The sequence below is a fragment of the Schistocerca americana genome, chromosome 7, assembly GCF_021461395.2.
Source record: "Schistocerca americana isolate TAMUIC-IGC-003095 chromosome 7, iqSchAmer2.1, whole genome shotgun sequence".
Taxonomy (NCBI): domain Eukaryota; kingdom Metazoa; phylum Arthropoda; class Insecta; order Orthoptera; family Acrididae; genus Schistocerca; species Schistocerca americana.
This window is the reverse complement of record NC_060125.1, coordinates 543,052,936-543,125,024: the sequence shown is the minus strand read 5'-3', so window position 1 is coordinate 543,125,024 and position 72,089 is coordinate 543,052,936. Positions and strand designations below refer to the sequence as shown.

Sequence of the window (72,089 nt, the reverse complement as noted above, 5' to 3'; positions counted from 1 at the left end):
CACACACACACACACACACACACAACACACACACACACACAACACGCAAACGCAACTCACACACATGACTGAAGTCTCAGGCAACTGAAACCACACGTGATTTCAGTTGCCTGAGACTTCAGTCATGTGTGTGAGTTGCGTTTGCGTTTGCGTGCGCGCGCGTGTATGTGTGTGTGTGTGTGTGTGTGTGTGTGTGTGTGTGTGTATGTGTATGTGTGTATGTGTGTATGTGTGTATTGTTTGTGTGTGTGTGTGTGTGTGTGTGTGTGTGTGTGTATTGTTGACGAAGGCCAATAGCCGAAGGCATTAATTGTGAGATTCGTTTTGTTGTGCCTATCTGCGACTCAGCATCTCCGCTATGTGGCGAGCAGCAATTTTCCTTCTCACAATATTGTCAGAAAACAGTTTGCTGTATTTCTGAGGGAAACACGCCTTTGTCATATACGAATGAAAAGTTAACGACTGACTTTTTTGTCTGCGAGTGTCACGTGGAACCGCAATGGAGGAACCACAGCTAAACCAAGAACAGACAGAACTCTTGTACTGACGGACAGCGATCGTCAAGCATTTTCGAGGGTGTTTGTAAAAGGGTCACATGAAATTGGCACGAGGAATCGCAGAATTGCAGCTAGCATGGTGGCGACGCGTATGGAGTTAAAAACAATGGGGTGCAATGGTCCAGCAGCTCCTATAGACCACACATTTCTGTACTTAATGATAAGCTACTGCACAGTGGATGGGTTGGAAGTAGGCGGTTTGGAGCGATGAATAATGCTACAGCCCGTGTCAATCCGAAGGACGTTCTGGGTTTTGAGAATGGCTGGAGACCAATACCTACCATAACATGTAAGAAGAACAGTGAAATACTGGGGACATCATGTTACGGTATTGGGGTGTTTTTTCGTGGCAAGGCTGTGATCACTTTACCTTGCTTAAGGAAACGCAAAATCTGAAAGGATATGAACACATTTTATAGCATTGTGTACCATGTACAGCAGAGGAACAGTTGGGAGACAATGATTGTATCAGCATGGCAATGTACCCTGTCATAAAGAAGCATCCGTAAGACAATGGTTTGTGGACAACAACATTCTTCAAACGGACTTACCTACCTAGAGTTTCGACCTGAATGCAATGGAACACCCTTAGGATGAGTTAGAACGCCGACTTCGTTCGCAGCACCTTCTCTGGCTTCAGCTCTTGAGGAAGAGTGAGCTGACATTCCTACACAGAAATTTAGGTATCCCACTGAACAGCGAGCAGATTTCAAACCGTCTAATGGAGTCACCTAATATTATCGTACACAAATGCGTATCCCAGTACTTTTGATCACATACTGTGTACACTCCTGGAATTGGAAAAAAGAACACATTGACACCGGTGTGTCAGACCCACCATACTTGCTCCGGACACTGCGAGAGGGCTGTACAAGCAATGATCACACGCACGGCACAGCGGACACACCAGGAACCGCGGTGTTGGCCGTCGAATGGCGCTAGCTGCGCAGCATTTGTGCACCGCCGTCGTCAGTGTCAGCCAGTTTGCCGTGGCATACGGAGCTCCATCGCAGTCTTTAACACTGGTAGCATGCCGCGACAGCGTGAACGTGAACCGTATGTGCAGTTGACGGACTTTGAGCGAGGGCGTATAGTGGGCACGCGGGAGGCCGGGTGGACGTACCGCCGAATTGCTCAACACGTGGGGCGTGAGGTCTCCACAGTACATCGATGTTGTCGCCAGTGGTCGGCGGAAGGTGCACGTGCCCGTCGACCTGGGACCGGACCGCAGCGACGCACGGATGCACGCCAAGACCGTAGGATCCTACGCAGTGCCGTAGGGGACCGCACCGCCACTTCCCAGCACATTAGGGACACTGTTGCTCCTGGGGTATCGGCGAGGACCATTCGCAACCGTCTCCATGAAGCTGGGCTACGGTCCCGCACACCGTTAGGGCGTCTTCCGCTCACGCCCCAACATCGTGCAGCCCGCCTCCAGTGGTGTCGCGACAGGCGTGAATGGAGGGACGAATGGAGACGTGTCCTCTTCAGCGATGAGAGTCGCTTCTGCCTTGGTGCCAATGATGGTCGTATGCGTGTTTGGCGCCGTGCAGGTGAGCGCCACAATCAGGACTGCATACGACCGAGGCACACAGGGCCAACACCCGGCATCATGGTGTGGGGAGCGATCTCCTACACTGGCCGTACACCACTGGTGATCGTCGAGGGGACACTGAATAGTGCACGGTACATCCAAACCGTCATCGAACCCATCGTTCTACCATTCCTAGACCGGCAAGGGAACTTGCTGTTCCAACAGGACAATGCACGTCTGCATGTATCCCGTGCCACCCAACGTGCTCTAGAAGGTGTAAGTCAACTACCCTGGCCAGCAAGATCTCCGGATCTGTCCCCCATTGAGCATGTTTGGGACTGGATGAAGCGTCGTCTCACGCGGTCTGCACGTCCAGCACGAACGCTGGTCCAACTGAGGCGCCAGGTGGAAATGGCATGGCAAGCCGTTCCACAGGACTACATCCAGCATCTCTACGATCGTCTCCATGGGAGAATAGCAGCCTGCATTGCTGCGAAAGGTGGATATACACTGTACTAGTGCCGATATTGTGCATGCTCTGTTGCCTGTGTCTATGTGCCTGTGGTTCTGTCAGTGTGATCATGTGATGTATCTGACCCCAGGAATGTGTCAATAAAGTTTCCCCTTCCTGGGACAATGAATTCACGGTGTTCTTATTTCAATTTCCAGGAGTGTATTTGCATCTGTCACTTTAACACAACATCTCTGACGTCAAAATATGTTAGAACTGCTTCTTTATGTTCTCTGTATTAAACTACGTGATGCACACTGATAGCCAGTATTCGTGCTGCAGAGAACAAAAGGAATAAAAGCGAGAATTGCTGTATGTGATTACGTCTACTTGAGGGATACATACAATGAGCTCCACTGACTGCTGGAATCCCAAAGAAAGAAGCATATGAGGCTTTCATCTCATGTTAGTTGCATTGCAACTGCAATTTTAAAACGCAAGTCCAGTATTTTCGCACTACACAAACCGTTAGTTTCTATTTCATTTGGGCCGAAACAATTGCATATTAACTGACCAAAAGGATTTAGCAATAGGACTCACGGTAACAGTTACAAGACGAATTTTTTGACTGTTGAAGCCTGGTAACGCTGGTTTTCAATTACAGCAAGCTGTGTCAGGTAACTGTTTTCCCGACCAGTTTTTGAATGCTCGTCAGTCTGGCACACTTACCAGACAGGACTAATAGAGTAAATAGAGAAGATCCGAAGAACAGCAGTACATTTCGCTACGGGTTCGTTTAGTAACAGCGAAATCGTGAGAGACATGCCCAGCCAGCTCCAGTGGCAAACGCGGCAAGAGGGAAGTTCTGTATCACGGTGTGGTTCACTATTAAACTTCCGAGAGCGTAAGTTCCTAGAAGAGACAACATATATCTTACTTTCTCCTACGGAATCTCGAGAAAAGACGACGAAGGTAAAATGAGGGAGATTCGAGCTCACACGGACGCTTGTTAACAACAGTTCCTCCCGGAAACCATTCGATACTGGGTCAGGAAAGAAACGGAAGTGACAATGGTAGCCGAAGTGCCCTCCGCCGCATTCCGTAAGGTGGCTTTCTGGTTGTAGATGTAGCTGCACATGTAGATGAAGGCTCAGCTAGACACAATAAACAATCCTTGCACCTTGATCACTGCTCTTACCGAGAACCATGTACTAAAAATGTAACTCCGATTTTGATTCAAGTCAACTTCAGACATTATTTAATAAAATTTCGTATCAGGTCTGTGTTGTTGCGTGGTGCAGTGTTGCTGACAAAGCTGTTGCATCTCTTCAGCATACAATGATATGACGAAAGTCATGGAATAGCGACATGCACATATGCAGATGATGGCAGTATCGCGTACCAAGATGTAAAAAGGCAGTGCAATACCGGAATTGCCATTTTTACTCAGGTCATTTTTATAAAGAGGTTTTCGATTAATTATGGCCCCACGACGAGAATTAACACTATTTGAAGGCGGAATTCCAATTGTAACTACACCCATTGGACATTCCATTATGGAATTCAGTAATCCAGAATGCTCCGTATCAAGAGTTTGCCGAGAACCTCAAATTTCAAGCATTACCTCTCAGCACGTGCAACGCAGTAGCCCACGGCCTTCACTTAACGGACAAGAACACCGGCGTTTGCGTAGAATTGTCAGTGGTAACAGACAAGCAACACTGTGTGAAATAACCGCAGAAATCAATGTGGGACATACAACAGACTTATCCGTTAGGATAGTGTGGCGAAATTTGATGTTACTGGGCTATGGCAGCAGACAACCGATGCGACTGCCTTTGCTAACAGCCTGCAGCACCTCTCCAGGGATAGTGACCATAACAGTTGGTTGGTTGGTTGGTTGGGGAAGGAGACCAGACAGCGTGGTCATCGGTCTCATCGGATTAGGGAAGGATGGGGAAGGAAGTCGGCCGTGCCCTTTCAGAGAAACCATCCCGGCATTTGCCTGGAGCGATTTTGGGAAATCACGGAAAACCTAAATCAGGATGGCTGGACGCGGGATTGAACCGTCGTCCTCCCGAATGCGAGTCCAGTGTCTAACCACTGCGCCACCTCGCTCGGTAACGGTTGGATCCTAGACCAATGTAGAACCGTGACCAGGTCAGACGAGTCCAGATTTCTGTTAGTAAGGGCTTATGATAGGGTTCGAGTATGGCGCTTAACCCACGAAATCATAGGTCAAAATAAGTCACTGTGCAAGCTGTTGGTGGCTCCAAAATGGTATGGATGTGTTTATATGTAATGGATTCTGTCCTCTCGTCCAACTGAATCGATCACTGACTGGAAGTGGTTATTTCGGGTTACCGGAGATCATATTTTGCAGCTATTCTTGGACTTCATGTTTGCAAACAACGACGAAACTTTTATGGATGAGAATGGGCCATCTCACCGGACCAGAATTGTTCGAGACTGGTTTTAAGAACATGCTGGACAATTCGAGGGAATTATTTGGCCACCCAGATCGCCCAACATGATACCCAGCGAACATTTACGAGACATAATCGAGAGGTCAGCTCGCGCACAACGTCCTGCACCGCCAGCATTTTCGCAGTTATGGACAGCTGTAGAGACAGCATGGCTCAAAATTATTGCAGCGGACTTCCAACGACTTGTTTTGCCGATGCCTCGTCGAGTTGCTGAATTACGCCGGGTGAAAAAGAGGTCCGACACGATGTTAGGAGACATCCCATGACTTTTGTCACCTCTGTGCATACATTACTGGCCACTGAGATTGCACACCACGAATGTGGCCCGCAAGAAATGTCAAACCGGCAGGAAATGTGTTGCACGTGGGGATATGCTAACGATTAGCATTTCAAAACATCCACATAACATAGTTAGGAGTAAGGTCACATATACTCCGTACTTGAGAAAGATTATGCAGCAGATTTCTCATTCCGAAATCGCGTTTTAATGTTGCTAGTTTGTGAGATGTTATCGTGCCTCATATAAAATGCGGAAACGTCTCCCAGCACGTTGTGTCACGGCCGAGAGGTGCCGGGAATGCTGCGTATCGTTGCGCGATACTGCTGCTCGCATTGACTAGGATCTCAGGGCTGTCACGCGCATATGGGGACGATGGTTTCAGGGGTCCATACTAAAGAAGCCATACAGTATGTCAAAGACCTCGCACGCTTTGTGATACAGAACAAAGACAGCTCATTCGTTCAGCAGTGCAGGTTCGCACAGCACGTAGCGATTCATGAGTCGAAATATGGGCTGGTTAGCAGCAAGACAGGTCGAACAGTGTGACGACGTTCGAACCACCACTGTCTATCAGAAGGGTGTGCACCGACAGTGGTGCGCCCAGTAACAACGCCAGACAAAGGACTGGAGACCACGTTGTCGTTTCACAAAGAAACATCATCAGACTGATGTTACAGGGTGTTTCAAAAATGACCGGTATATTTGAAACGGCAATAAAAACTAAACGAGCAGCGATAGAAATACACCGTTTGTTGCAATATGCTTGGGACAACAGTACATTTTCAGGCAGACAAACTTTCGAAATTATAGTAGTTACAATTTTCAACAACAGATGGCGCTGCGGTCTGGGAAACTCTATAGTACGATATTTTCCACATATCCACCATGCGTAGCAATAATATGGCGTAGTCTCTGAATGAAATTACCCGAAACCTTTGACAACGTGTCTGGCGGAATGGCTTCACATGCAGATGAGATGTACTGCTTCAGCTGTTCAATTGTTTCTGGATTCTGGCGGTACACCTGGTCTTTCAAGTGTCCCCACAGAAAGAAGTCACAGGGGTTCATGTCTGGCGAATAGAGAGGCCAATCCACGCCGCCTCCTGTGTGTTTCGGATAGCCCAAAGCAATCACACGATCATCGAAATATTCATTCAGGAAATTAAAGACGTCGGCCGTGCGATGTGGCCGGGCACCATCTTGCATAAACCACGAGGTGTTCGCAGTGTCGTCTAAGGCAGTTTGTACCGCCACAAACTAACGAAGAATGTCCAGATAGCGCGATGCAGTAATCGTTTCGGATCTGAAAAATGGGCCAATGATTCCTTTGGAAGAAATGGCGGCCCAGACCAGTACTTTTTGAGGATGCAGGGACGATGGGACTGCAACATGGGGCTTTTCGGTTCCCCATATGCGCCAGTTCTGTTTATTGACGAAGCCGTCCAAGTAAAAATAAGCTTCTTCAGTAAACCAAATGCTGCCCACATGCATATCGCCGTCATCAATCCTGTGCACTATATCGTTAGCGAATATGTCTCGTGCAGCAATGGTAGCGGCGCTGAGGGGTTGCCGCGTTTGAATTTTGTATGGATAGAGGTGTAAACTCTGGCGCATGAGACGATACGTGGACGTTGGCGTCATTTGGACCGCAGCTGGAACACGGCGAACGGAAACACGAGGCCGCTGTTGGATCACCTGCTGCACTAGCTGCGCGTTGCCCTCTGTGGTTGCCGTACGCGGTCGCCCTACCTGTCCAGCACGTTCATCCGTCACGTTCCCAGTCCGTTGAAATTTTTCAAACAGATCCTTTATTGAATCGCTTTTCGGTCCTTTGGTTACATTAAATCTCCGTTGAAAACTTCGTCTTGTTGCAACAACACTGTGTTCTAGGCGGTGGAATTCCAACACCAGAAAAATCCTCTGTTCTAAGGAATAAACCATGTTGTCTACAGCACACTTGCAAGTTGTGAACAGCACACGCTTACAGCAGAAAGACGACGTACAGAATGGCGCACCCACAGACTGCGTTGTCTTCTACATCTTTCACATCACTTGCAGCGCCATCTGTTGTTGAAAATTGTAACTACTGTAATTTCGAAGGTTTGTCCGCCTGAAAATATACTGTTGTCCCAAGCATATTGCAACAAACGGTGTATTTCTATCGCTGCTCGTTTAGTTTTTATTGCCGTTTCAAATATACCGGTCATTTTTGAAACACCCTGTATATTTTGAGGAGGAAAGCGTACACTTTTAATACATCAGCCCCAAAAGTCGATCCCGCGCGAAAATTTGGGCGTTAGCTCTGATACCAAGCAGTTATGACCTGCTGAGTGTAAGCCTTACAAACCTTCGCGCGCACCGATTGTTTGTCACTCGCTCTGCCCTCTTTCAGCGCCCAAATCCCCGAACGCGAAGTGCTAGACAGTGGAGTGACAACCAGAGCCCTCTTATCGCATTACACTGATGGAGAGGGAAGAGGAGGAAGGAAGTGGACACATCTGTTCAATGTGTTTTGATGTCTTGTTCGAGATCAAATGTTACTGAACGCGCAAAATAGGTATGTAATATGAGAACATACGAGGGGCATTAACAAGTAATGCTATACAATGTTTCATCGGCCAGTTTCGGTTGGAAAAAAGCAGAATTTGTTGTGGAACATCGTGGAATATACCCGCTTCTGCCCTACAGTTTCATTTAGTTCTGAGAGGTGGCGGAGCTATACATAGACTGCAAATTAGCATATGTAACGGAGTCGCGTTCCAAGGACACAGTTGTCATTGACTTTCTTTTGGTGGAAAACCAAGTTATCCCAGATATCAGTAGGCGCTTGCAGAATATCTACAGGGACCTGGCAGCGAACAAAAGTACGGTGAGTCGTTGGGCGAGGCGCCTGCCGTCATCGCACCGAGCTCACAAGTACCTGTCCGACCTCCCGGGCGCAGGTAGGTCGCACACAGCTCTCACATCTGTAGTGTTGGAACGTGCGGTCACTCTCTTTTGAGGTGATCGACGGATCTCAATAAACGCCTCGCTGCACAATTGGTGTCTGCCCCTGCGTTCCTCGCCGCCTAACAAAATGGTTCTTTTGTTAAATGGTTCAAATGGCTCTGAGCACTATGGGACTCAACTGCTGTGGTCATAAGTCCCCTGCCGCCTAACAGAAGACCGTAAACGGGGACCATCTGTGTGGAACAGCCTGTGCGTTACTAGGCTTAACATAACAATTTTTTCTCGAACATCGTCACAAACCAAGAAACATGGGTTCACTACTTATAACCGGAAACAGGACACCGATTCATGGAGTGGTGCAACACCATCTCTCCTCCTCCGAAGAAGTTCAAAGCCTCACCCTTAGCTGGTAATGTCACTGCGTTGGTCTTCCGTGACTCTGAAGGGGTTGTTCTGTTTGATGTCCTCCCTAATGGACTCTGAAGGGGTTGTTCTGTTTGATGTCCTCCCTAATGGTGCAACGGTCTACTCTAAATTGTACTGTGCGACCCTCAGGAAACTGAAAAACCGCTTCTGCGTATTCGTCGCCACAAAAATGCAAACGAACTTCTCCTTCTCTATGACAACGCAAGGCCTCACAGAAGTTTGCGCACCCGAGACGAGATAACAAAACTTCATTAGACTGTTCTTCCTTATCCACACTACAGGTCGGATCTCGCTCCTTCCGACTTCTACCTGTTCGACCCAATGAAGAATGGACTCCACGGGAAGCAGTACGTGAGTGATGGCGAGGTTACAGACGCAACAAGACGTGGGCTACGACGCTATCCAGTAGGGTGGTATTATACGAGCATACAGGCCCCTTCAGTAAGGTGGCGAAGGTCATCGCATGGAACGGACATTATGTTGAAAAGTAACGTTCTGTAACCAAAAGAGTGGGGAATAACACGGTATATTGGAATCCTGAATAAAAGCGACGTGCTTTAAAAAATGTGCTGGATGACTCATTGAATGAATCTTGTAATATGTCCACCTCATGCTCTTACACGTTCATTATTATTTTAGCACTATTCAAATGGCTCTGAGCACTATGGGACTTAACATCTGAGGTCATCAGTCCCCTAGAAATTAGAACTACTTAAACCTAACTAACCTAAGGACATCACACACATCCATGCCCGAGGCAGGATTCGAACCTGCGACCGTAGCGGTCGCGCGGTTCCAGACTGAAGCGCCTTTAACCGCGTGGCCACATAACACTATTCTCGTATCGGTATTCTGCAACTGTATACACGTCTCAAAATCAAAGAGAATAAACATAAACAGCTAGAGAACTATTATAAAATGAACTCAGTGATTTGTATTTTAACTATTACGAAATGAACTCAATGATTTGTATTGTAGAATTTAATCCCGGCAATCGCTTTGAAGAATAGCGCACGTCCTGCAAACGTGCTTACTGTAACAGTGTTGGCTTTAAAATCCAAAGAAAATAACGCACAAAAGCGATATTAATAATTAAAGAGCGCTGCGTTACTTCTTTAACGACACAATCACAATCATTCGTTTCATTCATTTACACTTCATTTGTGAGTCGCAATAAAAAGATGAGCAAATGAAAGAGATTTCTGACGCCAGCTACCAGCTAGGAACTGCTCACTTTAATATGATCTACAACGCATATTACTATGTCAAAACAGTACTTCACAGACTTCTTACTCCACTGTCCAATACTTCGTGTTGGGGCATTAAGTGGTTGCAGTGGGGCGGAGCGAGTGACAAGCAAGCGGTGTGCGCCCATGATTAAAAGCTGTACGTTCAGAAGGTTATAGAAGCGTACTGTCAGAATTGTGGACCATATTTTCAAGCGGGATCGTTGCTTGGGCTGATATCTAGCAAGTATACGTTTTTCTTCTTAACATGTGAGGTCAAGTTGGTCATGTATGTGCTTTCCGATTTTGCATATAGTATCACGATGGACGTATCCGTGTATGCAGCTTCCGAGGGGAATGAACGTTGCCAGATTGGATTTATCATCGCCCAGCGCGTCTAGTAAACTTCGGGATGGGATGAAGTGCCGTGGATACACAGTACAATCAGTTCTGGTTCATCGTGTCGGTAGGTCAGACAACAGTCGTTAAATTTTTGTCGTGTTAAGATCAGTGACCGATCCTATCTGTGCCGGCCAGAGTGGCCGAGCGGTTCTAGGCGGTACAGTCTGGAACCGCGCGTCCGCTACGGTCGCAGGTTCGAATCCTGCCTCGGGCACGGGTGTGTATGATGTCCTTAGGTTAGTTAGGTTTAAGTAGTTCTAAGTTATAGGGGCTGATGACCTCAGAAGTTAAGTCCCATAGTGCTCAGAGCCATTTGAACCATTTTTTTGATCCTATCCGTGAACAACACAAGACCACATGCTACTCGTCCTGTCATGGCTCACTTAAATACAGAGAAAGTGCTTTTTTCGTCATATTTTTTCTTCAGTTTTCGGAGAGTAACACAATACACTTCGGAGTTGATTGTCGCACCCTGAGGGACGACATCAAACAGAAAATCTCTTCAGAGTCCCAGAAGATGGACGCCATAATCTTTCTGACTGAGGGTGTCGGTTTGAACTTTTTCTTCAGAGGGGAGGTCGTGTGGCGTTACTGAAGGATTACACTTTTTTTCCCGTTCGAACTGATGAACCCGCGTTGCATACCCAGTGACGATGTCTGACAAAAGATTGTCACGATCAGCCTCGTAACGCGCAAGAAATTCCGCACAGTCTGTCTTCTAGTAGGCGGCGAGAAATCCAGCTGGGACACACCTTTGAGTACCCTAACTGGGTCACGAGTGTGTCGGAACTAATAACAGAGACGTCCATCTGAGCAGCAAGGTGTTTGATTAGGAAACGCCGATCACATCGAATAAGAGTGTCTGCACGTTCCATCGTTGCAGGAGTCACGGCTGTGTGCGGCCACCAGACACGCGAGAGATCGCGCATGTTTGCGCCACCTTGTTGCGATGATGACACACGCCTCTCCCAACGACTCACCGTGCTTTTGTTCACTGCCAGGCCTCCGTAGAGATTCTGCAAGAGCATATGAATATCTGCGATGCTCTGACTTTCCGCTAAAAGAAACTCAGTGACAGCTCTCTGCTTAAAACCGACCTTCGTTATTGACGCCATTTTGACGGCTACGTATGGCACCGCCAAGTATCGATACTTCATTAACCTGTAGAGGTAGTAGCGGGCATGTTCCAAAACGCCCCTCAACAAATTCCGAATTTCTTCAACCGAAATTGCTCCAGAAGAGGAGTATGTCGCATTACTTATTCAACGCCCATAGTATGTATAATATGCCAGGAGATGTCAGTACTAAGGGAAGTAACAGAAAAGATCACTTGCAGAAAAATATTCGTACACTCATCTGTTCTAATGCCGATGGTATCCGAAATACAACGCATTTCGTGTGCCTCTACCTTATCTATTACTGATTACCTCTTTCCTATCTTGTCCGCTTATGCTCTTTGGTCTCTCTACATAAAACATTTGCCGCAAAACGCTCTGTTGCCCACATGAATGATAAAGCACCTTCAGCACAATGAAGCCCTTTCACATTCATCCGCAGCTTCGCTAACTGTGGAAGAACCATCTTGCTAACGCCAGACGGAGCGAGAAGGAGCGATGGAAGAGGTCGAGAATCAGCGGAGAGCCATAATGAAGCGGTGCAGTTTAAGCTCTCACAGAACGCCGTACGCGCAGCGTGAGCGTAATAGCCTCGGCACAAAGCGGGTACAGATTACGATAAGCGCAACGCAGCTCCGGCGAGGCTCCGTATCTGCTGCGTACACGCACCTAACAGAGAGCGCCCCGGGTATGCTCAGCTGCGAGTGGGTGGAGAAATACACGTAGCAAAGTTGGTTATGGGAGGGACCTCACCTCTTACACAGTCTGAGAGCGGGCACAGCACACACAAACTCAAGCAAGCACACTTTGACAATTAATCTCTTTGTTCTGTTTTTCTGGTCTTCATTTGGAGCCGCGCGGGGTAGCCCCACGGTCTAAGGAGCCTCGTCACGGCAGTGCGGCTCCCCCGGTCAGAGGTTCGACTTCTCCCTCGGGCATGTGTGTGTGTGTGTGTGTGTGTGTGTGTGTGTGTGTGTGTGTGTGTGTGTGTTGTCCATAGCGTTAGTTGGTTTAAGTTACATTAAGTAGTGTGTAGACTTAGGGACCGATGACCTGAGCAGTTTGGTCCCATAAGAACTTACCACAAATTTCAAAAAAACAAAAATTTCCAAATTCCTCACTTGGAGCACAATATTTCTTTGATGACTTCGTTTGATGTGAAACTATCCTAATGCTCACAAGAGTATATTTGTATTTAGGTTTGAAAGCTGTTAAAGTAGAACAGCCACTATGGGACTATTGAGTTGGAATGGTAATTCATCCCGTATCTGTGACATCCACAGAATCATTTTGTTCCAGCAGAGATTGCTGCTGCTAACTAGTCAGCGTCCGAATTGTATTACGCCACGACCCCAGTGTATTCACCCGATTACTGGAGTTAGGGAATGTGAATCTTGTCAAATTCATTTTACTGCTACGGTAGAATAAATCATCCAAACAGCGCCATAAAAAAATGCAGCACCCTCAAGGACTGTGCTGACACCAGGATATAATATGTGCATACTGAGGTGCTGTCGTGTTGAAGGTTGATTCGTACGGTCATAGACGATCAGAGGGCCTCAGAAAGCCAGTCTGTTCTCTGTCTTGACTCTACAGGCGGTAACCGCGATGAGTTTAGATGTGAAAAATGTTTTCAATATTAATTCTAGAGTAGAACAACTTTGTAGATCTGCAACGTTATCGACTTTAGGTCCACGTACTAGAGCAACGGTGACCCAACCATTACCATGTTGACTGGCATCATTGTTGCTAAGGTAAAGTTAAGAACTCCACCACAGAACACTGATGGACCATACAGGATGACATGTGCACCTACATAGTTCTCGGTATTAATAGAAATATTGTCTATCGCTTTATAGACTGTAAGGAGGGTACGCCTTTTCCTCCTATAGTAACCAGACTGCGCACTTCCGTTGAACAGCTTCAGCCAATGGAACTGGGTCGAATTGTGGCCTGTGGGAAGCTCGATGGAGGTATCGACGGACTGCTGTACACGTCGGTCGCAATGCATCGGGGGTGTGTCGCTGCCTTCACCAGTGGTCCGTGGAACAGTCCCACATCTATAGACCAGGTTCTGGATGTTCGCGTGGCTCAGATGCAAGTCAAGATCGATGCACTGGGCAAGCAGCCGACCGAACGAACATCGTACAGGGTAAACAACTGGGTACGTTTTGCACTTGCTGCGTGATGAGTGACCATCTGGAACCGTCTGCTTGCAGTAGGATTAATATCACGTGTGCCTCTATCCAGGCTACCACAGACACCACAGCACCGCCAAACACGGCTATCCAGGTGTCGTAAAATAGTTGACTGGAGAGTTGTATGGCGCTCTGTTGTCGTTAGTGATGAGAGTGTCTTACGTCCGCACGCGAGTGATGGACGCACACGTGTATAGCGTGGACTTGGTGAGTTGCGTATTCCAGAGTGCATTCGCCCACGACACACAGGTCCCCTACAAGGCTTGATGTTGTGTGTGTGTGTGTGTGTGTGTGTGTGTGTGTGTGTGTGTGTGTGTGTGTGTGTGTGTGTGTGTGTGTATGTGTGTGTATGTGTGTGTATGTGTATGGGGGGGGGGGGTGGCATCATTCCATTTCGCTGTCACATTTGGTGTTGCTGCAGGGATAAAGTAACCAGCGTTCACCGCCACATAGCACAACCTGTTATCCCTGTGCTAGTGCCATTTCTTCGATAGAATGGTGACGTGCGTTTTCAGCAGGACAATGCACGTCCACATACAGCTCGTGCCTGCTCTTCGTGGTGTACAACAAGTGGCCTGGCCACCGAGATCGCCAGATACCTTGCCAACTGAACATGTTTGGGACCCTATGGAAATTGGACTTACTCGTTCTACAACTCGTGGAAGAACCGCAGCCGATTTGCCACAAAACGCATAAGATACCCGGGACAACCCCTACAAGAATCCACTGCGCATGTTTGTGATAGTTCTCATGTGAGCGGGATTACACTGTGTATTGATCCAACTGTTTCGCACTCTTTACTGATACATGTGTGTTTCATTTGATCTGACTTTGTAATCATACACTCGTACCTCACTTGTTAATAAAATGACCTTGTCTTTGAGGGTGATTTATTCTCATTCGGCAGTGCCTTACGGGTAAGCTCGTTTAGTATTATCGCGAAATAGAGGAGAGTGTCACAGATATGACATACGAGTCCGGGTGGGAATTTTTGAAACAAATGTGTTCTTCGTAGCGGTAAGAGCTTTTTAAAAAATTTCAAATCTACAAATTTTTCCCCCAAATATGAAAATATTTTGTTGACATACAGACATATGATAATTATAATGAAACAAGAGGAACCAAGCCTTGCATGGGAAGATTTGAGCGCTCGTTTATCCAACGCGCTGTTCGAGAGCGGAACGGTAGAGAAATAACCAGAATGTGGTTCGATGAACCATCTAACAGGCACATTAGTGTGAATTGCAGCGTAGTAAAGTAGATGTTCATGTAGATGTAGATGGCTCACAGCCTCAGCTTGTCAGGTTCAGGATGATGCTGACTTCATCTCGTTTGTTAGACACTTTTGTCGTGGCTCCTTATTCCGTCAGACCTTATCAAGATGGTGGTGTTCCAAGCCAACATGACTCCACTGAATCTTCGGCAGAAAAACTTGCATCATTAGTTGCTCAGAAGCACTTACTCACTGGACGTCAAAATGCGGTCTGTATTAGTGTGGTCTGCCTTTCTCAGACGTATTATATAACAATACAGAGGAGTCAAGAAAAATGTAGACACTGTTTGACATTTAATATTAATGAAAGAAAATGACATACCCTTACAACTGTTGCACGGGAGGAGGCTATTTTGTTTGTTCGACGTGACACCCATTAGCAGTCAAACAATGTCGATGCCCCTGAACTGTTGACCGAAATGCGGCTGTTACTGTTGCTTTTGTGATAGCCGCATAGGGCGCCTCGATGGTTTCTCGTAGCTCGTTCATTGTAGCTGGCTTCTCTTGATAAACTTAATTTTTCCATGTCCCCCATAGGTAGAAGTCAAGAGGTGTATCGTCTGGAGAGATTGTCCATCGTCCAGGTAGATTTTCATGTAAGTTGCTCAGGTGTCTCCGTGGTAGTAAGGTGGAGCGCTGTCCTGTTGTAGGTAAAATCTTTGATCTCCAAAGATCTCTCGTATGGCAGGTAAAATCGAAGTTTACAGCATATCAAGCTACACCTCACAAGTTACGCTACCTTCAAAGAAGAATGGGAGAATCAAACGGCGCGATAACAGACAAAAAATGGTTCAAATGGCTCTGAGCACCATGGGACTTAACTTCTGAGGTCATCAGCCCCCTAGAACTACTTAAACCTAACTGACCTAAGGACATCACACACATCCATGCCCGAGGCAGGATTCGAAACTGCAACAGTAGCGGTCGCGCGGTTCCAGACTGCAGCGCCTAGAACCGCTCGGCCACCCCGGCCGGCGCGATGACAGACATACCACACGTCCGCTTCCAGTAGATTAACATGTTTGTCCACGTGAACGTGAGGAGCTCTAGGATACCAGTACGCGCTGTTGTGGATTTTTGCAGGACCTTTCAATTTCAACTGCATCTCGTCAGACAAATAACCATCCTTGCAAACCGTTCATCATCGCGAAGCATGCCTTCAAACCACTTGCAGTACTCCATCCTTCGATCCGGGTCGTCCTCGTTCATAGAGTGCAACGATCTTGGAGCGTTCACTTTCCAATTTGAGCCTTCAGAATTCGTCGTGCCCTTCATCGGCTTATCCCGCTTTCACGTGCACCATGCTTCACAGGTTTTTGAGGTGACCCAGTAAACCACTGCAACACAGCTACACTGTTGCTTTTGGTCGACCAGACCTTTCCTTACGCACATCATGAACAGCACCGTCGACTTCATATTTATCCGGAATACCTTAAATTGTTGAACGTGTTGGTGGCTGAGTTCCGTACATTTTATCCGTTTGCCGTTGTACCTCTATCATTCACTACACTGCCATCTGCTGGAAAACGCGCTCTAAGATGTGTTGAGAAAACAATGGACCACGCTACCACGCAAAATTGTAACGATATGCCGTTTTTGTCGAAATATATTAACAATGAAATAGTGTCTACATTTTTCTGGACCACCACCCCCTCCTGTATACGCGTAGCAACTAACAGCCAACTCCGGTAATGACAAGTAACGTTAAGGGCTCCTTAAGAGTGTATTTTCCCTGCTGATTAACAAACAATATATTTGGGAGCAGTATATTTGGATGGGCTTCATTTTACTTGAGTTCCTGAATTCGGCCGTGAGCTAGTTAAAGTTGGTCGATCACATCAGGGCCAGAGGGTTAAGCTGCGCAGCCACTGCCGTTGTCGAGGATGTGAGAGGGGAAATTTTCTACAGTTTGTCTTGCACTGATGACAACTCACCGGCGTCCGTGCCTCGCACTGAAGAGATGCTAGAGAATAAATTTTGACACGGAGGTAACATTGATTCATGAATTCACATTACACAGACGGTTATCTTAAAATCTGCGGCAGATAATATTAAATACAATTCAACCTGAAGTAATACGCCACAATGAGTAGAAGGGAAATGAAATTCAAAACGTTTAGTAAACCTTTGTGATCGAGTCTCACACTGCGTAATGCATTTAAATATCGGTACAGTTACTGTGATTAATGAATTAATCAAGCGCTGACACATACAACAACACCCTGGCAGGCGCAAGTCTCACAACTTTCGGTTCGCTTACGGTGACATCAATGTGAAACAAAGAACAGTCAACGCGATGTGTTTAGACTTTAAACGATCAGTACGTTATAGCTACGGTGTTGGGGGCTCATAACATACTAATTTATGTAGGTTACAAATCAGTAATAAATTTGGCACATATCTGGTCCAACGTGTCGTCCCGCCAACGACGGTATTGGCTCTTGAGCAAACAAAGTTTGACATCCACTGCAGTTACTGATCAACCAATCCAGACGCCTTCTTAATGCGGAGCTGACCGCTAGACATCCCAAGAGGCGGACCCAGCATTATACAAGGAGGTGGAAGTGTTGTGCTTTGTCAGTAGATACTCAGAAACATCAGTATGGATCGGTCAGGAGAGTTGGGCCCTTGGAACATTGACTACTTTTTGAATGTCACCTGAGCAATAAACCCACCAGGGACATTTTAACGCTTCTAAAGCTATCCTAGTCAGCTGCTCGTGATGTTACTCTCAAGTGGAAACGCGAAGGAACAACCACAACTAAACCAACAGCAGACAGACCTCATGTACTGACACACAGGGGCCGTCTTCCACTGCGGAGGGTTGTTGCACAAAATCTGATGAAATCAGCGGTACGAATCACTAGTGAGTCTCAAAGTGCCACGAACAGGCAAGTAGCAGAATGACTGTGCGTGAAGAGTTAAAAAGAATGGCGTGAAATGGTAGAGTAGCTCCTCATAAGCCACAGATTTCTATCGATAGTCAGAGCAAAGCGGCGCTTAACGTGGTGTAATAAGCGACGTCAGTGCACAGTGGATGACTGGAACCTGTGATTCGGAGTGATCAGTCACACTATGCCCTGTGGCAAACCGGTAGAAGGATCTGTGTTCGGCAACTACCTTAAGTGCTATCACGCGTAGCGCGAACAATGAAGTACAGAGGAATTGGTGTTGCGGTATTGGGACGTTATTCGTGGTTCTTGAGTGTTATTCGTCTTGCACTTAAGAAAACGTTGAAGGTTTAAGGTTTAAGCGTATAAGCGCGCTTTACAGCATTTTTACTGCCTGCGTTGGAAGTACTGTTCAGATACGATGTTTCTTTGTATTAGCGTGTGAGACAATAGTTTGTGGACAATAACATTTTTGAAATAGATTAGCCTGCCCAGAGCCACGATCTGAATGCAATGGAACACTTTTGGGATGGGACAAAATGTCGACTTCACTCCGAACCCCACCACCCAACATCACTACTTTCTCTGATTTCCGCTCATTGGGAAGAACTGGCTGCCATTCTCACGCAGACAGTGAAGAAAGCTCATTGAAAGTGTCTCCAGCAGTTCAAGCAGTGATAAAGGAGGAGGGTGGACACGTCCTGCACTAATGTGCAGTAATAGCTATCCGGATGCTTTTCACCAGATACTTTAAGCACAAATGCTTTGATGAGCGTTTTATTTTTCTTCAAAGCAGGAAGAAGGATTGGGATTTAAAATCCCTTCGCCGAAAAGCTCATTAGGATCGGAGAACAGCCTCAGAGTGGGGATGGATAGGCGAAATAATATGTACGTGTCCTTTTCAGATGAACTGTCCCGGAGTTTTTATTAAGTGGTTTAGGGAAACCACGTAAATTCTGAATCCATGTGGCCGGCCGGGATTTAAACCGCCATCCTGCCCGAAAATGGGTCCACTGCGCCTTCTCATTCTGTTTCATTTTGTCATCGGTTTGGAGTATTCTTCAATTTGGATGCTGACTTAAGTTTCTTTTATACTTGTAAATGTGTTATAATACAAAGAATAATGTTCGAACAAATGTTCATTGGATCAGTTGCAGCTCCTACACTACTAATTCAGAGATGTGTAGCTCTGTCCCAGATCAGTCCCACGATTTTTATCTGTGACGCATCACTTGTACACCTCTGGCAATGTTTGTTGGTGTTACAAATGCTGACCTGCATCGTGGTTTGGAATCCCCGCTAAACTGTTGGTCCTCCTATAACTGCCTGAGTTAGTCAGTTAAAAGTTTGAAGGAAGGCAACGCCGTACCACCTGCAACGACAAGACGCTAACCCAGTGGCTCCCAACCTTTCTGAGACGGTTACCCCTGAATGTAGTCATCAACATTAGCAAGAACACCAACTTCAAGATGAAAAACATTTTTCTCTGAACAATTCCATTCTTAAAATGACGTAATGTAAATAATTTTAGCATTTGTAAGCGTTTTATTAACCCACAGACTAAGAACTGAGCGAGACAAATACCGCGCGGTACTTATTGTTCTGTTTAAACAACAGATTAATGATTCACAGTATAATTGACTAGATTTACTTTCATAGTGTGGGTGGATGTACTATGGAATGTGCCGCGCCCTGACCGTAAACCATAAATCTAAGAACTGTGGCCAATGTGCAGCAACCATTATGACGTCAGGTTACGTCACGCACAATGTAAAGAAGCGTGTCTTAAGTTCGTAATTGCGTGCAGATACACAGATTGAAATTATTTCTGCAAACATCAAGCTTTCTTGTTAGATTCGCAACAGGCGCCGATGATCAAGGTGCTCAGCAAGACGACAGTAATGACTGTAATAGACGCTGAAGGATCATGTACTAACGATACGAATGTCGACAACTCGCCGACAGCATTAGTTAAGTGGAAACTGTTTTGAAGGAACACTGACCATGAGACACCGTGAACTATGCTCTCCTAATCAGTGATGTAATAGCTTAATATACGTAAGCAAGAGTAACTTTTCACGGTAATTAATTTTACGTGATTGTAAGCTGTCATATTGCAGTGCTGTTTTGATTTCTTTTCAGTGGTAAAGTTCAGAATAATAGATAACACCTGGTTTCGTCCATTAACATATTTCTTTCCATAATCACAATAATTTTGCAAATTCATTGACTTATGAAATAGTCATTATTGCAAACGATTGCTATCACTGCTAACGAGGTAAAAGTTAAGGTTCGCAGGAGAGCTGTGAAGTTTGGAAGGTAGGAGACGAGGTACTGGCGGAATCAAAGCTGTGAGGACGGGGAGTGAGTCGTGCTTGGGTAGCTCAGTCAGTCAGCCTTCGGAGGCGCAGCGGTTCAGACGGTGTTTACGTCCCTGCCGCACGTCTGCGCGAGAGGTGTTTACGTTAAGTGTGTAGCGGTGTGTCGCGGTATACATAGAACAAATCGTGGCCTTGTCGTTCCGCAAATCGACACTGACATTTAGTTTTGTTAACGAATATGCTCGACCAAAGGCTTACGAGAGCGAACGTTATTTACGGGACGAGGTGAAAATCGAACCTGACGTTCTAGTTGGAATACACTTATCTATAGTCAGCAGCGTGGTCTATGTGAAGCTCATAAATGAAGCGGCATGTGACGAACTACTACTTCGACACCGACAAGGACTTCGTTTCTGTCATTCGGACGGGAATGTTGGAGCGGTAACAGTTGAACACGCCGGCATGGGCTTCCGAACGATCCGCGTTTTTGAGCTTCCATTCGAAGTGCCAGAAGAATTGGTGACAGACGCCCTGCGTCCTTACGGAACGGTCCTATTCCACGTGGCTGAAAAATGGGCGAGTTTCAAGACGTATCCTGTCCTCAATGGTGTCAGACAAATACGGATCGAACTCCGAAAACACGTCCCGTCATACTTGTACATCGCCGGTTGTAGGGCGATTTTCATCTACGACGGGCAACCAAGGACGTGCTCTGGGTGTGGGAAGGAGGGACACATACTTTCTGAGTGTGCTCAACGAAGGTTATTACAGCTGCCACGGGATGATTCACCCCTCGCGCCGCATCCGACCGTGCTCCCCATGACTTACGTCGCCGCATTACGCGATGACGTGGGCCGCGAGACAGACACGTACCAGAACACACAGACAGCGGCGGATCGTGGCGAGCCACAGAAAGACGACGTTGCGCTTGACCGCCTGCAGCAGTCACAGGACGCCCTCTCTTCGGTTCCACTTGCGCCCCCTTCAGATAAGGCGCTTGGAGACGTCGATAGTGCGACGGCGCACGATTCCGACGCCCCCCACGAACAACTGGAGACCATGCTGACCTCTGATTCCGAGGCCCGGCAACGTAAACAGCGATCACCAAAACGCCGGAAGAAGCGCCGCCTCACGGTGGAGAACGACCACTCTGATCTAGCAGACAATTCTGGTATGTTTACGGGTACAGAACAGACGACCATGGATACAGAAGAACTGCCTAGCGTGGATGCAACGGTGGCCAGCGGGACGGCGGCACGACCTACCGCTGACGATGCTCCAGACACAGCGAAGGAGCTCGATAGTCGGCAACAGGCTACTGAGGAGGCTACGCCGCCTGCACCGCGCGACAACGATGGGACACTAGGGGACTGGTCAGAAGAGCCACCCCCGTGGGGAACAGATGATGCCGGAGGAACTGCTCCCACGCACTCTCCCGGTGTAAGACCGGCAGAGTGCACGGAATAGTGGCAGACCATATGAGGGGACGGCGGGGGACGTTAGTCCGACAGCAGCTTATGTGCGGCAAAATTAGCGACCGTACGGTACCTTATCTACGTTGACCGCCATGCAACAAGCGTATCGGATAGGGTCTGTTAACATCAATAGCATTGGGACGCCGGTAAAAATCAAGATGCTTAGTGACATGATAAAGGCTGCGGATTTAGACATAGCACTATTACAAGAAGTTCGGGTACTTCCCCCTTCGGACTTTTACGGTTACGACATTTACTGTTCCCTGTGTGACGAGAGAGGCGTTGGCACAGCTATACTATTAAAGGAAGGGATACGTGCAGACGACGTAAAGTATTTGCCTTCTGCCCGTGGTACGGCCGTGACCATAGGTGGAATACGTTTCATCAACATATACGCACCGTCAGGCTCGGATAAGAGAAGGGACAGAGCAGATTTTTACGCCCATGAAGTTACACCGTTGTTCCAGGGACGATACGATGGTTGCATACTCGGCGGAGATTTTAATTGTGTGCTCAACAGAAAGGACCAACAACCTAACTATACTACTAGCCAAGAACTTAGGGAGCTGGTCAATGGGATGGAATTAGTCGATACATGGGACGTGAAGTATCGCAACCAACCAGGATATACATTTTTTACTAGCCACTCCGCGTGCCGTTTGGACCGGATCTACGTTTCAAGGGCGTTAGCAATGTCGACGGTGGACGCAGAAATATGGCCGACAGCGTTTACAGACCACGAGGCATATATTTACACGATCAACCTTGATAGACAGCAGGTATGGAGACGGAGGGGTAATTGGAAGATGAACGTCTCCCACCTGCGAGATGCAGAATGCCGACGCATGGTGGAGGACGCGTGGCATGGCTGCCTCCGTCGACGAAATTCTTTCGGTTCTGTCCTGCAGTGGTGGATCGAGTGCGCGAAGCCAGCTTTACGGAGGACGTTAATAGGTTACGGGAAGGAGGTTTATCAATGGCAGCGCACGACCACTGAGTTTTACTTTACGGCTCTCAGGGAACTGTTAGCTCAACCACCTACACCAAAACGCCAGACGGCCGTCCACCGAGTTAAGGCGAAACTGGTACAACTTTCGACGCAGAGGATGGCAGGTACGATGATATGCGCGAGGCCGCAGGATTTACTGCCCAACGAGGTTCCCTCTATGCATTATGGGATAAAGGAAAGACGAAAAAGACGCAGGAATTTAATACATGAGATCGATCTCGGCGTTGGCCGTCGTTTTACAACACAAAGGGGTATAGCACAGGCGTTCACGAATCATTTTAGCAGATTCTATGCGAGCAACGGGGAGGGTCAGAAGGAGGTGGGGAACGTCCTGGAAGAGATCCCAGACGCGACGAGTGTGAACGGGGAAGCGGACGGGTTATCTGAAATTACGTGTGAAGAGCTGGAGGAAGCGATTACACGAGGTGCTTGCAACAAGTCCCCAGGTCCAGACGGATTCCCGTTGGAATTTTACCGTGCCTTTGTGACCATTATGACACCGATGTGGCTATGTATGTTTAATGAGCTTCTGCGGCAAGAAGTACCGGTTCACATTCACTTCACGGAAGGGCTCATGATACCGATACCGAAGCCCCGTGGTGGCAAACGGCCTTTGATTATCGCCCCTTGACCCTCCTCAATAGTGACTACAAGATCTTCATGCGCATCCTGTGAAGTCGTATCAAAAAGTCGCTGGAGAATCGAATACATGCCGATCAGACTTGTCTTGGCGGCATCAGTAATATCCACACAGCCTTGGGAGACTATCGTGACGTCGTCGCCCTCGCGGCTGCATGCCCCCTCCGGAGGGCGATGGTTGCTGTAGATTTCGATCATGCTTTTGATCGCGTGGATCATGTGTACCTCGCGGCGGTGATGAACAGGATGGGTGTCTCGCCATTATTGACCAATGCTGTGATGCGTCTGTTGCACGGCGCCAGATCAGCGATGGTGGTAAACGGAGGGAGAACTGAGTATTTTAAGATCTTAAGATCAGTGAGACGGGGTTGCCCCTCGTCGATCCTCCTTTATGCGATCGCCTTAGAACCGTGCCTCGCAGGCCTTCGCCTCCCTACGGCATTTATCATTCAAATGCAGAGCATACGCGGATGATATTGTGTTCCTCGTACGGAATGAGAGGGAGACTCAAACAGCACTGGATTGGCTACAGACGTATGGGATGGCAGCTGGAAGTGTGGTCAACTACCGAAAATCACAATTCATGCATGTGGGGCGTGGACTAGAACCAGGAACGGAAGGACCCTTACCTGCGGTGGAAACCCTCCGCTGTTTGGGTATCACCTTTCGTAAAGAGACAGCGAGAACGGCTGCGGACAACTACCGAAGACTGTTACTCAGAGTCCGCACGGCAGTACGACTAAACGCCCTACGGTCGATGGATATGCTGCAGCGAGTGTTACTCGTCAACCTTTATCTCGCGCTCATGATGTGCCACCTGACACACCTTCTCCCCTTGACGCGCACGATGGCTATGAGGATTCAGGCGGCTTTTGGGTACTATGTGTGCCTGGGACAACTCTTTAAGGTACAGTACAACACGCTTACCCTCCCAGCGCGAGAGGGGGGCGTTGGTTTAGTGAACGTGCACGAGAAGGCGCGTGCCATGTATATTAATACTATGCTCAAACAGTGGCGCAACAGGAATCACTCGCTTACGGGGACGATCATCGAAGAACTCGTACCAACATCGCATCTTCCTCCAGTCAGTGTCGGCCGTATATCGCCACCGTTAACGTATGTGCGCACGTTCATCGTGGAACACAGTTACGTTCGAGAGCGTTTACCGACGACCAGACAGTCGACATCGAAGGACGTGTACCATCTGCTTCTTCGACAGATCTCCAGGAATAGGGTGGAACGCAAACATCCAGCTGTTAATTGGCACGTGGTGTGGCGCACGATCCACCACCCCCACCTACCTATATCAGTCAGATCAACATGGTACATTGTCGTCAACCGAAAATACCCTACAAATGATAAAAAGTACGCAATACATCCGGCGGATTCGCCCTTGTGCCAGCAATGTGGCGAGCTGAATACGGACGACCATCGGCTGGTCTGCGGCGAGGCATTGGCTGTCTGGACTCTCGCAAGAAAGATAATGGCGTTCATGCGGTGCACTATCTATACAGCAGTCTGTTCTGACATAGTATTTTTTCTAGAGGAAACGTATTTTCCGCGTCATAAGACGAACGCAGTGGCGTGGATCACAGGTATGACGGTCCATTACATCTATAGACACACACGTACGAACTTACTGAACGTCCTGGATTACTGGCAATACTTGCAAGATGGACACACAAAACTATTACGGCTACAAAAGTACAAGGATTGGTATGCCAATTTCCTAGTAACGGTTTATGCTGACCCGCCATATACTTGGGGTGTGCCGGGTGCGCAAAGATGAGCGGCGGTGCTTTCGTTGTGCAACCGACCAAGTAATGTGATCGACTAAGAACACTATCCGAGTATGCGACCTACCAAACACTCACGCTTGAACAGTTAGCAAATGGATGTACTTCAAATTTTGTTTTCATATCCATAAATACTTTTCTTTAGGGTGCCGGAGGTGGCCCCACTTTGATTTTGTTGTTATTTCATGCTGCATGGTAGGACGGCAGCGAGGTTCCTTCCAGGACAGGACAGTTATCTTGTGTCAGGACGTACTATGTTATTTTGTGAATAATAAAGGTTTCTGTTTCTCCTAAAAAAAGTCGGTAGAGCACTTACCCGCGAAAGGCAAAGGTCTCGAGTTCGAGTCTCGGTCCGGCACACAGTTTTAATCTGCCAGGAAGTTTCATATCAGCGCACACTCCGCTGTAGAGTGAAACTTTCATTCTAGAAAAAGTTAAACAGTTTTTTTTACCTCCTATTTGCTTTTAATTGCCAATACTGCTTTGTTTACATGGTTTGTAAGCCTTTATCTGAATTTGCATGTTTTATTGTTTCGCATTAGATGTCGTATAAATTGTTGTGGTCTGCTGATGTATTCTGCACGCTATCTATTATCCAGCATCGCATTATTAGGAAGAAACACGTCACAAGTTGTCCAGTTTGCTCAGAAGAATATTTTATCAGCGGTAATCTGTTCGATTTGGGCTAATGGGTGGTCATTCGTAATGTCATTGTTTTTGGGTAATTACTAGCATGCGTGAATGTAATGTTCAGCCAGTCTGAAGAAAAATTAGAGTATTCTGGGTTCCAGTTAGCTTAAAATTTCCGGGAGTGGAAAAGTTTCGGGGAGACGGATCCGAGTATCGTCAGGCCGACTGACGGAATACCGTCAGCTCTACCTCAGTAGGTGTTCAAGAGCTGCAGTTTCGGCGGATGAAGTTACATTTTGTGATACTCTCTTATCTGATATCGGCAGAAGATACGCGCCCACGAACCACCAGCTTGTAATTTACGTTTATCGCCTGACCTCCGTGGAGAAATCTGGCTCTATATACTACCGGAAATGTACCAAGGACCTTTCGAATCCGTGCTGCTGTACTGCGTTCCAAAGGTGAACCAACTCAGTATGCAGCCTGAGTTATCACACTTTATGTTTTGAAATGTCGTTTCTTTCGAAATAAATCCCTAATAAAAGTTATTTCGGGAATGTACAAAAGCTCTTGTCAACCAGCTAAACGTCTCCCTGTCAGGAGAGGCATACATCAAGCTGCTTCTGGTGTTCTTTTCACTACGTTTATAAAATTCAAACATAATATCTTCTTTTTGATTATGTGAGATGCAATGCTAGTCTTAAACCTTAAAATGAAACACTATTTGAGAGACCTTTACGGTTTTTTAAAATGCGGCTGTTATGTTTGCTGCTATTCCCTCCACAGTACCTCTTCATTGTGAAATCATAGGATAAGGTGGGGTAAATTCGACCGAGTGGGTAAAACAGACCACCCTCTGTTTGTGAGAAACGGCAACGAGGAGCGATTCCGCATTAGTGTTACCATATAGAGCATTCGAAATAACGAAAATGTCGCCTTGACAGCTTTGCCGCACTCGACATTTAGACACTCAAAAGACAAAAAGTGTGTTGTCGATAGTTTCAATTTAATTTTAGTGCAAATTGCATCACTAGATTTACCTTATTAAATAAAACGATCGCAAAACAAACGGTAAATGACTTTTGTAGTGCATTCACAGACCCATTCAGTGTGTGTATCGTTTTAGTTGGAAATGATGTGTAAATTTCTTGTGTGTGTGTTAAATGAAACATGGCATGGTGGGATAAATCCGACCGCTATATGATGGGGTACATCCGACCGCATATATATTTTTCATTTACGTGTATGTAATTATTTATTTATGTAAACAAGTGAATTTTTGTTTGGTTTTAGGAAAATGATACGAAAAACGAAAAACGCAATCAAAACGATATTCACCCAGCAGTTGCTGCAATGCAAATGGGAATGTCTTTACGAGCTGTCGCTCGTGATTTTAAAATTCCGAGATCGATATTGCTGTAGCACCGCGGTGCAATGAAATCATCTTTTTTCAATTAAAATTTACAATCATTTAACTTTCATTACATTTATTACTCTAAACATTTATTTTTTGAACACATTTTGTTCATTTATGTAAAAAAATAATTACTTATAGTCATTTCCCACAAAAACCGTTTATTTAGAACTATTTCTGTGCAAAATCAGCCAAACAAACAGGGGGTCGCATTTATCCCACCATTTTTGCAAATGGCTAAAAATGGACGTTTCTCAAAATACGGATATATCAAATACTATTGTTGGTATAACAAAAATATTTTGCAAAGAGTTGCTCCTTTATACACTACTGACCATTAAAATTGCTACACCACGAAGATGACGTGCTACAGACGCGAAATTTAACCGACACGAAGAAGATGCTGTGATATGCAAATGGTTAGCTTTTCAGAGCATTCACACAAGGTTGGCGCCGGTGGCGACATCTACAGCGTGCTGACATGAGGAAAGTTTCCAACCGATTTCTCATACACAAACATCAATTGTCCGGCGTTTCCTGGTGAAACGTTGTTGTGATGCCTCGTGTAAGGAGGAGAAATGCGTATCATCATCTTTACGACTTTGATAAAGGTCGGATTGTAGCCTATCGTGATTGCGGTTTATCGTATCGCGACATTGCTGCTCGCGTTGGTCGAGATCCAATGACTGTTAGCAGAAAATGGAATCGGTCGGTTCAGGAGGGTAATACGGAAAGCCCTGTTCGATCCCAACGGCCTCGTATCACTAGCAGTCGAGATGACAGGCATCTTATCCGAATGATTGTAACGGATCGTGCAGCCACGTCTCGGTCCCTAAGTCTACAGATGGGGAAGTTTGCAAGACAACAACCATCTGCACGAACAGTTCGACGACGTTTGAGGCAGCAGGGACTATCAGCTCGGAGACCATGGCTGCGGTTACCCTCAACGCTGCATCACAGACAGGAGCGCCTGCGATGGTGTACTCAACGACGAACCTGGGCGCACGAATGGCAAAATGTCATTTTTTCGGATGAATCCAGGTTCTATTTACAGCATCATGATGGTCGCATTCGTGTTTGGCGATATCGCGGTGAACGCACATTGGAAGCGTGTATTCGTCAGCGCCATACTGGCGTATCTCCTGGCGTGATGGTTTGGGGTGCAATTAGTTACACGTCTCGGTCACCTCTTGGTCGCATTGGCGGCACGTTGAACAGTGGACGTTACATTTCAGATGTGTTACGACCTGTGGCTCTACCCTTCATTCGATCCCTTCGAAACCCTACATTTCAGCAAGGTAATCCACGACCGCATGTTGAAGATTCTGTGCGGGCCTTTCTGGATACAGAAAATGTTCGACGGCTGCCCTGCCCAGCACATTCTCCAGATCTCTTACCAACTGAAAACGTCTGGTCAATGGTGGCCGAGCAACTGGCTCGTCACAATACGCCAGTCACTACTATTGATGAACTGTGGTATCGTGTTGAAGCTGTATGGGCAGCTGTACCTGTACACGCCATCCAAGATGTGTTTGACTCAATGCCCAGGCGTATCAAGGCCGTTATTACGGCTAGAGGTGGTTGTTCTGGGTACTGATTTCTCTGGATCTATGCACCCAAATTGCGTGAAAATATAATCACATGTCAGTTCTAGTATAATATATTTGTCCAATGAATACCGGATTATCATCTGCATTTCTTCTTGCTGTAGCAATTTTAATGGCCAGTAGCGTATTACCTATAATTTAACGTACATAACGTTAAAATCAGACCTCGGATAAGCGTTTTATAGCCACTAGAAATTACTGGGTGGGATTTACTCCACCTAACCCTATACACAGAAGAAACACTGCTACTCACTGTAGGTATTCATTAAATTCAAAAAACGTCGTCTATCTGACAATGTTTCGCGTTACGTATGAAATGGCTCGGTCTGTTAGACCAAATGTTTTGTATTATACGTAAAAACATATGTTTTAGAAGATGCCATGGAGAATAAGGCTTCAGAGTGTGCTCGTAAATTGACAAGAGGCTGAAGAAGTGACAAAATACAGTGCACTTATGGCAGTTCTTAGAAGTAGCTTTCAGAGTGGGCCGGCCTGAGTGGCCGAGCGGTTCTAGGCGCTACAGTCTGGAACCGCACGACCGCTACGGTCGCAGGTTCGAACCCTGCCTCGGGCATGGATGTGTGTGATGTCCTTAGGTTAGTTAGGTTTAAGTAGATCTAACTTCTAGGGGACTGATGACCTTAGAAGTTAAGTCCCATAGTGCTCAGAGCCATTTGAACCATTTGATTTTTTTCAGAGTGGTTGCAGGAGTGCAGTGATGAATCTCAGGTGGAAAATGATTATTCAGGCACTGTTTCTGACTTTACATTTATTGGTGATCAGAAAAGAAACAAAATCCTAAGAGACTGGTAGTAAGTGAGAGTAATGATGATGATGATGATGATGATGATGATGATGATGATGATGAGCCCGCCCTGTTGGCCGTGCGGTCTAACGCACGGCTTTCAGGACTGAGAAGGAGCGCCTGGTCCCCGGCACGAATCCGCCCTGCGGATTTGTGTAGAGGTCCGGTGAACCGGCCAGTCTGTGGGTGGTTTTTAGGCGGTTTTCCATCTGCCTCGGCGAATGCGGGCTGGTTCCCCTTATTCCCGCTCTGTTACACTATGTTGGCGATTGCTGCGCAAACAAGTTCTCCACGTACGCGTACACCACCATTACTCTACCACGCACACATAGGGGTTACACTCGTCTGGTGTGAGACGTTACCTGGCGGGTCCACAGGGGGCCGAACCGCACAGTAACCCTGGGTTCGGTGTGGGGCGGCGGAGGGGTGAAGTGGACTGCGGTAGTCGTCGTGGGGTTGTGGACCACTGCGGCTGCGGCGGGGATGGAGCCTCTCCGTCGTTCCTGGGTCCCCGGTTAACATACAATACATACAATGACGACGACGACGACTATGACGACAACGCTGTATTGGAAGGTGAACATGAAATAATTACTGACAGGACACATGGATAAAAAAGGTGGCATGCCAGATATTTTTGCTGAAGAAAAGAACAAAAAATATTTTGTATGGAAAACACTACAGCCAACAAAACAAGAACGCCAAGTCATGACACAGTGAGACTATCACATTCGTGCAATTTGGATATGTTTATGTGACCAAGCTATAATTGACAGTATGGTTTTACACATGAATAAAAACCTTCTGTCAGTGAGAACCAACCTGAATTGCGCAAGAAACCAATCTATAGCCACAATGATTCTGTAGAAATTCATTCCCTCATTGGTGTTACACATGAATAAAAACCTTCTGTCAGTGAGAACCAACCTGAATTGCGCAAGAAACCAATCTATAGCCACAATGATTCTGTAGAAATTCATTCCCTCATTGGTGTGTTAATGTTCGCATCCATTTTCAGATCTGGACATGAAAATACGATCTCTCTGTTTGCCAAGGTACCTGACAGGAGGACCAATATTTAGAACAATGAAGGCTATCAAACGGTCTGAAATATTGATCAACGCCTACGATATGTATATTCTGCCAAAGGTGAGGTGGGGGAACAAAGTGACCGTGCTTCTGCCATCTCTGAAATATTCAACAAGTCCATATGTAATTACTAGCTGACGTACTGCCATAGCGAGAAAGTGAAGGCTGACAAAATGCTTGTTGCTTTCAGAGGAAGGTGCGGATGTCGCTTATACTCGTATAGCCAAGGAAACCCTTCAGGTACGGCGTCAACGAGTAGTGCATGGGCGACTCAATTAGTTCGGACACTTTCAAAGCTTACATTTATGCTGGAAAGGACAGTGAGGGCACTGGACTAATGAAGACGGACAGGAACTGTCGAAACCTACTCAAGCAACAGTGCCCCTATGCAAACATATTGAAGTTTTAAACTGAAACTTCACTGCAGGCAACTGCTTTACATCCACGGGTCTGACAGAAAAACTGAGAAAAGGATCTCCGGCATTTCTTAGAACCATGAAAAAAATGTCAAACTGTTATTCCGCCACAATTCAAGTCTGATAAATGTAGACCAGTAGGATCAGTTCTCTTTGGTTTCGCAAATGATTTACATTTTACTTTGATGTCTGTTGTTCCCGAGAAAAACAAAGCAGTTGTTCAGATATCTGCTGTGTACCATAGCATCGCAATGTACACTATAAGAGGAAGCCAGAAATTACCTACTATAACAAAAAGACAAAATATGGGTTAGAACTTCTGGACCTAAAGTGTGCCCTGTACTCTTCCAATAGGAGATGTAAGAGAGGGCCATTAGCTCTTTTTTACACACTTATGTACATAATGTGTGTGTAAACCCTTTCATATCCTACTTTCGACAAAACCCTAATGCCAAAAGGATGAGGTTCATGAAAACATTGGCCCACTATCAGATAAGAACAGGCATCAGAGTTGGAGTGCCAATCTGCCCCGAGATATCAAGTACCTCATACGGCAAGAAATCCATTAAGAGTGATTTATTGTTGGAGGAGATGGTCAAGTTCTACAGATAAACTTGAGAGGAGGACCAACTGTTCTGAGTATCCAGCTTCCCAAGACAAAAAGACTTGCTACAAGTGGATAAAATGCAACAAGCCAACATGTCTGGAGTGAAGCAGAAGAGTGTGCACCATATGTGTATCAGAAATGAGTAAGCGCTGGTTGCTAAACAGTTACAACGCTAGTCTTCAATAACAATGAAACACAATATTTGTCTGATGACCTCAGTTAATTTAGAATTAACAAAACTTAAGTAATAGTCAGTTTGATGTTTCATATGGAAATAACACAGATATTATCCTAAACACACAAAGAAATTACTAAAAATGATAAAGCTATAAAAAATAATTATGTACTATCGACCTGTGATTTTGCTTAAAAGGTAATTTGTGTTTAGTAGCAGTTTCATTTTACCGTTACAACACAAAGGCCATCCCAGATGACTCTAACAAGCAGACGTAACTAATTAAACTGCCAACGAAACAAAGATTTAGGGTAAAGTGATTCATTTTTAAATGGCAGTGGTAGTCACCCGACAGAACGGTATTTTCTGAGTCAGAACTCAGAGATACATGGTGGAGACTCATGGCAAGATAGCTACCAGGGAAATATATATTTGATATTGATAAACTGGTTTCTGCCTTGATAGTAGCCTAGGCAGTTTTAGTGGAGTGACTCCTCGGGACTACTACCCAGAAGATGGTGATAAGAGGTGAATACTGCGAGAAGTCCTTCCAGGTAGAAGTGACTAGCTCACCGACTACGCCCCATAGCTGCCAATTGACGTACACTTTTCCTTGACGGAATATTGATACTCACCTGGCGGTTACGAAGTCATAGTTATCCTGTTTGGGTTAAGTAGAAGGGGTTGCATTTGCGTTCACTAGCACATTAATAAACAAAGCTTGGAATGTGCATTTTGTATCCCCTGGGGCTTTATGTGGTGCTCACAGCCCAGGAAGCCGTAAACCCTTTTCGGTGACTTGTTACAAGCGCTCTTATGTGACGTCACTCCAACAACCTGGTTGGATTCCACTCTCCTTAACTGTGTAGTAATTGCACGTAGGAGAAAGATTCAATTTTCATGACAACTAGGAGAGCTAGAAGTAGTCTTCTGGCATTTAAGTTACTTTTTTCTTACATAGGACCATGAGTCCTTTTCCATGAGTTCTCTTCCTTTCATAGCTTTCATCCCATGGTACAGGATCCGCTGTTTTCCGTGATGTTGCAAATTTATTTTATTTAACTTTGGGACTGGTTGGGTTTCCTGTTGTCGCAGCAGTCAGATAACCTGAACCTGTCTGTGAATCGTGTAAGGTCTGATCTGTGTGTTAACTTTGCATTGCATTATCTGAGAATTACATTGAGTAGGCGGTAGGTCAAGTTTTACTCAGTCACTGGGTTTTGAAAAGAAACTAAGTTTACAGCAAACATCTTTCCACTCTCGTTGAGAAAGCAGACAAATGTATCGGATTCACCTGTCAGATGTGATGGGCCACAAAGCTTCTTCTGAATAAACTACGTAAGAGTGTCAATATAAGGAAACCATAAAACTGCTCTCCCAGTCGTCAACACTACAGATCATCGACTGCGTTCCTTCTGTATGAGAATCCAACTGTAAGCCTGCCCCAGAGATTCTATCTTTCAGCCACCCTTGAACTACAGTTTGCAACAACTTCTAATGTCGTTTCGTGAATCCAACCACGCTATACATCCGAATTCTTTAAGTTCGTAACTAGATTTTTTTCTTGTTGGTAGCATGCAGAGCATCTTAACTGCTTACTAGTGAATGAACATGATTTTCAACGGCCTCCCGTACATCACAATTAGAGGACATCCAATAGTTTCTTTTCTACTATGCTCATTATCAGTGTTTCTTACTACTTCGCAGGTGAGCAACAAACGTAGGTTTTCATGAATGTTAATTTTAATCTCACAGTCTAAGACTTTCGAAGGTAACATCTGTTTATTTTTTTGTAGAATAACCCTACTGCTTAGTGGAATCGTTGCTAATTCGTCACTCTTTATCTGATTTACTTCTTAGACAACAAAATCACTCATGAAAAGTCCGATGTCGACGTTATTACTTTTGAAATCACGTCTGGAACGGAAAAAATCTCACGGAATGAGCGTCTCGCGACTTTAATTTCCCCGTTCGGGACAGTATATATTCATGAATGCTTACATGCTAGCGAAAAATTCACTGTAGAAGGTAAATAATATCTTGACCGATGTGAGTGTGTTGCTGAGGCCGCTAAATTACGCGGTTAACAACGTCCATTACCAAGGAATGCTTCCAGTGAGGAATTTCGAGTATTTTTGCCGAAGGTGTAAGGGGTTCCGCTTTTACACAGTATTAGTAAGAGGCATAACACTGGCTTTTAAGAGTTCATGTAGAAGCGACGCACTAGGGGGATCTTCTTCTGCTAACATAAAACAGGTATAAACATCACCTTTTACTGGGGAATTCCCCGTTTATTTGGAGAAAGACATTCCACGTTTTAGGTATTGCAGCATCAGGCTGGAATTTTACGTTGCGTATCCACAAAGGATGCTATATATCCAATGAGAAATGTTTTTAACGTTGCACTGCAGCTTTCTTTATGAGTCACCTTCAGCTTCGATTCAGGTCAAACACAGCGTTAGTGACACACACACACACACACACACACACACACACACACACACACACACACACACACGTATTTAATGTGTGACCGTACGCTCCTTTGATGAAAGAAAATCAGAACCGCAGATTTTGAGATGTGGTACGACATAACTTTTGCTGCGGTTGAAGCGATATAAAACGAATGTTGTATCCCACTTTCAGAAATAACGTTTTAAGGAGTCGAAATTTCAAACACCGTGTGGAAACTCACAGTACCACCACCTCTTTTTTTATTTTACAAATCAAGCATTTTATAGATAATGGATATCGCTTTCTTGGCAGTTTGTGTGAATTTGTTTTAAACTTTACTTGATGAACTAAAGACTTGAAATTTTGAACATCACCTCCTGATATGACATTTTTCACGTTTCCACTCAATAATGTCTTACGGACTCATTTTCTGGTCAACTCATTAACTATAAAGAAAGTGTTGATTTGACAAAACCGAAGAGTAATAATAATATCTGGTGTTCACCCACGGTCGTCATGTAGGTAGTTCTTCAAGGAATGGGGCACTTCAAATGCACCATCGTAATATATATATATATATATATATATATATATATATATATATATATATATATATATTCACTAACGAAATTCGTGGTAAATAACCCATCACAATTTGGGAAGAATAGTAGTGTCCACACCTAAATACCAAATGAAAAGAATGACCTCCATTACCCATTATTAAAGCCGTCAGTGGCTCAGAAAGGAGTTCACTATGCAGTAATAAAATTGTTTGATCATTTTTCCAATAACATAAAATATCTGACGGGTTACAAATTTTAATGTCACCTAAAAATCATTTCTCCTGAACAACTCCTCCTGCTCCATGCCGTTCCATGGACGAATTCCGATTTACACACTGGTAACCTGTTTTTTAACTAGTTTTAAGTGTAGTTGCATCTGTAGAAATCGGTTCAAATGGCTTTGAGCACTATGGGACTTAACTTCTGAGGTCATCAGTCCCCTAGAACTTAGAACTACTGAAACCTAACTAACCTAAGGACAACACACACATCCATGCTCGAGGCAGGATTCGAATCTGCGACCGTAGCGGTCGCGCGGTTCCAGACTGTAGCGAATAGAACCGCTCTGCCACTCCGGCCGGCGCATCTGTAGAGCTAAAGGTAGTGTGTTCATTAATGTTAATACTAAACATGTATACATATCTTGTTATCTGATTCGTTACACGTCATTTCGATGAAAGTATCGTTCAAATGAGCGGTAAAATATGTGGCTAACTAACTAATATGATCAAAAAATATTAACTTCCCACTGTAAAACACACACACACACACACACACACACACACACACACACACACAAGCGCGAGCGCGCGCGCTCGTACTCCCACAAAATAACACAAACACACACAACAACCACACGAATATCAAACTTCACGCAGACAACACAACGGAAACAGAACGCGAAGGAAAAACACTCAGCATCTACATCTTTACCTGCAAGGGTACTCTGCAGATCACATTTAAGGGCCTCGCAGAGGGTTCATCGAATCACCTTCACAATAATTTTCTGTTGTTCCACAATCGAACAGCGTGCGGAAGAAACGAATACCTATATTTTTCGGTTTGAGGTCAGATATCCCTTATTTTATTATTATTATTATCGTTTCTCCATATGTTTTTCGGCATCAAAAAAATATTTTCACATTCGGAGGAGAAAGTTGGTGATTGAAATTTCGTGAGAAGATCCCGCCGCAACGTGAAACGCCTGTGCTCTTATGATTTCCACCCCAAGTCCTGTATCATGTACGTAAGACTCTTTCCCCTATTTCTCGATATTACAAAAAGTACTGCTCTTCTTTGAACTTTCTGGAATTATTCCGTTAATCCGATCTGGTAAGGATCCCACACCGCACAAGAGTACCCCACAAGAGGGCGGACAAGCGTAGTCTCTTTAGTAGATCTTTTGCATCTTCTAAGTGTACATGTTTGTAGCCAGGAAATCCAGTATCTGGTCTGGCTGCCGATTCGTTCTATTGGTTCTAACAATTTTCATAGAAGTTGGTTTCCAAGAAATCGTGAAGACATCTGTCGCGTTCGTAGACTTAATTGCGGCATATGACACAGTTTGGAGAGAAGAGATGATAAACAAACTATTAAAAACAATCCGATGCCGAAAACCTGTAAATCTCGTCAATTCCATGATAAGCAAAAGCTATTTCCATGTTTAAGTGAGAGAAAATGTGCGCAAGGAGAGGAAATTAAGTAATGATCTACAACGGGACTCCGTCTTAGGCCCCCTATTATTCAACTTTTGTATCTCCAACGACCCGTCTTATATCCTATATATCCTATTCCCTACCCTCTCCTCAGTTACCATTCCTTTTCTTTCTCTAATTACCTTAACACACCACTGCCTTGTGGTTGGTCTCGGGAGGGCTGAAGGCTAAGGGAGAAAACCCTGAAAGAACATCTGGAGTGGGGCCCCAAAGGCGGTTGGACGGCGTACTACGTCCCCTTTCGGCAGCTCCTGCAACCGAAGTGATACCAGGCGTATCGACTTGCCTTTCCTCTGGATATTATCATTTAGGTCGAGAGGGAGACCGTGATGATTGGGCAACTCACGTGTCTTCATATTTATCGCTCAGGCTTGTAGCATCCTGGAGAGGACACTTCAGCGACGTCCAAGGACTTCGGCACAACACGGGAAGAGGCAGTTACCGGTTATAAGCTCTGTCTGATTGGCGTAAGACTCGAGTGCCAGGGGCCACTTCCGACGGTGGGCGAGATCACTGCATCTCATTGGACAGCTACCGCCCGCCTCAAGCTGGGCAGCCCCCAGCCAATATAGTGCTGTCCCGCCACTATCCGCCTGCTTCACGGGGTGTGTGGAGCTTAGAAGTAATCTTTGACAAGCGGGTTGATATAGTACACCTACCAACAACAAAATAAAAAATTAAAGAAATCAGTACTTTGTATTGCCACCTGGAATGTTAGGACCATGTGTCCAAGGTACATTGACGATGCCCAAGAGGTTGATTTCATCCGTAAGACTGCCGTAATTGAGAGAGAGCTCCATCGTTTGAATGTTGACATCGCGGGACTGCGGGAGACGCGGCTTCCAGACGCGGGCTCTATCAGGGAGGATAATTACACATTCTTCTGGCAGGGGAAGTCTCAAGACGAGCCAAGACTTCATAGCGTAGGATTTGCTGTTAAAAACGCCCTCCTGGACTGTACTGTGCCACCATCCGGTGGAACAGAGCGAATTATGGATTTGAAAATATGCTCCTCAAGTGGCACTGTCAACATCCTAAATGTGTACGCTGCTACCTTATCATCCAGCATGGAAGAAAAGGATCTGTTTTATGACTTACTCAGTGACAGAATAGCCAAGGTACCTAGCACCGATACACTGTGTATTCACGGGGACTTTAATGCTAGAGTTGGATCAGATAACGACATATGGCCGAATTGCCTGGGACATCATGGGGTGGGAAAAATGAATGAAAATGGCCAGAGACTGCTTGAAGTTTGCTGCTTTTATGGACACTGTATGACAAACACATATTTCCAGCTTAAGGATCAGCACAAGGTGTCTTGGAGACACCCGCGCTCTCATCACTGGCATCAACTTGACTTAGTCGTAGCTAGGCGTACTGGTCTCAAAAATGTGCTACTGACACGAAGTTATCATAGTGCTGATTGCAACACAGACCACGCCCTAGTGGCGTGCACATTGAGGCTCACTCCTAAGAAATGTCACCACGCTAAACCGAGAGGTCATCCCCGTATCAACACAGATCATGTTCATGACACACAAAGAAAGCAGGATTTTGCCAGTAATTTTGAAAGTGCTTTCCCAGGAAAAGTGCAAGCAGAAAGGAATGTTGATAAGAAATGGGCAAAACTCTCTGGTGCAATCTACAACTCAGCAGTATCGGCCTATGGAATAAAAGGAAAAAGTAATAAGGACTGGTACGGGCAAAATTGGGATAAAATGGAACCAGGCACTGAGGCTAAACGGAAAGCCCTGCTTGCTTACAAAAGAAACCCAAATGAAAGAACTCGAGATGACCTACGAAAAGCAAAGAACAGGGCACAGAAAACATCCAGGAGATGCGCAAATAACTACTGGCTGAATTTATGTGCAGGTATACAGAAAGCGGCCGACTCTGGGAATGCTAAGGCAATGTACGATGGTATTAAGAAAGCAATTGGACCAACTGTCAAAAAAACAGCTCCTCTGAAGTCCAAGGCGGGTGAAGTCATTACTGATGAAGGCAAACAAATGGAACGCTGGGTTGAACACTACCTCGAGTTGTATGCAGCCGAGAATGAAGTTAGCAAGGATGCATGTGACGCCATCAAACAAATGCCAGTTATGGAAGATCTAGATGCAATGCCTACTATGGAAGAACTTAGTAGAGAAATAGATTCTCTTGCTAACGGAAAGGCCCCAGATGAAGATGGGATCCCTGCAGAGGTTATTAAGTATAACAAGTCTGTTCTTCTCAAACATTTATTTTCACTTATCACAACCAGCTGGGAAGAAGGTTATGTCCCGATGAATATGCGGAATTCGAGGATAGTTACTCTATATAAACAGAAAGGGAACAGAAGTGACTGTAACAATTACCGAGACATTTTATTACTAAGTGTAGCCGGGAAAGCTTATGCAAGACTCATCCTAATGCGATTACAGATCTTAGCCTCCAGAATCTACCCAGAATCTCAGTGTGGCTTCAGGCCCGTCCGATCAACCGTAGATATCATCTTCTCCTTAAGACAGCTACAAGAGAAATGTCGTGAGCAGCAGAGGCCACTTTATATTGCTTTCATTGACCTTGTTAAAGCGTTTGATTTAGTGAGCAGAAATGGGCTTTTCAAACTGTTGCAGAAGATTGGATGCCCACCTAAACTACTGCAGATAATTGTCTCTTTCCATGAGAAAACACAAGCAACAATTTGCTTCAACGGTAAAACATCAGAAGCACTCCCTGTTAATAGCGGTGTGAAACAGGGATGTGTGTTAGCTCCTACATTAGTTGGGATTTTCTGTTCCCTCCTGCTCAGATTTGCCTTTGAAGACTGAGAGGAGGGAGTGTATCTACATACGAGGTCTGATGGAAATCTTTTCAACATTGCTCGCCTCAAGGCCAAGACCAAAGTAAATACAGTTGTTATCCGTGAGTTGTTACATGCAAACGATGCAGTTCTAGTAGCGAACACAGAAGATGAGCTGCAGTACATAATCATCAAATTATCAAATGCCTGTGAAAAGTTTGGTCTACTCATCAGCCTTCAAAAGACTAGGATCATCGCGCAGAGCACTACCAACCTTCCATCCATTAGCATTAATGGCAATCCTCTCCAGATAGTTGATGACTTTACCTACTTGGGATCCACAATATGTAGCAACTTGTCCATGGACACTGAACTTACTAACAGAATCGCAAAGGCATCATCTGTCATGGCTAGATTGAAAAACAGAGTATGGAACAACGGACTGCTTGCCACAAAAACTAAATTAAAAGTCTACAACGCTTGTGTTATAAGCACCCTTCTCTATAGCTGTGAGACACGGACAACTCTTTCTAGGCATGAATATCGACTCAACAGCTTCCATCTCCGCTGTCTCCGGAAGATCCTTCAGATCTCTTGGAGAGACAGAGTACACAACACCGAAGTCTTTCATCGTGCAAGCAAAACCAGCATCTTTGCACTCCTGAGTCATCGACGTCTAAGATGGTTGGGACATGTCAGGCGCATGGATCCTGAACGGATACCGAAACAGCTGAAGTACGGCGAACTTCAGGAAGGTGTGAGGCCAGTGGGACGACCGCATCTTCGTTTCAAAGATGTCTGCAAGAGAGACCTGACCAAGACCAATATTAATCCAAGTCGCTGGGAAAGCACTGCAGATGAGCGTGTCAAGTGGCGAGTAACTGTGCGCAACGGCGTCAAGCTCTCAGAGGACGAACGCACACAGGAACAAATCAGGAAGAGGACAAAGCGAAGAGACAGAGCGGCTTCTGTTCGAAGTCCATCAAGTTTCACATGTCCAAACTGCAGTAGGGACTGCCACTCTCGTGTGGGACCTTTTAGCCATAGCAGACGTTGCAGACTCTGAACCAAGCATGCTACACCATCATCCCTCAAGGATGGACGGATGCAATTTATTTATTTTTATATCTCCAATGTCCCGAGTACCAGGTGAATAAAATTGTGATACGCGGACGATATCGATTTTGCTTGTCAAATCAGAGATCTCGAACAAGCAACAGAAGATTTAGCCGTTATGAGCGCTTACTGTAGAAAGTGGCGACTTAAACCGAATACATGCAAAACTGGAGTATGTACATTCCATCTGAACAACAAACAAGCTAACATAGATATCATAGTGAAACTTTACGGTAACACTCCCTGCCATAAGAACTATCTTAAGTACCTTTGTGCCGGCCTCGGTGGCCGTGCGGTTCTAGGCGCTCCAGTCCGGAGCCGCGCTGCTGCTACGGTCGCAGGTTCGAATCCTGCCTCGGGCATGGGTGTGTGTGATGTCCTTAGGTTAGTTAGGTTTAAGTAGTTCTAAGTTCTAGGGGACTGATGACCACAGCAGTTGAGTCCCATAGTGCTCAGAGCCATTTGAGCCAAGTACCTTTGTGTCACCCTTAACCGCACTCTTTCGTATAAAAAACATCTTGAAAATGCCGCTGCCGAGGTAAAAACTCGTAACAGTAATATTCAAAAATTGTATGGAACGACTTGGGGAGTTTCAGAAGATACCTTGTGCTCATCGCCCATTGCGCTGGCCCCCTCGGCAGTGGAATGTTGTGCCCCTGTGAGACTAAACAGCTGCCACACCAACCTGATTGACGTCCCGTTAAACAACACTGTGCTTTTAATAACTGGGACAGTCTGACGAACACCCGTTTATTAGCTACCCCTGCTGAGAAACATCTATCCACCCGCAATCCGCATAAGCGAGGCCTTGCTTACGGAATACTGCAAGCTACAGGAGAGCCTGGAATCACCCAACCAGTAAGAGATACACATGCCACGACAAAATAGACTCCGTTCAAGAAACCCACCGTGAAGGCAACCAGAACAGCTAGATGCCAATAATATAGAGCTGAGGGACCTGAGGGATCTGAACTGTCAACTTTTTGAAAATCCTGAAGAGCATGACTGGTTCCGAAAGTGTAACTGTGACAATTCTGGCACAGAACTCGACAAGAAATGATGGGTCAAATTGCACAGAGCTCGCACTGGGCATGGCCGATGCGCAGACTCTATTCACAAATGGGGTGCTACAGAATCTCTGGTTTGTGACTGCGGGGCTCCGGATCAAACAATCAAGAACAATAGAGACGAATGGCCCTTGCGTTCCTATCAGAGGATTTCGAGCTACCTCATGAAATCTGACGATACAGCTCTTATATGGATTAGGTATTTCGATGCTGACATTTAGTCGGTTTTATACGTAGTTTCGTCTTTCTGTATTCTTGTTATATGCATATACTAATGTTATATACCTCAATTTTTACACTGGATGTGAGCCTTATGAATATATAAAAAATAAAATCTTCTAAGTGTTCTACCAATAAAACACACACTTTGGTTCGCCTTCTTCACAACATTTTCAGTTTGTTCTCACCAATTTAAATTGTTTGTAATTGCAGTTCTTAGGTATTAGTTAACTTACCACCCTTAGATCCAAATGATTTATCTTGTAGCCGAAGTTTAACTGATTCAGTTGGCAATACAGACAAACAGCACACAGCACCAGTGAAAGGGATGTGTTCAATGGAAATGTCTTCGAAATTGCCAAAAATGTGATATCGTGATGGGCACAGACCAACTAAGCGCAACTCCAGGACGCGACATGTGGATCAATAAGAACACAAATCGTTAGTAGAACCAAACGGTAATTGAAACCTGTTGTGGTGTGCGTACTGTAAGACCTTCGGTACACTCACCATCAGATTATTTGACTTGTCGTTCTAACGAAGTAGGCGAGTGTCAGCAATATGTCTCGTGGTCTTATCGTGGCATGTTTATCTTTTGCCGTTAGGTCAGACGATAGAAATGCCACTTGCACGCTTAGAGTAGCAGATTGACGGTGACCAACTTTAAACAGAACTTGATTAATTTTCACACACATTTATTAAAATAATAACAAGCATAAACATTACGTAACTTCATTCTGGATGCTATTTACAATAGACAATCTGAAGTTCCTTTGGTCTTGGTACGTTAATCTCATTCTCACGTATCTCTGATACTTGACAAAGTGTCTATTCATTTATCTTCATTGCTATGTACAGGAATATGATAATCTTATTAGGCGCAGACTGAAACTTGACTACAGACTAATGCAGACTTGTGCAGACAAATGCAGACTGACTAATCGGAGGTCTGTACACTCGTTATAATACCTTGCCTTCAGTTATCACTGCGCGAGTGTGATCCGCGAGGAGAAAAGGTTCTACGTTAGCAGCAATCTCATTGGCTGCGTTACATATTAATACGCGGATCGGCGGAAGCAGAATTTGGTCCGTCTTTATGACAGCGCCATCTCGTATTGCGGAGACGGACGAGCGCTGCGCCTGCGCTGTTGTGCTTAGCGGGGCGCGCTCTAGTGGGAAAGTTGTGTACGCGCTGACTGCGCGGAACTATGTACACAACACCTGTGCTAGAAAAAGTTGTTTCGCACCTAACAACAAGACAATAACAAGAAATCTCTAAAGTAGTAACGTATCTGTAATTACGATACAACACAATTATTATGTATAAGAAATAAACTTGTATTACAGACAACTGAATATACTTCACAAATAAAAAGAGGGAAACGGGTATTGCACAAAACGTATAGCTTTCCATTTAGTGGCAGAGACGGACCACATCTCCAAGAACAATCATTATTGTCAAGCTGAGTCAGAAAGTGCCGAGACGAAAAATGCTAAACGATTTTTTTTGTAAAAGTTATGAACTGGTTTGACGAAACTGGTCTACCTTGGGCTCTGAAAAAACACAGTTCATCTAGTTTTATAATGTCGAAGTACCCAAAATTCAATTACTGTAGTGTATCGACAAAGAACAATAAATGGTAGACGAAGTGCTCTGGCACTGACAATGTGAGCTGGAAAACTATAGAGCAGACGCGCTAAATATTTAGGCATAGTTAGTTTTGTCATAAGAGTTTTTTTCTAGCTTTGGGGGCACAAAAATCCGCACGTTAGTGTATTTTGTATGTTATTATTCACTGATGTTCTACTAAGTTATAGTCTGAAATAGCTCCTTAATTAGAATAAAAGTTTTCAGAGCTCAAGGCACAATAAACAGGATTATGTGTAAGGTTCATATGTGCATCTAGCAGACATCTTTTTAAGCTATCAGGAATCTTAACCAGAGCCCCATAGTGTTTTGATTTGTTGGGATTAGTTGCCAAAAGTCCATAGCAGTTTGGGAGTAAGAGAAACATTCACAAATACACCACTGGAAGGGTAAATTGGTTGTAAGGGAAAATCCCCACTTCATCGCCACCTCGTAGATACAGTGTCCCACTGCTCGTGCGTCGACTATAAGAGCACGTTCAAACTCACTTAAATCTTGATAACCATAGTAGCAGCAGTAACCGATCTAACAACTGCGCCAGACACTTGTTGCCTTATATACGCCCTGCCGGCAGCAGCGACGTAGTTTGCCTGTTTACATATCTCTGTGTCTGAATACGTATGCCTATACCATTTTGTTTGGCACTTCAGTGTAGTTCACAGTCATAAAATGTTCTGTCCCATGAACAGTTCGGCAGCAAACCACACATAGGACGCCATTTCGTCAGTATTTGTATCCATGATCGTCAGAGAACAGCACAGCTGTTTTCGTAAATTAAATTTCATCCTGTTTCTATTTTGGTCAGCGAACACCAATGGTGTTCTCGTAATTTAGACTGTGGAAATAATGCAACCAGCTACAAGGTTTCTTTCTTTACATAATTTTATTGACCGTTACTAGTTTCTGACCTGAACCCATCATCAGACGGTAGCGATGATTTCTTTACAGCTAAAATGTAACAAAGTTTTTGTGATCGCATACTTATTAAAGTGTAAATCTATGTAATCACAGAAACTTTGTTATACCCTAGGACGCAAATGTAAAACCTTTTGTAAACTATAAAACACATCATTACACCAAATACTGCCGTAGATAGCTGGTGATGTGCAATGGAATGTATTCTGATGCAGTCTTCTCAGGGTGCGATTTCTTTTTCCCCTGTCGATGAGGCTAGCACAGTTTTGAAGTTTTTTGTGAAATTCTTTACCTGACGATTAAAGTAGGCATCGCACGGTTGCAGTAGCAGAGTGCATGGAGGAGTCCTGTCCTCGAAAATTATTTGAAATTACAAATTTACCTCTTCGTTTACTCGTCGTGCCTTTCATGAAGCCGGCCGAAGTGGCCGTGCGGTTAAAGGCGCTGCAGCCTGGAACCGCGAGACCGCTACGGTCGCAGGTTCGAATCCTGCCTCGGGCATGGATGTTTGTGATGTCATTAGGTTAGTTAGGTTTAACTAGTTCTAAGTTCTAGGGGACTAATGACCTCAGCAGTTGAGTCCCATAGTGCTCAGAACCATTTGAACCATTTTTGAACCTTTCATGAAAACATTAATAGATTGTACGTTATTTCGATGTATTTTGCAATGAAAGTAAAGAAAAATTTGAAACAGGGGCACTCGACCCATGATATCAGGATTACCGTTCTCTTCCCGCTGTGCTACCAGCTGCCGTGAGTCTTGGGTAACGCACATGGCTCATGCCTCGTCCTACTGGCGCCATGAATGCTATTTCCCAAACGCTTGGCCATATGGAGCTCCCATTTGTGTCACTTTCATTTTTGGCTACGTTCTGCATATACCAACAATTTCAACGAAATCTGTGGTGAGGAGTATGTGCTGCCCCTTATAAGTGACTAACTTGTTTTGACCAGCATACTTTTTGTTTCTATTGCGAGGAGCAGCCGACCTGTAACAGTATCTTTTGGAACTCTCAAAGCTATTTTCGCATTTGAGTATTAACTGGGTTTAGGGATTAATTTGTAAGGTTCCCCCGCTGTGTCGTCAGAACAAGATACAGCCAGGGCAAAAGCACCACAGCCGCAGAGGTGTGAGCTGGCGCCAGTGGCGTAGGGACTCGCCACTTGCACGAGTCCCACCATCGCCAAGGCCGGCGCTGGGAATGAAGATATCGACTTTTTCTTGGTCAATTGCCGACCGACAAAATCCGCCAATGACCAGACAACGGACAGAAGTCTACTCGGTAGACAGAAGAGCTGCTCCCACCAACTTGGTTATAGATCATCGTCCAAGGCTGACTCAGATAGGGCACGTCGTTTAGTGAACTCTCACAAGTGAACAGACGGTTGTTGTGAATTGCATTTGCTATGTACTGTGAAGTTTACCTACGATTATTTGCACTTAGCCATTGAGGACCTTTGCTCTCTTTTATTACAAGCAGTATTGCACACTTCATTATTCAAATAACCACAAAGATAAGTAAACCATTTAACTCATTTGTGTGACTCTGTCACTAATTTATTGGATGTTGCAAAACCTTCGTTCACCTCTCCTTTTACGTGACCCTGGGCCAAAGCTGTGTAATAGTGGCAGGGAGAAACTCTCTTGGCGGTGTACTGGACCAGAAGCCGTTTCACGGCCTACCGTAACAACAGTAGCGGCTCGGCCTGCGTATCAACGGCGGCGAGGCCTTTACTGAACTGGCGACGAGGGTTTACAACAACCGATTATCTGCAGATAAGAGCGCAATTTACATTATTTCCAGTTTTGCTATTTCACTTACGTGAACTGAGTGTATCAGCTGTGCAGTACCTACGGAGTAAGGAGCTAGCGGCAGGTTCCCATGCTGCCTAGCCGAGGCGGTTGGCCACCTGCCGCTTTTAGAGCCAGTGGGATGGGCTGCCGATGTGGAAAAATTGCTCTTTACGTCAGAAAAGAAATACGTAGGGAAAGCACATTTATTCTGGAGCGAGCAAGTAATTGTTATTAATAAACATTTGTTAAGAAAGTGTCCGCAGCTCGTGGTCGTGCGGTAGGGTTCTCGCTTCCCGCGCCCGGGTTCCCGGGTTCGATTCCCGGCGGGGTCAGGGATTTTCTCTGCCTCGTGATGACTGTGTGTTGTGTGATGTCCTTAGGTTAGTTAGGTTTAAGTAGTCCTAAGTTCTAGGGGACTGATGACCACAGATGTTAAGTTCCATAGTGCTCAGAGACATTTGAACCATTTTTTGTTAAGAAAAGTTGCCTTTTGCCAATCAGACATTAGGAAGAGTCTACAGGTCGTAAATAGTGTTTTTCAATAATTTTACAATGCCAGAAAAGGTCGATATTAATAAATAAATGAATAACTTTGACATGACGGAAGATGTACGACCTTATACGCGCTAAACCGATTGTACGGTCAAGTTACAGACGGTTCGCCATAGTCGGCAGTCGTCGATAGGGTACCTTTCGATCTAGACATGAGGGAGACCATGCTCTCGTACCGTTAATAGTTTATAATCGCTGTGAGCAACTTCATTTTGCGGTGTTTCTTAAATAAACGAACCATAATGGCATCTAGTACAAAAATTATTTGCACAAAATCTTCTTCCCACTTCATTACGTAAAAAATAGACAGTAGTGTGCACTTTCAGAATCCGACAACGCCGCTACGGTTCTGCAAGAGGACATAAAACTACGACTGCGTCTCCCCGTAACAGGTAAGAAGAATTCCTACGCGGTGGCTCACCAAGTCAGTGCAAGGACGGACTGGCTTCATTATCGCAAAACTCGGGTGGGAAAGTGTGGCCAATTACACTGTACGCCCCTTATAGCACCACATATGACGTTCTTGCACTCAGAATGGACCGATTACAATCTAGGCAGCCATCTGCCCTACTGGCAGAATCGCTACAGGCAGTATCAACAAAAAGTGGACAGAAATGTGGAACTCTATTGTCCAAGATGAACATCAGACCCTCCAAAGACGTGACACAAGACTAGCAGGTATGGAACTAACGCGACGTGCCTGGAAAACAATCGGATCAGCACAGGCCACGGCATCTGTGCTGAAAACCTCTGACGGCGGGGATGGGCTTCATCTTCTCAGTGTGACTGTGGAAATGAACACCAGACGATTCATCACACTGTAACAAGCTGCAGCAGAAGAGCCTACTATGGGAACTTGCAAGATTTCTTTGAAGTGACAGAGGCAGCCCTTGAATGGATCAACAAATTAGATAATTTATAGACTTATTTTTTTAAAATAACAAATTATGAAATTAATATATTTTTGTAAAATTTTGTAAAACTATGTAATCTACAATTGCTAGTGGCTGTTCATATGTAATGCCATACGCTAAATAATAATAACCACCACATATGGAATCGGCTAAACTGAGACATTTCTGAAGGTTTAATACGAGTGGACGCTTCTTGTAAACTGTTTGACCTGATGTTTTATTTAATGTATCAAACATCAGTGTCAAGGCAAACACAAGGTCAATAAAGTTCTATACTCGCTTTTAACGTGAGGCGTATTAGTTTTCCTAACTGACCCAGCGAGTTAGTTACAGAGTGGGACGTGCCGCGGACAGCCAAGTCTTCCCTGTCGAGGCAATTAGCTCGGGCCAGCTGCGCCAGGATCCCGTCAGCTGAATTAACCGTCGGCCGCGACTGCGGTCGGCGGGCCAGAACTGACTCGGCGTTCGGCGCGTCGCGGACTCACTTAAACCTGCCCCTCCCTCACTTCGCTTCCCGTATCGCCCGCGACCAGCTGCAGGCAAACTTGGGGTCTCTGCGGTCGGGGCGAGTAATTTAATCCCGCCAGCGTCGGAAGGAGGGGGAGAGGTAAGCTAGACACTCCCACATCCTCCATCGATTCAGGCGGAACTCGCCTCACTGCTTCCGTGAACGTGCTCCAGTGCTACACTTTCCTATCATCTATTCACCAGCTGGAAAAAGCTAAACGCTAGTGTTGCACGTATAGTTAATATGTGGCACTCGTTTTCCGCAGGTCCTAGATAATGTGTGTATAACATACGCTCTAGGACATAAAAAGAAGGAACAAAAGATCCTAAGCACCACGAAGTGATTACCGGAATGGGAGGAAATCGGTAGATTTGATGTGTATCTACAGACAAAAAATGATTACAATTGTAGAAAAATTGGATGAGTTATTCAAGAGAAAGAGCTTCTCAAACTGAGAAAGTCAATAACGCGTTGGTCCACCTCCAGCCCGTATGCAAACACAGTTATTCGGTTTGGCATTGATTGATAGACTTGCTCGGTGTGCTCCTGAGGGATATCGTGCCAGATTCTGTCCATTTGACGCATGAGATGGTCAAAATCACGAGCTGGCTGTAGAACCCTGACCTTAATGCTCCAAACGTTCGCAAGAGGCGAGAGATCCGGCGACCTTGCTGGCCAAGGTAGAGTTTGGCAAACACTAAGACATGCAGTAGAGAAACTACATCTACATTTGTACCTACATCCACATCTACATCTTCATCTTTGTAGATACTCCGAAATCGACCGTACTGTGGGTGGCGGAGGGTACCCCGTTCCACAACTAGTCATTTCCTTTCCTGTTCCACTCGGAAATCGAGCGACGATAGAACGACTATCTATATGCGTCTGTATGAGTCCTTATTTCTCGTACCTTATATTTGTGGTCCATACGTGCGCTTTCAAATGGTTCAAATGGCTCTGAGCACTATGGGACTTAACAAGTGAGGTCATTAGTCCCCTAGAACTTAGAAATACTTAAACCTAACCAACCTAAGGACATCACACACATTCATGCCCGAGACAGGATTCGAATCTGCGACCGTAGCAGTCGCGCGGTTCCGGACTGAAGCGCCTAGAACCGCTCGGCCACAGTTGCCGGCTTCCTTACGTGCAGTGCATGTTGTAGGCAGTAGAATCGTCCTGCAGTCAGCGTCAAATGCCGGTTGTCTAAACTTTCTCAACAGTGTTCGTCGAAAAGAATGTCGCCTTACCTTCAGCAATTCCCTTTTGTCTTCCCGAAGCATGTCCGTAACACTTGCGCGTTGTTCGAACCTGCCAGTAATGAAACTAGCAAGCTCGCCTCTGAATTGCTTCGATGTCTTGCTTTAATCCGACCTGGTACTGATCCCAAATACTCAAACAGCACTCAAGAACAGCTCGCTCTAGCGTCCTATTTGCGATCTCCCTTACACACGAACCAAACTTTCCTAGAATTCTCCTAATAAACGGAAGTCGATCGTTCGTCTTCCCTACCACAATCCTCCCATGCTCGTTTCATTTCATATCGCTTTGCAGCATTACGCCGAGTTATTTAGACGACTTTATTGTGGCAAGCAGGACATTACTAAAGCTGTATCCGAACATCATGGGTCTATTTTCCCTACTCATCTGCATTAACTTACATTGTTCTACGTTTAGAGCTATCTACCATTCATCACACCACTTAGAAATCTTGTCTACGTCACTTTGTATCGTCCTGCAGTCACTCAACTTCGACACCTTACCGTACACCACAGCGTCATCACCATACAACTGTCCCCGTGTGTGGCCTGGCAGTGTCTTGGTGTATTGTAAGACCAGAATGGCCTACCAAGAAGGGAAGCAAAACCGAACGTGGAATATCGTCGAGGTGTCGCTGTGCTGTAAGGGTGCCACGGATAACAACCAAAGGGATGCGGCTACGAAATGAAAAGGGAAATGAGAGCCCAGACCATCACTCCTGGTTGTCTAGCCGTACGGCGGGCTACAATCGAGTTGGTATCCTACCGCTGTATGGGGCGTCTCCAGACAGTGTCATTGGCCGGAGTGGAGTTTTCAGTGATGGGTCCCGCTTCGAACTGAGCCCTGGTCACCGGCGAAGACGTGTCTAGAGAGGCACCAGACAGCGGCGGGATACCAGTCTGACTCACTGAATCCCGTAATAAAGGCAAGCCTTCCGGTCCAGAATGTGTACCACTCATGTTCCTCTCAGAGTATGCTGATAAAATAGCTCCATATCTAGCAATTACACACTACTCGCTCACAGATAGTTCCGTACCTAAAGACTGGAAAATTGCTCGAGTCATACCATTACCCAAAAAGGGAAGTAGGAATAATCCGCTGAATTACAGTCCTATATCACTAACGTCCATTTGCAGTAGGCTTTTAGATCATGTACTGTATTCGAACATTATGAAGTACCTCGAAGAAAACGATTTAGTGACACATAGTCTGCACGGTTTCAGAAAATATCGTTCTTGTTAAACAGCTAGCTCTTTATACTCATGAATTAATGAGTGCTATCGACAGGGGATGTCAAATTGAGTCCATATTTTTAGATTTCCAGAAGGCTTTCGACACCGTTCCTCAAAAGCGTCTTCTAACCAAACTGTGTGCCTATGGAATATCACCTCAGTTGTGCGACTGGATTCGTGACATCCTGTCAGAAAGGTCACAGTTCGTAGTAATAGAAGGAAAGACATCGAGTAAAACAGAAGAAATATACGGCGTTCCCCAAGGAAGTGTTACAGGCCCTCTATTGTTCCTGATCTATATTAACGATATAGGAGACAATGTGAATAGCCGTCTTAGATTGTTTGCAGATATTGCTGTCATTTACCGTCTTGTAAAGTCATCAGATGATCAAAACGACTTGCAAAACGATTTAGATTTTGAAATCTGTATGGTGCGAAAAGTGGCAATTCAAATGGTTCAAATGGCTCTGAGTACTATGGGACGTAACTTCTGAGGTCATCAGTCCCCTAGAACTTAGAACTACTTAAACCTAACTAACCTAAGGACATCACACACATCCATGCCCGAGGCAGGATTCGAACCTGCTACCGTAGCAGTCGCGCGGTTCCGGACTGAGCGCCTGAACCGCTAGACCACCGCGGCCGGCTAAAGTGGCAATTGACCCTGTATAAAGAAGAGTGTGAAGTTATTCACATGAGTACTAAAAGATATCAGCTAAATTTCTTTTACACGACGAATCACACAAATCTGAAGGCTGTAAATTCAACTAAATACTTAGGGATTACAATTACAAATAACCTAAATTGGAACGATCACATAGATAATATTGTGGGTAGAGCAAACCAAAGACTGCGTGATTCATTGGCAGAACACTTAGATGGTGCAACAGGTCTACTAAAGAGACAGCTTACACCACGCTTGTCCGCCCTATTATGGAGTATTGCTGTGTGGTGTGGGAACAGCATCAGTTGGTACTGACGGATGACATCGAAAAAGTATAAAGAAGGACAGCTCGTTTTGTATTATCACGAAATAGGGGAGATAGTGTCACAGATGTGATACGTGAATTGGAGTGGCAATCATTAAAGCAAAGGCGTTTTTCGTTGCCACGGTATCTTCTCATGAAATTTCAATCACCTGTTTTCTCCTCCGATTGCGAAAACATTCTGTTGCCCCCAACTACATAGGGAGAAATGATCATTACGATAAAATAAAAGAAATCAGGGCTTGCCATTCGAGAGTGGAACGGTAGAGAGACAGCTTGAAGATGGTTCATTGAACCCTCTGCCAGGCACTTTATTGTGAATAGCAATCACTTAGATGTAGACTGTCGCCCGCCATAAGGCCCCCATTGGGATAGTTCCTTAGTGGTGACTCTTTTTCCTTTTGTTTCTTTTTTTGTGTCTTTTACTGATATTATGTTCTCAGCTACATGTAGGTGTCTTATGTGACTACAGAAATTGTGTTTTCCTCGTCTGACATTACGGCTGATCACCTGAAGAACTTGTGGTGCCTCAGAAGACGGGCCGCGCTGCCGGATATCTGATCCCAAGCCGTGACGCGCCCAAGGCCATCATCCTTAAGTGCAAGAATCGCATACTGTCCCTTTTTTTCATGAAACGTTTCTTGTAATTTTTGTACCTTCAGGTGAATAGAATGTGAGTTGAGCGCAGTTTTTATTCAGGTGGACTAAGATTTTAACTTAATTAATAATTATTAAAGGATTGTAGCTTGTCAGAAAATTGTTGTGGATTTGCCTGGTTTGAATTTTTACGAGGGAACTGAACTTATATTATCCGAAAAATACATTACAAATTTTATTATACACAGGTGCCTGGATAGTAGTTTATGGAGCGCGTCGCAAAAGTTTGGTGACGTAATTAGACAAGACACTTTTAAGACAGAAGAATTTGATTGACTTTCTCGGAAACGGTTATAAGTATTCTGCACCGTTCAGCGTCAATTTAAGCCCTGCTATACACGGCAGATATATTGGAAATTTATAACAGTTGTCATCCCTGCTCTAAGTAGGCCTGTTAGATGCTCTTTCTCGTGCTACAAAAAATCCAACCTGCAAAAATGAAAAATAGTATTTAAAATTATCAGACAACTAGGTATCCTTGTGCACGACTGAGGACATAGAACTTGGATAGAGATTCTTTGCGACGTGTATTGATATGTGATGTCCGACAAACCTGGAAGAGAGAGAATATAAAGGATGATCAAATATTTTCCGCTCGAAGGATGTACAGTTTAGAATCCGTATGCCAATCAGGCAAAATCTCCGTCAGCATTGAGGCTATCATCCGACGGACGCACGAAGTTGACGATACCCCTGTGGTAAAACACTGTGCTGCTGCGTGAAGTCCGTAGCTGTCTGCTTGCATATCCTCCTGACACAGGAATCGCCGCGGCCCCTCCCGCCGGAGTTCGCGACCTCCCACGGGCATGTGCCATCAGTACCATCCGACCGCCGTGTCAACCTCAGCTGAGGTTGTGAATCGGAGGGCCGTGTGGTCAGCACATCGCTCTGCCCGTCGTTATGATGGTTTTCTTTGACCGAAGCCGCTACTGTTCGGTCGAGTAGCTCCTCAGTTGGCATCACGAGGCTGAGTGCAACACGAAAAATTACAACAGCTCATGACGGCCCGGATGGTCACCCAACCAAGTTCCGGCCACGGCCGACACCGCTTAACTTCGGTGATCTCAAGGGAACCGGTGTATCACTGTAGCAAGGCAGTTGCCGTGCGTGAACCAAAAGACTTGCTTTTATTAAGTAATTTAAGTTCCCTCACTACTCCGAGGATATCTATTTCTAAGTTTACTTTGTCTTCTTTGGTGAAGGAATTTGGGAGGGCTGTGTTTAGTAACTCTGCTTTGGCAGCACTGTAGTCAGTAGTATTTCTATTGCTACCACGCAGAGAAGGCATTGATTGTGTCTTGCCGCTAGTATACTTTACATACTACCAGAATCTCTTTTGATTTTTTACCAGGTTTCGAAACAAAGTTTCGTTGTGGAAACTATTATAAGCATCTCTCATTATGTTGATTATGTTTTACATATTAAGTTTAGCTCAACTGTCAACATTTCCCTATTCATTCCTCAACGTATAATTAATCGACGTTACTATGTCAAGAAGCGCATTACTAATGCTGCATACCAACATGACGGCTTTATCTTTCCTACTCATCTGTAATAATATACATTTTTCTACATTTAGTGCAACCTGCCATTCATCACACCAAATAGAAATTCTAAGTCTTGCTGTATCCTCCCTCAATCATACAACAACGGTACATTCCCGTATAGTACACCTTCATCAGGAAACAGTCGTAGGATGCTCCCCTCACAATCCGTCAGATCATTCATGAATATGAATAGAGAATAAGAACGACCCTATGACGTTTCTCTGGGGTATTCCTGACGATAACCTTCTGTCTGCTGAACACACACCGTCGAGGACAACGCACTGGGTGCTGTTAGGCAGAAGTTTGCGAGCCATTCACATATCTGGGAACCTATTCCTAATACTCCATCTTTAACAGTATGGACTCCTACTCCCTCTACATCCAGTATCTCATTTCATTGCTCTTGAGCTCTTACATCTGCAGTCTAGTTTCTGTACTAGCTGTAGATAATTTTTCACTCTTTTTTCCCTGATATTGACTTAATAATCTGAATTACATTGTAGCTAGCGATTTGTATTTTGTGTGTGTGTGTGTGTGTGTGTAAATTATTTTGTGACCCCACTGTCTACAGTTTTCCATTTCTGCACGAGGAAAAGCTTGTGATGGGGCTATAGCGATCCCAGTGGCACCTAAGATGAAGCGCATCACCTTCGTGGTTTCTGGGGCAGTTGGGGCAGATTTACGGCTCACCGTAGCTCTGAAAGCAGCCCGCAGGTCGTTTGCTCGGCCGCCCGGCACGGTTATTGCTTACACAGTGGGGTGGCGTGTGTGCGGGGGAATGATTGCTGAGGGCAATTTAAAAGCTGGCAGATGGACAGCCACCATTCGTCAGCTCGTTAACGAGCTATAGTTAGAAGACAAACAGAACAGACGCGGCGAAGGCGTGGGTGGGGGCGGGGAGGGGAGTTGGAGAAAAACGAAAAATGTAACGGAGCAGCAACTGCTACTCACCTGCAGTTACAACATTATTCAACCGTATGGAATATCCACAGGTTTCATAGTGATAATTATGGATGGCAGTTATCGCTGACACTAGCGGTTTTCGGTTATATCGTTTTCTTACGAGCAAGTTTAAACAGACCGTTAATATCGCTCAAAATAAGCGGTTTCTGAAACAACTGATTTTCGGTTTTTTATCTCCATTATTTTCTACAAAATATTTGATCAGATGAACATCCACAACTCAAGAACCTATTTATAGAATAAAAATCTCCTTCAGCTAATGAAGCGGATTTTTGTTCTATAAACTATTATTTCCCGCATTAATGTAGAAATCGAATAAAGATTGAGAAATTTGGACTCAGTTTCAAGATACAGAGGATCAAAATATTAATTTAAATTGGAAAATAAAAGAAAACTTAGTCTGTCGGTCATTTACTGCTTTTATCGAGAAATGATGAGTGGTTGAATACTACAAGAAAACCGCGGTATTTTTCTATTGATTGTAATTTTTTGAAACTTCGCTCAAAAATCAGTTTGTAGTAGGTGACTAGACCGCTATGTGCGTATTACGAAGTCAGTGCTGAAGGGTGATAAGCGAAACTGAAGAACTCTGTTTATCGTGTTAATTCCTCTTTTTAAAGGGCTACAAGCAGATAAAGGTGTGTTACTTAGAAACAGGCAGCTTATAAGCTACCGTCTGTTTTAATTGTATACTAGCAATGAATTGTTGTTAAGTTTTTAATTTATTACTGTTATTATTTCCTACATCTTCTATTATTTCACTGAAATGGCAAGCAAATCTTAAAGCTTTTGAAGCAAATGTAGCATTGTGCTTCATTGCTACGTCACTTCATAAAAATATTTACAATATAGCGTTGCTGCCATTCTGAAATACAACGGATGTACGGCGACGACAGAGAGAACCTGGTGTACATGCCATGTGGGGCGCAGACTTGCACACTGGGTGTACACACATACCTTACGCCATGACACACAGCAACGTGTATAACACTATCGTCCGCTACTGTTATACTATTACCTTAAAGCGGGCGGTAGTTCGTATAATGAAATTATTTTTATTCAAGCAATTATAGTATAAAGAAGCAGAGCAGTGTTATCCTATGAAAGGATTTTAGTTGTGTTGACCGCGACGTAACTAACGGAGGTGGCTTATCGGAAGTGAAAGTCAGAATAACGTAAATATTTAAACAGTAACAAACAATAATTTACCTATCCACAGTGTCCAAATAATAGTAAAGAAAACGGTCGCCAGCCTAATTAGGCACGAGAATGATTAACATTCTTGTTCAAGAAAGTAGATATTAGTAACATTATCGGACAAACACAACCTATATCATATGAGAGTGCAGTGAGCTCGGTCACTAGCAGATATTGTCGTTAAAGTTGGAGCTGACAGCTAGAGCAGAACAAACTATTTGCATAAATATAACAGATAACAAAACACACTATTACCTTGAGGACTTAGTCAAAATGAATGGTCTCAATAATATTACTGTTACAATGATTTTTAGAATCATAAATTGGACATAGGTTCAATTTTACTTTTTCAAACGTATTCCTGTCTGGCATGAAATATGGATATCGTTCACAGCAAAATTAACTATTATGCATAGATTAGGTCTCTCACTACTAAACACCTTTCCACTTGGAATGAAAATTAAATGGAGTTCACTAACAGATTACTTCTCACTGTCTTTTGAGTAAAGAAACTATTGTTTTCGTAGATAGTGGTCTTTCTATTAATCGTTATCTAGCATGAGCATAAAGGATAAACTGTGGATCCTATTATACTACTAATAAGCACTTTCAATACACAGGAGAAACAAGTGCTTAGCAAGCATGAGTATATAACCTTCCACAATTGCAGTTTTCAACTTTTACTACAGTGAGACACAAAATTGACATATTTGTAAGATCCTTTCGACAAACAATATTAAATTTAGCACACTCTATTGCCATATTAATTTTAATATGCCTTCAGTAAAGGACACTCGGTAATCACTTTAGTCCAAACGGAGAGGAACCTAAGAGGTGTTATGATAAGGAAAAAATGAAGGTAGATACATAAATTCAGTTATAAATTACCTTATATTTGAGCACAGTAACACATCCAATGAGGTGATCCTTCACTGTTCATTACAACAGTTCTTCTGTTCTAATGTGGTAGCGAGTGCATGTTGACAGGTGGATTTGCAAGTAGAAACGCTGGACTCTGTCATTTCTTGGTGGCTATGAAAGATACCAATTTCAGAATAGTTCCAGCTCTTTATTCATCCATTCGAGGCATTGGAAAGAGTCAGGAAAAGCCTCTCTCGGAACCAGCACAATACAAAACTTTTACATGATCAGTTCATAGTTTGGTAGTTCGTCCACGACTAACTCTTTGTTCCACCTTTCTATTCATGCCAACCACATTTTGCACGCGCTACACTGTTCCGTTCCCGAGGGGAACCACAACAATTTTTACGTACGAAATAACTAAGAAACGTAAGTGAAGGTCAGCAGTTTACATATCAGTAACCAAACATATTAAATGATACAGAACATTTGCACATATTAACATTTCTATAAAAATTATTTAAACAATACTGCAGTTTTATACATTAAGTGTTGTCCCCCTCAAAATGTGACAAAAAATTTAAATGACAAGTACACTACATAGCATAGAATCAAACCATGACATCAAAGTTTTTAGGAAGGAAATAGCGAACACTTATGTGCTATTAATGCAATCAAACAATATTTACAATATCTTAATGATAGAAGGTAGAACAGACAAAACAGAAAAATTTATGTGAGTAGAGCTATGGAGCTCTGGTGTTACGCATGGACTTTTTTTCTCAGCAATGTTGTACCAATACTCGTGCCATGTGTTTGTTATTAGTTTCTGTCGGCATTGTCATTAAAACAACATTGATCACTTTGCTAATTTTCCACAATAACGCAATATCTTAAATTAATGCAAATTCTACAAATAAATGTGACTCCCCTTTTTAAAAAAAAATGTATTCACAAACGAAAAATTGTAACAGTAATGATACAGCTAATTGATATTTCGGTTTATTTACTCCGTTGTTAGCAAAAAAATAAAAAAAATGTTTTAACTGAGATCAAACAAGTACCGTAAAATACCGGTTATTTTGAACTAAAATACCGTTATCGGTTTTAACGGGTCGGTTTTTAGCATCACTAGTGGTAACAGTAATCTCGTTTAAGATAGTGAAGTAGTTTTGAAAACTTTTGTTAGTTTTATTTATTTAATTTTTATTGACCTACTTCTACGTACATGCCACGATGAAGTGTCTGGAAGAGGGTGCTTAGCACTGCACCACCGATATGATTCCTTCCCTTTCCAGTTCCGTATGGACCGCTGTAACTAGCCATCCTCACTTTGCGGGCTCTACAGCAGCGATACTTACGGGCCTGGCGTGCATTTCTGCAGTCTTTGAATGATACTGGTTGTAGAAACACAGTAAGAAAGCTTTGTTAGGATAACAGGCGTTCATCTCGAAGCGTCTGCAATTTCACGTTTTCAAGCGCTGTTGTGCCACACTCTTTCGATGCAAAGACACCTGTGACGATTCGTGTTATCCCAGGCATTCAGTTATATCTTTGTCTGCTTGAGTCACTGTCTTACACTACGATATTAAGCATAAAGAAATTATTTAAAAAACTCATAATAATGAACGCATCACAACAAAATTTTGATAAAAGTAACCTTCATAAAAATAGTAAAGAAAGAGACCAGTGATCTTACAAGAGACATTACAAACCCAACTCATACCTACAGTTACTTGAATGTGGTATCACCCATAACGCGCTGCCATCTGAGCAGTGAGCGTAAGCTACTGTGTTCTAAGTCAGTTTCTAGTGATTAACTTAATGAAATGTTTTTAAATACTATAATTGCCACAGACATGATGATCGTTGCGTCTAACGAGAAACACTGGTATGAGTGAACCAAACTGTCGGTGACCTGTTGCTAGCGTTTGGCGCGGCGCGGTGGCCCACTGGAAACGATCAGCGGAAGTCCGAACATACCCATTAGGTTCCCAGACATATCAGTGTCTCCAACAGTTGTTAAGTAACAATACAACAGGTCGTTGTCATGGACCCCGAGTTTTCTTCAGAGACAAGGATAGCGTAAGAAGTGCCCCAGGAAAACATTAAAGGGCTACCCTCGTTTTCTACATACAGGAATATGTGACAAGTAAGGTGAGCAGCAATCTGCGACTGTGTGCTGGTGGCGCTTTAGTGTATGTGACAATGTTGCCGTTGAGTGATTGTAGGAAGATACTGCATTACCTGGAGAGAATTTCTATTTGGTGTAATGAGTGGAGCCTTATTCTAAACGCAGAAAAAGGTAAGTTAATACGGATGAGTAAGGAAAACAATACTGTGTGCCGAGTGTAGCACTACTTCGACATAGCCTTCTTGGTTGTCACCACTCTCTGTACCTTGCCGCTGGACTCACGAAGACACTGGCGACTCTTCGGTGGTCGAGCCGCGATATGAGAGCGGCATTGTTGATATGCGGTCGTCCGCACGTGCCAGCCGTTGTGACCGAGCAGTTCTAGGCGCTTAAGTCTGGAACCGGGCTACCGCTACGGTCGCAGGTTTGAACCCTGCCACGGGCGTGGATGTGTGTGATGTCCTTAGGTTAGTTAGGTTAAAGTAGTTCTAAGGTCTAGGGGACTGATGACCTCAGATGTTAAGACCCATAGTGCTCAGAGCCATTTGAACCATTCGTTCGCACGTACTGGTTATTTGTATGCCTGTGAAGCAAAGCTGTCTCGAGGCGCTGCAGCCTTTGCTTTATGCTTTTCCTGATACTTTGTCTATGTTCCGTGTAGGTTCATTAATGGCATCAAACATAAGGCAGGTCTACTTACACCGTTTATAAGCGCTACATTCAATAAGGAGCCAGTCTCCACATTGCTCTCTTTAGGCAGGACTATGTCGATAGTTGACTGTAAATACACTCCTGGAAATTGAAATAAGAACACCGTGAATTCATTGTCCCAGGAAGGGGAAACTTTATTGACACACTCCTGGGGTCAGATACATCACATGATCACACTGACAGAACCACAGGCACATAGACACAGGCAACAGAGCATGCACAATGTCGGCACCAGTACAGTGTATATCCACCTTTCGCAGCAATGCAGGCTGCTATTCTCCCATGGAGACGATCGTAGAGATGCTGGATGTAGTCCTGTGGAACGGCTTGCCATGCCATTTCCACCTGGCGCCTCAGTTGGACCAGCGTTCGTGCTGGACGTGCAGACCGCGTGAGATGACGCTTCATCCAGTCCCAAACATGCTCAATGGGGGACAGATCCGGAGATCTTGCTGGCCAGGGTAATTGACTTACACCTTCTAGAGCACGTTGGGTGGCACGGGATACATGCGGACGTGCATTGTCCTGTTGGAACAGCAAGTTCCCTTGCCGGTCTAGGAATGGTAGAACGATGGGTTCGATGACGGTTTGGATGTACCGTGCACTATTCAGTGTCCTCTCGACGATCACCAGTGGTGTACGGCCAGTGTAGCAGATCGCTCCCCACACCATGATGCCGGGTGTTGGCCCTGTGTGCCTCGGTCGTATGCAGTCCTGATTGTGGCGCTCACCTGCACGGCGCCAAACACGCATACGATCATCATTGGCACCAAGGCAGAAGCGACTCTCATCGCTGAAGACGACACGTCTCCATTCGTCCCTCCATTCACGCCTGTCGCGACACCACTGGAGGCGGGCTGCACGATGTTGGGGCGTGAGCGGAAGACGGTCTAACGGTGTGCGGGACCGTAGCCCAGCTTCATGGAGACGGTTGCGAATGGTCCTCGCCCATACCCCAGGAGCAACAGTGTCCCTAATTTGCTGGGAAGTGGCGGTGCGGTCCCCTACGGCACTGCGTAGGATCCTACGGTCTTGGCGTGTATCCGTGCGTCGCTGCGGTCCGGTCCCAGGTCGACGGGCACGTGCACCTTCCGCCGACCACTGGCGACAACATCAATGTACTGTGGAGACCTCACGCCCCACGTGTTGAGCAATTCGGCGGTACGTCCACCCGGCCTCCCGCATGCCCACTATACGCCCTCGCTCAAAGTCCGTCAACTGCACATACGGTTCACGTCCACGCTGTCGCGGCATGCTACCAGTGTTAAAGACTGCGATGGAGCTCCGTATGCCACGGCAAACTGGCTGACACTGACGGCGGCGGTGCACAAATGCTGCGCAGCTAGCGCCATTCGGCGGCCAACACCGCGGTTCCTGGTGTGTCCGCTGTGCCGTGCGTGTGATCATTGCTTGTACAGCCCTCTCGCAGTGCCCGGAGCAAGTATGGTGGGTCTGACACACCGGTGTCAATGTGTTCTTTTTTCCATTTCCAGGAGTGTAGTTTCTGAAGTATCAAGGAATTTTCCAGTGCGCAAGGTTGGTCGAAGCTAAGGGGCAATATCTGATTAAAGATCAATCAAATTTGATTGTCAAACGACGTTCATAAATCAGCACCACCACTTGTGATCTTTCTTCGAAGGCTAAGATGAAGTCGTCGGCAATTCGGTCACCATGTGTATTTTGGGGGCGGACTTAATGCGAGGGTGAATCTGATTCCAGTCTGGTCGGGGTAACAGTTTTATCTTATGTTAAAACGTTTAGCAGCCCTCCACTTTTTCCCTTTGTCCTTTGTTTCGTTTTTGATTTCGACTGCATCGAAATGTAGCAGTAGTAGTAGTAGTAATAGTAGTAGAAGTAGTAGTTGTTGTTATTTTATCCGTAGGTCTCTTTTACATGGACATTGGACATCTTCAAATGGCTCTAAGCACTATGGGCCTTAACAGCTGAGGTCATGTCACCTTGACTTAGAACTACTTAAACCTAACTAACCTAAGGACGTTATACACATCCATGCCCGAGGCAGGATTCGAACCTGAGACCGCAGCCGCAGTGCGGTTCCGGACTGAAGCGCCTAGAACCGCTCGGCCACAGCGGCCGGCTTGGACATCTCTTTGTACTACAATTTAAGAACAACAAAAATAAGTCTAGAATGACAAGGATGGGGTAGTTAGTCGGCTGTCTTTTATAGTAGGAACTATCCTGGCCTTTGTGTGAAATAACTTGGGGAAACTACGGATGGCTGGATTAAGACTGGAGCCTCCAACCTCCCGAATATAATGCCACTTTGTTTACAATAGTGCAATTTCTTTTCGGTTTACCCCTAGTGTACAGTACCGTTATACAAATAACTTATTTAATAACGATAAAAGGCTAATGCAACGCTGTTTATTCATATCTCTCTCCCAGGCAATGAGCATACTACACGGACAATACATACATTGTTTCATAACGCAACATATACTACCAGCTGATGTCAGGACCATTTTGTGCACTGGAGCTTTCCATTTACTAGCCAGAGTGGCTGAGTCAGTATCCCTCTCTAAAGAGTAAGGAGTTGAACTCAGAACAAAGGTAATGTATTATAAACTACGTAGGCGTGGGAGTAAGTTTTTTTCACAAAAGAAAAAAGAGAAGGCAAAATTCAGAGTGCAAGTGAATGATTCGAGAAAACTACCCAACCAATTTCACGTAGGCCTATGAAGATTTATTAACGAAACCTGACTGTGGTTTCAACAATTGTAAAAATGTCTTCGTAAGTGCGTGCACCTACTTTTTTACATCATAGTTAAAAGGAATTGTCAATGTATAAAGGATGTACAAAACCTATAAACATATAATTAACAAAAATTACTTACACCTAAAATCAGGTATTCGTGACGGCAAATTTCAGAGCAAAGAAGCTCATATGAAATAACACGAAAAATGTGATAAATGTGACCGTCAGTAAAACCAATTGAAATCCATTAAAAGATTCCCATTGGAGCTGGGATAAGTGTAAAAGTCTTCACACTAAAATGGACATGGCATTAAAAGGCACAGAAACGGGCTGTTTGTGGCTGGTGCCCTGCGGCGACTGACAAAGTCATCACAGTGCACGAAATAGGACACTTCGGTACGTGGCATACCTGCGCGAAAACACACGTGGACAGCAAACGGTTAAAGTGAAAACTTTCAATCGCCACGTAATTTTCAGCTAGAGAAATGGAGGAATGTGGGTGGCAGGGAGGAAGAGAAATTTAAAACTGAATTGCAACACTAAAAAAGAGGACACAGCTCAAATGAACGTGGAATTTTATTATTAACTTGAAACAGTTTAATAAAGCTTCATTTACATTCATCGTTGCTGAAGAACAGATACGAGCAAAATTTTAAAGTGCTAAAGAGTTATCTGAAACGGTAGAGGTTTTATTACCGTTATTATTATTTGTGGCGCCTTTTTTCGCCAAACCTCTATTCTGTATAGTCTAAGTACTCCACCAGTATATAGAATGTTTGGATTAACTGGTACTTTTTAACTGCCTTTTTCTGTGAGTTTGTTTTAGAAATTTCTTTAACCTCCTTTGGTAATTCGTTGTTCATTTTTGTTCTTTAGTAGAAATTTTTGTTTAAAAGTATGTTTATTCTTTCTCAGTAAATTTAAGTTCATTCTAGAGTTTATTCCATTGTTATGAACAGAGCTGTCTGCGTAGTAATTACAAATGACTCTTTCTTTTATGTGTACAACTATTTGGTAAATGTATTCACACCGTACAGTTGAAGTCCCCAGTTTTTCGAAACGATCTTTACAATGAGCTCGTCTACTTTTTATTCGTATGGCCCTTTTCTGCAGTCTGAAAATGAAGACAGAATAGCAGAAGTCGCGAAGCGTCATCTTGTATGCAGTACCCAAATATGTGAAAACGGTAGTGCGGAATTATCGAAACCAGTACGGGAGCGGAGCACCACCGAAAACAAGTACAATGAATTGGTTCAAACATTTTAAAGAGGCAGGCTCTGTGAACGGCCTAGAAGCGCTGGAACAGTTCCTTCTACCACAGATCGAAGAGCTTCGAGCACGATGATGCACTCCCCACTGAAGTTTGAACGTGCAGCATACGCTGAATGACATTTCCTAAGTGGTGAATGGGTCTCGATGGTCCTGTCACCTGTTCCCCGCCCTCTCCCGATGTCGCGACATAACACTTCTTTCTGTGGGGTTGCGTCAAGGATCGCGTGTCCACACCACCATTCAATATCATCGCTACCCTTAGGACACGAATCAATCAAGCAGTCGGCACTGTTCATGCTGCGATGCAGAACTCGAATACCAGCTGTGTGACGCATATTGAACTTCTGGTATAAAATATAGACCTGCTTCTGCAATAGTCCATGATGGTCTGTCTCTAATAGCTTACAAGTTATGATTTCCTGGAAAGATACTGGCTTTTTATGGACACCCTGTATGTGCCTACATTCCTCACTTAACACTGGTGCTAGAAACCTTATAAGGAGGCATTCTTGAGATCTTTTACATCTATCTTCAGGCTTCTGTTAGTTCAGTTCTTTCATCATATCCGTGGTGCTCTGCCACGGGTCACACACATCTGTGACCCTCCGTGCTGTTCTTCTATGGATACATTCAACATCCACTGTTAGTTTCATTTCGTATGGATCGCACATACTTGTGCAAAACTGTAGGAAGTGTCGCAAGAGTGTCTCGTAGTTAATCTCGTTTCTAGAATAATTGAATTTTCCTAGTATCCGAGAAATGAGCCGAAGTCCGCCACCTGAGTTACCTATAATTGAGCCTACGTGACCGTTATGTTCCGAATCCTTACGAACTGTTGCACCTAGCCATCCGTATGAGTTGAGCGGTTCCTAATCAGACTCATTTCAATTGTAGGTATAGGATACTAGGTTTCCGTGTTCTGAACAGTGCACATTTCCGAACATTTAAAGCATGTTTCCAGCCTTTGCTTCACTTTGAAACGCTACATAATCTGACTGGACCTTTGTGGATCATCTTCTCTTAATACCTTGTAATACATAAATGATCATCTGCAAAAAGGGTGGGCTTACTATTAATACAAGTGGCGTTCAATTAATAATGCATCATATTTTGTTTCTGAAAGGAGGTTAAATTTATTCAGGGCTTTAGTACGCTATGTGACTACCTGCTCCGTTGGCTACAAAACTCGATTTTTCTAGACAATCTCCGTTCAATGTGACGCTCTTACGCCACATTGTGTACTGTGTACCCTCAGTGGTTCACAATCCCATAACAGGCCACAGCAGTCCACCCACTTCTCCGCCGCCACACACTGAACCCAGGGTTATTGTGCCGTTCGGCCCCTGTGAAAAGATTTATGCTCGAAGAGTTCAACAACTACCACCGTCACACCTTAGTAAAAGATTTGCCAGAGAACTCTAGAAAATTCTGGTCTTAGGTAAACTCGCTAAGCGGGTCTAAGGCTTCCATTCAGTCCCCTGTTGACCAGTCTGATGTGACAGTTGAAGATAGCAAAGCGGAAGCCGAATTGTAAATTTTACATTCGAGAAATCGTTTACACAGGAGAATCGCTCAAACAAACCGTCATTTGACCATCCGACAGACTCCCGTGTGGACGATAGTAATAACCATCGCTGGCGTAGGGAAACAATTGAAAGATTTGGAAGTCCGGATGGAATCCCAGTTAGATTTTACAAAGAGTACTCTCCGTCATTGGCTCCTTACCTAGCTTGCATTTATCGTGAATCTCTTGCCCAGCACAAACTCCCATGCGACTGGAAAAACCCGCAGGTGACTCCGGCGTATAATAAAGGTAAAACAATGTACCCGCAAAATTACAGACCAGTATCCCTATCTTCGGTTTCTTGCAGAACCCATAAACGTATTCCAAATTCGAATATAATAAACTTTCTTGAGACAAAGAAGCTTATGTCCACGAATCAGCATGGTTTTATAAGCATCGTTCGTGCAAGACTCAGCTTGCTCTTTTCTCACATGATATACTGCGAACTAAGGATGAACGGACACAGGCGGATTCCGTATTTATAGATTTCCCGAAAGCATTTGACACGGTGACCCATTGCAGTCTGTTAATGAAGGCACGAGCATATGGAATAAGTTCACAGAAACTGAGTGGCTCGAAGGCTTCTTAAATAATAGTACCCAATATGTCCTCGACGGCGACTGTTTATCAGAGACAAGGGCACCGTTAGGAGTGCCCCAGTAAACTGTGGTAGGACCGCTGTTGTTCTCCATATACATAAATGATTTGGCGGAGACGGTGGGCAGTAGTCTGCGGTTGTTTGCTGATAATGCCGATGTGTACAGTAAGGCGTCGAAGTTGAGTGACTATAGGAAAATACAAGATGACTTAGACAAAATTTCAAATTGTGCGATGAATGCCAGCTAGCCATAAATTTGGAGAAATGTCTGTTAACGCTGATGAGTAGGATACAGCATTAGCAGTGTCCTGCTTGACAGTGTCAAGTCGTTTAAATATCTGAGCGTAACGCTGAAAAGCGACATGAGATGGAACGAGCACGTGAGAACTGTGGTAGGCAAGGCGAATGGTCGACGTCGGTTTATTGGGAGAATTTTAGGAAAGGAGACCGCATATAGGACTTTGGTGCGACCTATTCCTGTGTACTGCTCGAGTGTTTGGGATTCTAACCAAGACGGATTGAAGGAAGGCATCGAAGCAATTCAGAGGTTTCTAGGGTTGCTACCGGTAGGTTCGAACAACAAGTAAGTGTTACGGAGATGCTTCGGAAACTAAAATGGAAATCCCTGAAGGGACGGCGACGTTCTTTCCGAGAACAGCTTTTGAAGCTGACTGCCGAACAATTCTATTGCCGCCAACAGACATTGCGCCTAAGGACTACAAAGATAAGATACGAGAAATTAGGGGTCATACGGATGGAAGTAGATAGTCGTTTTTCCGTCGGTATATTTGCGACTGGAACAGGAAAGGAAATGACTACTAGTGGTGCAGCGTACTTCAAATGGCTCTGAGCACTATGGGACTTAACACCTGCGGTCATCAGTCCCCTAGAACTTAGAACTACTTAAACCTAAGTAACCTAAGGACATCACACACATCCATGCCCGAGGCAGGATTCGAACCTGCGACCGTAGTAGTCGCGCGGTTCCGGACTGAGCGCCTGAACCGCTAGACCACCGCCGCCGGCGGTGCAGCGTACTCTCCGCCACACAACGTACAGTGGATTCCGGAGTCTCTATATAGATGTACATGTAGATAGAAGTCGCAAGGCGTAAGATACGGGCTGTAGGATGTACGAGGAAGAACCTTCCATAGAAGTTTTGTGAGGTCCTCTCGGACGCGCAGACTTGAGTAAGGCCTTGCGTTGTCATGGAGAAGGAGAAGTTTGTTTATTTTTATTTACTTACTTTTACAGCCACCTAATCACAGGAAATTGTCGTTTTACAATTGATTTTGACAATTCATGCGGCAAACATTATTTAAGTCGTACACTGTGGTGATGTAACAAGACAAACACGGAACAAAGGATACCCACAGATAAATATACTATAAAAATACTACTGTTAACACAATAAGAAGTGATAATTCGCCGTTGTCACAAATTCTGTATTTTCCCAATTTAGCCCAGATTAATAACTCCACTACTGGCCATTAAAATTGCTACACCAAGAAGAAATGCAGATGATAAACGGGTATTCATTGGACAAATATATTATACTAGAACTGACATCTGATTACATTTCACACAATTTGGGTGCATAGATCCTGATAAATGAGTACCCAGAACAACCACCTCTGGCCGTAATAACGCCCTTGATACGCCTGGGCGTTAAGAGGGCTTGGATGGCGTGTAAAGGTACAGCTGCCCATGCAGCTTCATCACGATACCACAGTTCATCAAGAGTAGTGACTGGCGTATTGTGACGAGCCAGTTGATCGGCCACCACTGACCAGACGTTTTCAATTGGTGAGAGATCTGGAGAATGTGCTGGCCAGGTCAGCAGTCAAACATTTTCTGTATACAGAAAGGCCCGTACAGGACCTGCAGCATCCGGTCGTGCATTATCCTGCTGAAATGTAAGGTTTCGCAGGGATCGAATGAAGGGTAGAGCCACGGACCGTAACACATCTCAAATGTAACGTCCATTGTTCAAAGTGCCGTCAATGCGAACAATAGGTGACCGAGACGTGTAACCAATGGCACCCCATACCGTCACGCCAGGTGATAGACCAGTATGGCGATGACGAATACAAGCTTCCAATGAGCGCCCACCGCGATGTCGCCAAACACGCATGCGTCCATCATGATGCTGTAAACAGAACCTGGATTCATCCGAAAAAATAACGTTTTGCCATCCGTGCACCCAGATTCGTCGTTGAGTACACCATCGCAGGCGTTCCTGTCTGTGATGCAGCGTCAAAGGTAACCGCAGCCATGCTCTCCGAGCTGATAGTCCATGCTGCTGCAAACGTCGTCGAACTGTTCGTGCAGATGGTTGTTGTCTTGCAAACGTCCCCATCTGTTGACTCAGGGATCGAGACGTGGCTGCACGATCCGTTACAGCCATGCGGATAAGATGCCTGTAATCTCGACTGCTAGTGATACGAGGCCGTTGGGATCCAGCTCGGCGTTCCGTATTCCCTTCCTGAACCCACCGATTCCATATTCTGCTAACAGTCATTGGATCTCGACTAACACGAGTAGCAATGTCGCGATACGATAAACCGCAATCGCGATAAGCTACAATCCGACCTTTATCAAAGTCGGAAACGTGTTGGTCCCCGTTTCCCCTCCTTACACGAGGCATCACAACAACGTTTCACCAGGCAACGCCGGTCAACTGCTGTTTGTGTATGAGAAATCGGTTGGAAACTTTCCTTATGTCAGCACGTTGTAGGTGTCGCCACCGGCGCCAACCTTGTGTGGATGCTCTGTAAAGATAATCACTTGCATATCACAGCATCTTCTTCCTGTCGGTTAAATTTCACGTCTGTAGCACGTCATCTTCGTGGTGTAGCAATTTTAATGGTCAGTAGTGTATATATCTAAATTAATACTTCTGTGAGAACTGTTTCAAAAATAGAGGATAGAGAACTGAATAGTTATGCAGGTTTGTAAGTACCATCTAAATAGCGCAAGAGATCTGTTTACAAGCTTCAGAGTTGTGTATTAAAGCCGCACTATTCAGCCTCGTACACGTAGGAGGTGCCTAGAAGGAGAAGTTTGTTTGCATTTTTGTGGCAACGAACATATTGAAGTTTCCTAAGGATGGCATAATACACTTCAGAGTTGATCGTTGCACTATGAGCGCGGACATCAGGCAGATAAACCCCTCAGAGTGCCAGAATATCATCGCCATCGACAAGGCTGATGATGCGGCTTTGAGGAGAGGTGCCGCGGCGTCTCATCGTGGACTGCCGCTTTGTTCCTGGTTCAAAGTGATGAAGCCATGTTTCATCGCTTGTGACGATGTTATACAAAACATTGTTACGATCAGCCTCATAACGCGCAAGTAATTCCGCACAGATGGTCCTTTGTTGCTCTTTACGGCCTTCCGTTAGCTGGCGAGGAAATCAGCGTGCACGCACCTTTTAGTACCTCACCTGGTGGACGAGTGTGTCAGCACTACCATTGGAGACGTCTAGTTCTGTAACGAACTGTTTGATTGTGATCTATCGATCATCTGTAAAGAGAGTGTCCGCACGTTTCTTCATTGCAGGAGGCACAGCTGCGTGCGGCCTCCCTATACGCGGGAAATCGGACTGGTTTGCGCCACCTCGATGTGAAGGTGACAGACGCCTTGCCCAACGACTCCCCATGCTTTCGTTCACTGCTAGGTCTCCGGAGACATTCCGCAGTCGCCTGTCAATATCTGCGATGCTCTGGTTTTTCGTTGAAAGAAACTCAGTGACAGCTCTTTGCTTGGAAAGCACCTCCGTTACAGCCGCCATTTTCAAGGCTACTTTTAGCGGTGACAGATTTCAGAACTCCATAAAACTATAGGGAATGAAGCGAGAATACTCCACGACGTTCCACAACAAATTCAGAATTTTTTAACCTAAACTGGCCGAGAAAATAAATGTGTTGCATTATTTTATTGAACGTTCCTCGTGCTTTCTGTCAGGTCATTAACGAACAACATGGGTCCCTAGACACTTCCCTGGAGCACGTCTGAAGTTGCTTCTACAGTTGTCGAACACTCTCGAAGATTAACCTCCTCCTTACCGAGATATCCTCAATTCAGCCTCAAATTTCGCTTGTTGTTCGACACAATGCACATTCGGTGATACATCTATCAGTGGTCGTGAGCCAGACGAATTTCAAAAATATATGTCTGACACGACAATCCTTCTGTTTCAAACACATTACTGAATACTTACAAACTACTCCAGCTTTAAGTCTTTTTACCTGTGGACCGCACGCGAAAACGACAGCCGCAGTGCATGAATATTGACGACATGACAGAGAAACGCAGCATAAAAAAATGTCCATCTGCAGAGACGGGTGCAGCAGACTTAACCGCAAATCGCGACTGCGGTTCCCGAGCAGTGTGCGTAGGTGGACGCCTGGCTGACGTGCTCGCAGTTGGCTGAAGACAGGAAAGAACGAACGCCTTTAAAATTTAAATTCTCATTCGAGGATAACGTGCACCGTGGCGAGTGCCGTCTGCGCTAAAAAAAGCCGCCGTTACGTCGCTGATGCGCTGAGTCGTTTCCGGAGAACGTACGGAGAAATGTTGCATAGTCGCGCGTGGACGCCGGCACGCAACGTCGCCACACTGCAGAAGTACTCACCGTGACCTAAGAGCTCTCATCTTTTCTCGCACTGAATGACGCCCGAAACACTCACGAGCTCTCTACGCACAGGTATATTAAGTGACAACACACCAGTTGAAATCTTGACGTTTACAATTTTTTTCGTTGATCTAAATATACGAAATTTCCCCTTTCCAATGATATGTAATACCCATATATTATTGCCTTATTTCTGGTTTACTATTTCATTTAAACATAACTTCGTCGGGGCATGACCATTTTCGAAGAATCTGAAAACGGTTGAAGAGGGAAATATTTGTCAGTTATTTAGGTTATAGGGATTCAACAGCTTTCAATGCAGTTGAGGAAGAGAGCTCTTGTGGAGGAAATGTCACTGTCACTCAACTGGAGTGCATAAATTACGTACCAAAACGAATGGGTACGAGGCTGCGACGAGTGAAAACTGCATCCAAGAGAAAGAAATTGGACGGTGGCAGAGGATTGGATGCTAAGAACAGAGTCGCGGAATCTATCATAGATAAACTCCAAAATTATTGTGGCATAGCCACCAAGCTAGACGATAGTAGTGTAGAAAATATGAGAAAAGCTGTATGTGCAGTTTTGTTTAACCTTTCTGTAACAGACGTTAAACCCATTCATGATCGGCACCCTCCAGGAAGTGATCCATGGTACGAACACAACAGAGCACAGATACATGGTGAGAAATTTATCCAAAAATCAGTCATAACTTGATCCGTTGTGGAGGTCTTGAAAAAACTTTCAGAGATTCGACAGATGTAAGCCTATTGAAGAAATGTCTTCATAGCCGCACTCAGAATCCTAACGAGTACATCAGTAGCGTAATCTAGGCCAGAACTCACAAGACATTGTTTGTCTGAAGGTTCTAGGAGCTACAGTCTGTAGCCGAGCGACCGCTATGGTCGTAGGTTCGAATCCTACTTCGGGCATGGATGTGTGTGATGTCCTTAGGTTAGTTAGGTTTAATTAGTTCTAAGTTCTAGGCGACTGATGACGCCAGAAGTTAAGTCGCATAGTCCTCAGAGCCATTTTTGTTTGTCTGAATTATTACATTGCATTCAGTGTCTTTGGTACAGTGAAGATGTTGCAAGGTGCGAAGTCCTGAAAAGACTGCTACAAACTGTTGATCGCTTCACAGTGGAAAAATGTTGATTTTAGATAAAGAAAGAGTCAGGGCATCAGATAAAGCTATTAGAGGCCTCGAAATAAGGGAAGTCCAACGTAGACGAGGAGGAAAAAGGATATTGCAATATGAGTTGGTAAGGATCTAGACAAGTTATATTATGGAGATGGAATGCACTGACAACTGAAATGGCTGTTTCTCGTGAGCCGTATTTTTTTAGGTAAAAGTGTACTTTTTCTTTACTTCTACTAGCCACAATTTGTAGAGAATTACGGGATACACTAAATAGAGTATTGTGCATATTTCAACAAAGGGGTTTTCCTATTTTATAAATCTCAAGAGAGTTAGAGCCTTAGGCACGAAGACAAATGTAGGCCGTTTCTTATTTTGATGTCTACATTTTACAAAAAGAATTATTATCTTCAAAATAATCACTATTTTTAGAAATCCTACCGTTAAAGTGAGAAGACATGTGTAACCTACAAGCCATATTTTCTTACAGATTTTTATTCCCTATAGTTTTTGGTAAAAAGTACCTCATACATGAAAAAATTTACATTATTTTAGACTGGGATTGCCAAACTGATCATGGCTCCACTCCCAATATCA

General features: G+C 44.7%; 1 protein-coding gene across 1 annotated transcript; it reads left to right on the top strand.

Moving 5' to 3' along the window:
* Positions 1-37,225: 37,225 nt before the first annotated feature.
* On the top strand, positions 37,226-61,124 carry LOC124623071. The gene is made up of 2 exons (XM_047148864.1): positions 37,226-38,727; positions 61,067-61,124. The coding sequence occupies exons 1-2, from the start codon at positions 37,226-37,228 to the stop codon at positions 61,122-61,124; spliced, it is 1,560 nt and encodes a 519-aa protein (XP_047004820.1).
* The last annotated feature ends 10,965 nt before the right edge of the window (positions 61,125-72,089 follow it).

Coding starts and splice junctions, on each gene's coding strand:
- LOC124623071 (XM_047148864.1), top strand. CDS start 37,226: ATGTGTCCAAGGTACATTGACGATGCCCAAGAGGTTGATTTCATCCGT. Junction 38,728..61,066: donor GAGGTTATTAAGTATAACAA/GTCTGTTCTTCT, acceptor TTCCATTTCCAG/GAGTGTAGTTTCTGAAGTAT.